The following is a 72,089-nucleotide window of genomic DNA, read 5'->3' on the forward strand; positions in this document are numbered from 1 at the left end:
ATTATAATGCTGAAACATGAGGTGATGGCGGCAGATGAAATAGCAGGACAATGGGCCTCACGATCTCGTCACGGTATCTCTGTGTGTTCAAATTGCCATCGATAAAATGCAATTGTGTTTGTTGTTCGTAGTTTATGCCTAAACATAACTCAACCACCACCATGGGGCACTCGGTTCACAATGTTGACATCAGGAAACCGCTCGCCAACAGAATGCAATCTGCCCGGTACAGTTGAAACTCGGATTCATCATTGAAAAGCACACTAGAAGGTGAGCATTCGCCCACTGAAGTCAGTTACGACGCCGACCTGCAGTCAGGTCAAGACCCTGATGAGGACGATGAGGTTCCTTGAGACTTTCTGACAGTTTGTGCAGAAATTCTTTGGTTAGGCAAACCCACAGTTTCATCAGCTGTCCGGGTGACTGGTCTTAGATGATCCCGCAGGTCAAGAAACCGGATGTGGATGTCCTGGGCTGGCATGGTTACATGTGGTCTTGTAAGGCCGGTTAGACATACTGCCAAATTCTCTAAAACGACGTTGGGTGGACATTTCTGCAGTCAGTATGCCAAATGCATGCTCCCGCAAAACTTGAGACATCTATGGTATTGTGTTTTGTGACAAAACTGCACATTTTAGAGTGGCCTTTTATTGTCCCCAGCACAAGGTGCACCTATGTAATGCTCATGCTGTTGAATCAGCTTTTTAATATGCCACACCTTTCAGGTGGATGGATTATCTTAGCAAAGGACAAATGCTCAATAACAGGGATGAAAAAAATGTGTGCACTACGTAATCACGCAGTGATTTTATCCACAACAAGTCCGTTTGGTTTGTATTGTAATTTGAACTGCTATATTAAAATGTTAATAATTAAATCATTTAAAAAATATATATATAGTCACATTTAAATAAATCCGTTTGGTGGAAACACATCACTTGTGGGAAATTTCACATATTTTCTTAATGCAGTTATTTTTACATTTGGATGAAAATCTGTTGACAGTTGGATGGAAACCTAGCATGTGATCAAAGGTCAGGAAATGGACGTTTCAACTGTGGCCAAAGATTATGGATATACTGACAAGATGCATGCATCTCCACGGTGTCTGTCTAACTCCCGCCTATATTTTCTTTAGATTGGTGGGATACATCTCTTTATTGTAATATTTTAGAATATTTTATGAGGGTTGTTGACGTCACCGCCAGTATTCAATGGAGAGAGACGCTATGTTACTAGCCTCATATCATAAATATGCATAGCTATCTCAAGACTCCGATAAAGTCGTTTTTTTTTTATTGCCGATGTCACGTGTCCTACCTATATCAGAACGCTTAAGCATTACGAAACATATATTAGATCAAATAAATCTCACTTAGAAAATAAGCCATACTTTTGTTTATTGACCAAATTCGACACCTTCATTGATCTCCATATAAAAACACATTGCTTTGTTGGCGATAAAAATGTTTTTTTTAAACGTCACCTGCTGGAGGGAGATAGGGTTTCCGCCGAGTTAGGCCACTCTCGTCCACTCTGCCGACTTCAATTTCCTGCAGTTGCTCTTCACCAGCTGCAACTTGCACCCATCGCCTGCATTGTGGGAGGCACAATTTGCCAACCAATCATTAGTGGGGGGGTTTTACCCAGGCGAACTGGACTGAAGATGTGACTGAAACAGGAAGTAACTTTGCCGCGATTCATATAGTGAAAATGTACAATTGAATGTGATATTTAAGGCTCCGTCCCCCCAATTGACAGTACAACATATACACATATAACTCGTTTATGGGTGTGTGATATGTGGGTTGGAGACATGTTTATTTCGACATTACAAAGAATAACGTTTATAAGCAATGGCAACACTACTATGTTGCACTGAGCCCTGCAGTTAGAAAACCACATTAGTGTCCCACTTTCGGCTGTAGCAGATGCACGTCTTCGACTTCACTCCTCGGCTTTCGTCTGCAGTCGGTTGCTTCAGCCTCAAAGGCTCTGCGTGGTCAATCCAATATCTAAAGTGGGTGGCCATACAGCATGTACTGCGATATACCGCCTCTACAGTTAGGGCATGTATACTTCCTGCGCTTCGCTGAGCAGAGATGCTGTGAAGGAAGTGAGTTTGTGATTGATTATACTGGACCTCCCTCCCCCACCTACCATCAAATAAAATAACACGTTATTTGTCAAATGCGCCGAATACAACGGGTGTAGTAGACCTTACCGTGAAATGCTTACTTACAAACCCTTAACCAACAATGCAGCTCAAGAAATAGAGTTAAGAAAATATTTTCTAAATAAACTAAAGTATAAAATAACAATGTGGGTATCGGTACTGAGTCAATGTGTGGGGGTACAGGTTAGTCGGGGTAATTTGTACATGTAGGTAGGGGTAAAGTGACTATGCATAGATAATAAACAGCAAGTAGCAGCAGTGTAAAAACAAGTGGCCATTTGATTAATTGTTCAGCAGTCTTATGGCTTGGTAGTATTTTGTATTTATTATGATCCCCATTAGTTTATACAATTTTTTTAAATATTACAATACATTCACAGATTTCACAACACATTGTGTGCCCTCAGGCCCCTACTCCACCACTACCACATATCTACAGTACTGTATCCTTGTGTTGCTTCACAGTTCCCGCTGTTCCATAAGGTGTTTTTTCATCTGTTTTTTACATCTAATTTTACTGCTTGTAATGTCAGTTACTTGATGTGGAATAGAGTTCCATGTAGTCATGGCTCTATGTAGTACTGTGTGCCTCCCATAGTCTGTTCTGGACTTGGGGACTGTGAAGAGACCTCTTGTGGCATGTCTTGTGGGGTATGCATGGGTGTGTGAGCTGTGTGTTAGTAGTTTAGACAGACAGCTCAGTGCATTCAACATAAATAAAAGTAGTGATGAAGTCAATCTCTCCTCCACTTTCAGCCAGGAGAGATTGACATGCATATTATTAATATTAGCTCTCTGTGTACATCCAAGGGCCAGCCATGCTGCCCTGTTCTGAGCCAATTGCAATTTTCCTAAGTCCTTTTTTGTGGCACCTGACCACATGACTGAACAGTAGTGTGACAAAACTGGAGCCTGTAGGATCTGCCTTGTTGATAGTGTTGTTAAGGCAGAGCATCGCTTTATTAAAAAAAACGTATACTGCTGCACATTAACATCTGCACTGTTAAAAAGCCTTTTGGACCTAGACTTGGCGATCCGGTACTGCTTGTCATGCGGTAGCAGAGAGAACAGTCTATGACTTGGATGGCTGGAGTCTTTGACAATTTTTTAGGACTTCCTCTGACACCGCCTAGTATATAGGTCCTGGATGAAAGTAAGCTTGGCCCCAGTGATGTACTGGGCCGTACGCACTACCCTCTGTGTAGCACTTTATGGTCAGATGCCGAGCAGGTGCCATACCAGGCCGTGATGCAATCGGTCTAGATGGTGCAGCTGGATAACTTTTTGAGGATCTGGGGATCTTGTCAGCCTGGGGGGGGAAAAGTGTTGTCGTACCCTCTTCATGACTGTATTGGTGTGTTTGGACCATGATAGTTTGTTGGTGATGTGGACAGAGATGGGTTTGGTGATGATTCAACACTTAAAAAGTTACAAAGGAGAGATAACCTTCAGTTTACAAAAGGCACAAATTCTGTCCTTGGTCACGTGCCCAGTTTTCGACGTTTATCATCACCTCAACCAAACTACAGGAAGACGTCATACTCTATAACATCATTGATTGGACGCGACGACTAGGTGGATCTCTTTCTGATTGGTGATTGGCTCAACCTCCTGCTACTGGGGTACTCTGCTCCTTCAGCGTGTGTTATCAGTGAAAATGGCGAGCTGGTGTGTACGAGCTGTAAAACAGAGTTACTCTATTGTAGCATCTTCTTCAATAATAAGGTAATACATTGCGAGAGTACATGTTAATACGGTTGTTCAGAGCATTGTCTGTAACGTTGTGCCATCACCCTTGGCCGGGTGCTAACGAGTTGGGTAACGTTAGCTTGCTAACTAACGACCTGTCATATAACGTTAGTTATTGTACTGCTTTCGTAATGAGAGTTCAATAGCACATTTCTGATAGCAGAATCCCATTTAATTCAATTTCTATGCGCCTTGTTCAAAGCTGTTAGCCTCTCAACTAATCCAATGCGAACTAGCTATAACTACAGTACCGCAGGTTTTAATGTTAAGCTATTTTGGGTGTAGTTTGGTGACACACCATAGCAAAGGCTGTTGGCTTCGCTACTAAAATGCCACAATGTAGTTTACCTGTATCTGGGCCAAGGAGAGATTGCAGTCAGAGAGACTCTAATGTGTGTAACGTTACCGTAGATCATTACCTAGCCTCTTCGCTCCGGGAGACCTGTACACATCCGCGTCACCGAAGGCAAATTTGAAATGCTTTATCTGTCGGTACGGGCCAAATGTGTGAACTGTGGTAAAAAAATAAATATAATAACTGTTGAAATCCACATTTTTCCGACGCACACTTCCTAGTCAGCAATATTCTGTAATTGCCACACGAGATTACCACGTGTTCCCAGATGGCAGCGCTATTTTATGGAGATTAGGCTATATGGTGTGAATTCTGTAAACTCCGGGAAAGTTTAATGTCAACGTTTATTTTCACACATTGTATGGTCCGCACCGAAAGGTAAACCATTCTTGATTACATATTTTCTTTAGATGACTTGGGAAAAGTTGATCTGAAATAGGTAAACCCAGAGGGCTTGTAAATATGTCTTCTGGGTATGGGATGTAGCCTTCAGCAACGGGATACCAGAGGCTAACCATTAACATGATATTACCATATTAATAAAATAAACATGTACCATATACAAATTAAGTAATCATGTTTGTATACCAGTACAGTGCACTAAAGTGACCAATGCATTAACAGCTAAACCTATGTTGTGTATCTAACCCATTTCTCTGTCTCTCTCTGCTCTGTTAGGGCATCCCCACGCCTCCTATGCACAGCAGCCCAGCAGAAAAGCGGCCAGGGGTCGGAGGAGGACCAGCATGCTGAGCAGAGCGCAGCAGAGAAGGGCCTTGCTGAGGAGAAGGGCCAGCTGGAGGAGCAGCTCAAAGAGGTCACGGTGAGTCTGGCTCCAGGGTGCAGTTTCCATATCAATCAATCACATGTATTTATAAAGCCCTTCTTACATCAGCTGATGTCACAAAGTGCTGTACAGAAACCCAGCGTAAAACACCAAACAGCAAGCAATGCAGGTGTAGAAGCACTGTGGCTAGGAAAAACTCCCTAGAAAGGCCAAAACCTAGGAAGAAACCTAGATAGGAACGAGGCTATGAGGGCTGGCCAGTCCTCTTCTGGCTGTGCCGGGTTGAGATAATATCAGAACATGGCCAAGATGTTAAAATGTCCATAGGTACAGATCTAGGATCACCCTCCCCTCACCCAATCCTAACCTTAACTAGGGGGAAGAAAAAAAACTGACCCAAGATCAGAGTCTAGGGCAGGGTTGGGCAAACCTTTTGTCTCGAGGGCCACGTCAGGATTTTGCAATTCAATGGAGGGCCACATTTTTAGGGGGACAAGTTGATTTTAACAAACAATTGTCGGGGGCTTCACAAGTGGTGCAGTGTGGTCTAAGGCACTGCATCGCAATGCTTGAGGCATCACTACAGACCCGGGTTCAATCCCAGGCTTTGTCACAGCTGGCAGTGACTGGGAGACCCATGAGGCGGCGCACAATTGGCCCAGCGTTGTCCTGGTTAGCAGAGGGTTTGGCAGGTCGAGATTTCCTTGACCCATCGCGGTTAGGATTGGGTGAGGGGAGGGTGATCCTAGATCTGTACCTATGGACATTTTAACATCTTGGCCATGTTCTGTTATTATCTCAACCTGTGGCGGGCCAAGCGCATGAACGCTGACTTGGTGCCAAGTGTACAGCGTTTCTTTCGACACATTGGTGTGGCTGGCTTCCGGGTTAAGCGGGCATTGTGTCAACAAGCAAGTGCGGCTTGGCTGGGTAGTGTTTTGGCTCTTGAATTTCGTCTCTTCTGAGTCCGTACGGGAGTTGCAGCGATGGGACAAGCCTGTAACTACCAGTGGGATACCATGAAATTGGGGAGAAAAATGTCTTTATTTTTGTAAATATATATTTTTTATAGCTCTCGGGGGCGCACTTTGCTGCCCCCCTCCCCTTGGTCTAGGGGCAACTTTACCCTAGTCCTAGGTCGCCACACCAGTCACTATAAGTCTGTTCCAATATCCAAGCTAGAATACTACCTAGAATGAAACCAGTGTGTTAGGCATGGTTTCCTAGTGGTATACTAGTGTGGAATAGTATCTTGGTTAACCTTACCCTGTCTGAATCTCACTAGTCAGAAGAGCTTTGGGAACAGGATTGTCTCTTGGCCTCAACTTTTCTGTCTGTGTCTACAGGACAAGTACAAGCGGGCCCTGGCAGACACGGAGAACCTGAGGACGAGGAGTCAAAAGATGGTGGAAGACTCAAAGTTGTATGGTAATCTAACATTTGCATATTTATTTGATTCTCACCAGTGAGACAGACATACTTATAGGTGGTTTTTAAAACCATCCTTTTGGTTCATTGATGTCAAGCAACATGTAATATAAAGTTAATCTGGAGGTACAGTGAGCTCTGTATGTATTGGGACAGTGCCATTTATTGTTGTTCTGGCTCTATGTATTGGGACAGTGCCATTTATTGTTGTTCTGGCTTTGTATGTATTGGGACAGTGCCATTTATTGTTGTTCTGGCTCTGTATGTATTGGGACAGTGCCATTTATTGTTGTTCTGGCTCTGTATGTATTGGGACAGTGCCATTTATTGTTGTTCTGGCTCTGTATGTATTGGGACAGTGCCATTTATTGTTGTTCTGGCTCTGTATGTATTGGGACAGTGCCATTTATTGTTGTTCTGGCTCTGTATGTATTGGGACAGTGCCATTTATTGTTGTTCTGGCTCTGTATGTATTGGGATAGTGCCATTTATTGTTGTTCTGGCTCTGTATGTATTGGGACAGTGCCATTTATTGTTGTTCTGGCTCTGTATGTATTGGGACAGTGCCATTTATTGTTGTTCTGGCTCTGTATGTATTGGGACAGTGCCATTTATTGTTGTTTTGGCTCTGTATGTATTGGGACAGTGCCATTTATTGTTGTTCTGGCTCTGTATGTATTGGGACAGTGCCATTTATTGTTGTTCTGGCTCTGTATGTATTGGGATAGTGCCATTTATTGTTGTTTTGGCTCTGTATGTATTGGGACAGTGCCATTTATTGTTGTTCTGGCTCTGTATGTATTGGGACAGTGCCATTTATTGTTGTTCTGGCTCTGTATGTATTGGGACAGTGCCATTTATTGTTGTTCTGGCTCTGTATGTATTGGGACAGTGCCATTTATTGTTGTTCTGGCTCTGTATGTATTGGGACAGTGCCATTTATTGTTGTTCTGGCTCTGTATGTATTGGGACAGTGCCATTTATTGTTGTTCTGGCTCTGTATGTATTGGGACAGTGCCATTTATTGTTGTTCTGGCTCTGTATGTATTGGGACAGTGCCATTTATTGTTGTTCTGGCTCTGTACTCCAGCACTTTGGATTTGAAGTGATACAATGACAGATGTTAAAGTGCAGACTCAGCTTAGAACCGGTTAGAAATGACAGCACTTGTTGTACGTAGTCCTCCCATTTTAGGGAACAAATGTACTTATGTGTATTAAAGTAGCAAAAAATGTAGTATTTGGTCCCATATTCCTAGCACACAATGACTACATCAAACTTGTGACTCTACAAATTTGTTGGATGCATTTGCAGTTTGTTTTTGTTTGTTTCAGATTATTTTGTGGCCAATAGAAATTAATGGTAAATAATGTATTGTAACTTTGGAGTCACTTTTATTGTAAATGAGAATAGAATGTTTCTAAACACCTTTACATTAACGATGCTACCATGATTATGGATAATCTTGAACTATGTAGAAATATTGCTGTCATTTCTAAACGGTTCATCCGATATGGATAAAAATACCCTGAAATTGAAAGCTGACAGTGTACGCTTTAACCTCCATCATTGTGTCATTTTAAATCCAAAGGGCTTGAGGACAGAGCCGAAACAACCACAACATGTGTCGCTCTCCCAATACTTTTGGAACTGCATATTCAATGATGTTGTTCATTCTATGTTTTCTAAAAGAATACTAACTCATCTCTCCTTTATTTCAGGAATCCAAAGGTTGTGCAAAGACCTGCTGGAGGTGGCGGACATCTTGGAGAAGGCGACGGAGAGCGTGCCCAGTGAGGAGGTGTCCTCTCAGAAGAACCCCCACCTGAAGAACCTGTACGACGGCTTGGTGATGACAGATAAACAGATGCAGAAGGTGTTCGCCAAGCACGGCCTGGTCAAGCTTAACCCAGACGGAGGGCAGAAGTTCGACCCCTATGAGCACGAGGCTCTATTTCACGCCCCTGTGGAGGGTAAAGAGCCCGGCACGGTCGCCGTAGTAACCAAGGTGGGCTACAAACTCCACGGGCGCACCCTCCGGCCGGCATTGGTCGGCGTGGCCAAATCCCCTTGATAAAAAAATAAAAAAAAGTTCAGTATGACCGTGATGTCATTGTTCTTGCCTGGGTGACAGATCACCTTGGCTACTGCAGGCTGGTCAAAGCGCCCCACCCAACCACCTAACGTTGCCTCAAAGAGGCGGGAACCCAACTTGGAACTAATATTATTACCATGGATGACATCACAGCCTGTTTTGACTTTGCATACCGATTCTCCACCCTTCTCCCGAAGTGTGCACTTGCTCACTCCCTGTCATGAATTAAAAAGCATTGGATTGGCTGGAGGGAGTTTACGGCATTGTTAAATCCATGACAGGAAGTGTGCAAGTGCATACTTTGCGGGGAAGGATGTCGAATTGGGACACAGCCCATGTATCTGCCAGGCGCAATTATGTTTGAGCAGAAGCAACACTTGTGATGGCACGTACAGCACAGAACCAGTTTGACAAGTCATTTCTGTCCTATTTCAGTCATCAGGATCAGATTCCTGTCCAGTCATTGTAATTGTTATGGATGGGAGAATGTAATGTACCTCATTATTATATACCAAACTGCTGTCATTGTTTTCATTGGACAAACATAGTACTTTCAATTAATTTAATTGGAATATATATTTTTTTTCCCCCTGTAAGTAATGCCAGGTGCGCTAGATTAAGGTTGGAGTGAAAACCTACAGGTCGGTAGCTCTCCAGGAACAGGGTTGGAGTGAAAACCTACAGGTCGGTAGCTCTCCAGGAACAGGGTTGGAGTGAAAACCTACAGAATGGTAGCTCTCCAGGAACAGGGTTGGAGTGAGAACCTACAGAATGGTAGCTCTCCAGGAACAGGGTTGGAGTGAAAACCTACAGAATGGTAGCTCTCCAGGAACAGGGTTGGAGTGAAAACCTACAGAATGGTAGCTCTCCAGGAACAGGGTTGGAGTGAAAACCTACAGAATGGTAGCTCTCCAGGAACAGGGTTGGAGTGAAAACCTACAGAATGGTAGCTCTCCAGGAACAGGGTTGGAGTGAAAACCTACAGAATGGTAGCTCTCCAGGAACAGGGTTGGAGTGAAAACCTACAGAATGGTAGCTCTCCAGGAACAGGGTTGGAGTGAAAACCTACAGAATGGTAGCTCTCCAGGAACAGGGTTGGAGTGAAAACCTACAGAATGGTAGCTCTCCAGGAACAGGGTTGGAGTGAAAACCTACAGAATGGTAGCTCTCCAGGAACAGGGTTGGAGTGAAAACCTACAGAATGGTAGCTCTCCAGGAACAGGGTTGGAGTGAAAACCTACAGAATGGTAGCTCTCCAGGAACAGGGTTGGAGTGAAAACCTACAGAATGGTAGCTCTCCAGGAACAGGGTTGGAGTGAAAACCTACAGGATGGTAGCTCTCCAGGAACAGGGTTGGAGTGAAAACCTACAGGATGGTAGCTCTCCAGGAACAGGGTTGGAGAGCCCTGATGTAGTCTGTTTCATTTTCAGAAATAGTCTGGACAGTTTTAAGTGAATGGAGGTGAAATATGCAATATTACACAATACATTAATGTTGTATGTATGTATGTAAAAAATACCTCCGAGGCAACCACAGACGTAGTGTTCAGCTGCTGCACTACAGTAGGAGCCGGCCAGAGAGTATGGTTGTCAAAATGAAAATACGCTCTAGCGAAATCTAGATTCACCGGAGATACGCAATCATGCTGTTGAGGCTCTTAATGTAATCATTCCAGACTTCATGACAGCAGAACACTATCTCGCCGCTATGGCAGGTGTGGGACAGTATAATGACGTTAATTAGTCTTAACTACTTAGACTGAATAGTCTGTGTGCCTGTAGCAGCTTCGGAGTCCCCAACAACAGGGGAAGGGGAAAGCGAGCCTGTGACATGTTAACAACAGAGACGGTACAGTATGTTTAGAAACACTGTGTTAACCAAGAGACACTATAACTCCTCCTCCACATTTACTGGATTGGTTGAACAGTGCAGAAGAGAACCATTCCATCTTAACTCCTCCTCCACATTTACTGGATTGGTTGAACAGTGCAGAAGAGAAACTCCCCCCAACAGTTTGTTTTTCTTCTTGTCTAGATCCTCTACATACTGGTCTTGTTTCATGCGTTTCTTTTACGAATGCCATGTTAGATTTAGTGTGCCTGTGGACGGTTGTCCTGTTCAGTGCCACAGCAGCGTCTAATAAACAGATTCACTTGGACTTGCATGTCCATTGTTTTTAATTGGCCCATTTCCCTGTATGTAGGATCATGAAGTGTAGGACACTGTCAGCAAATATTACCACGTACTGAACTCACCAAATGTGAAAATAAAACCAAGGAAGCCATACAGTATAAAGGATTTTCATTTTTAATACAGAACATACTAACACCCTTGAACAGTTGTTTTCGCCTTAAACCAGATAAGGAGATATGTAGTGTTTGATTGTGAACTACGCCAGTTGTTGGGACAAAAATAAAAAATCTTCAAGTAGATGATGGGAGAACCAAGGGGCCTTGTCAGTGTCTGGATACTCAGAGGCTTATGGGGAAGAATAATATAGCATTTATTTCCTCTGTGGTATGGTAAATGTACAATGATGGAATGCTCATATTAAGGCCTATACGAATGCAGTCACAACATTATTTCACAGTGTCTAATGTAATACTGTTTCTATACAACCCACCCACATCTCTGCTGAAGTTCACCTCCGTTTTAAACAGGCTAACTGGACATCGGAGGGAGAAGGTGCCACGGGACATTTTAAAGCACCCGTGCTTGGAACAAACACATTTCACATAATGGAAAACCAGGTCTAAAACCAACTGTGGCAGTCGTCCATTTTCTCTTCTACCAGAATATTTCTGCCCTTTGATAGTGTTCTTGCAAGGCCATATGTGAACACTAACCCAGTGGTTCTAATCAACAACAACAAAAGGTACTTTCCCCATTTGGTTTCACAACCCCTACTTTGAGAATCACTGCACTAGCCTTAATTGAACGATGTGACTGTAAAACAATGAACCAGGAAGATAGATGGAGCAAATGTAGCAGGTAAATCATTTATTTTATTTTTTAAAATTTTAACGATGATTTAACTCCCTTTGAATAGATGGAACAGTAGCAAACTAAACAGCGAGCAACGAGTCACAATACAATAATCATGCAGCACATATTCATGAAGAGGCTAAAACTAGTCTGGCAGGACGACACACCAAACAGGCAAACTTAACCGGTGGTGAAAAAAAATAGATATGCAACATTTTTGATTTGTGCTTTAGGATCGCATGTCATTGGTTAATGCCGATATTTAAAGCTTTTTATTTTCTTTAGAAGTCGAGTAGAGTGAATCGCCTACTAGAATCAGAAAACGTGCAACGTGTGGAACAGCATAGTATGGAGGAGTTAGGCTTATCTACTCCCCTCACAGTGCCACATTCTGAGCCTGACAACACCACAAAGCTACAGCGTCATAATGGGGATTACCGCAGTGCTTTATGAAAGCGTTAGCTGCCAAATACTGACCCCTCTATGCTTAGCAGGCCATCTCTTCATGGTAAGAATGATGATGATAACCCCTGCTTTCCAACACAGTGCGGCTGTATTGCTGTTTGAATAGGCACTAACCTGTGCTCTCCAAGACAACATCCTAACCTAAAAGGAAGCTAGCCTGGTCCCAGATCTGTTTGTATCGTCTTGCCAATGACCATAGGAGTCGGCAAGATGGCACCAACTGATCTGGGACCATACTAACAGGAAGCTGGAGACAATCTACACAACTATTTATACTTTGAGAACCGCTTTGAAAAACAGTGTTGTCTGGTTTGCCCAGTAGTATTAGGTGATCCTTCACTGCAATAAAGAGAATGTATCATCTACCCATACATTATCATTCATATGGATGCAAATACAAAAATATATATTTGTTCCACGTTCTCCAGTAAATGGTATCCAAACTTTTTTTTAAGAAAGAGGAAATATTTTGCAATGTACATCTTCACAAACAGTCCGGTGGTCGACGACTTGGGTCAGAACTTGACAAAAGGTGGTAAAATTCAGCTTGGTCCAATCTGGAGTTTACGACACATCTCACATTGTTTATAACAAGACACAGAGACGCAACAATCCAACAGAGAACAAGAGTCATTGTCCCTCTGCAATCCTTAGTCCCCACAAACTCCATACACATTGTTAGGACGTGTCCCAGACCCTACAAACCCAATGGATTGTTGGGATGTGTCCCAGACCCTACAAACTCAATGGATTGTTAGGACCTGTCCCAGACCCTACAAACTCAATGGATTGTTAGGATGCGTCCCAATCCCTACAAACCCAATGGATTGTTAGGATGCGTCCCGGGATATCCAGCCGCTCTCTGTGAGGAAGCTGAGGATGCGTTTCTTGAGCACCTTGTCTAGGTAGCTGGGCAGCCGGCTCTTGGAGGGAATGCCCTGGCTCTTCTGCAGGTGGTCCTTGATGATGATTGTCTTGACAGTCAGGTAGCGCGTGGGGCTGAGGTTAAGTGAATTGCACAGCACCTTCTCCCGGTCTGACAGCAGCTCGAAGCCCGCCAGGTTCTCTATGGCCGGGAACTCGCCATCCTTGCCCTCCTCTTTGATGACTCCGCCACCTCCTGTCCCTCCGCCAAGCCCTCCTCCTGTGCCGAGCCCTCCGCCCCGGCCCGTTTTCGAGGTAGCTACGCTCTTGTTCTCCTTGCGTTTCTCCCGTTTGTGCCTCGCCGCCTCGTACTCGGCCGCCTCGTCCAGTCGCGCGATGCCGTTGCGGCGGTAGCGCTGCAGCTCCCGTACTTTGGCGCGCAGCACGCGCTCCTTGTGCATGTTGTGGAACAAGTCCTCAAACTCCCGCTGAGCCATGAACTGGCACATCCCCCGTAACTTCATCCGCTGCTCCTTCTCCTCCTTGGGGATCTTACGCTTCGGCACCGTCGGGACGGCTGGAGCTCCCGGCGTCACCGCGGGAGTGGTTGGCGTCGGAAGGCTCCCCACCGCTCCGACGACGACGCCACCACCACCACCTACAACTCCCAGCGTGCTTTGCTTCTCCTTCTTGTCGCGGCCTAGGAAGACGGGCACCAGGTTGTAGTCGCGGGCCACATTTTTGCGGCGCTGGCGCTCACGAAGCTTGCGCACGTACATGTCCACGTGCGCGCGCTTCATCTCGATCTCCACGTCTTCATCGTCGTAGTTGACCGACAGGCCACTGATGAGCTTCTCCGCCTCCTGGTCGTACTCCATCTCATAGTCGTCGCGGAGTGGCATGTAGCCCAGCTGTTGCTGCTCGCCCAGGGTCACGTCCAGGGGAGGCAGGGGGGTGGTGAGGCTGGGGGACAGGGGGCCGCCGCTGGGGCAGGTGTGATCCGTCACCCGGTTGGGGATGCTGTCGGGGACGCAGGCCTTTCCCAGGTTGCCATGGATGTACATGCCGACGTAGTGGTCCATGACATCCTGGGGGGTCCGAGATGCCCCTACATGAGTGGCCATGTCCTCCTGAAAGACCAGCACACACACAGGCCAGTGTTACTGAGAGGGGGATTACATCCCTGCAAGCATTTAGGCTACACAGACACACACATAATGCATGCATTGCTATACGTTCACTATTAGCATAGACGTGTGTTGAATTCCATTGATAGGAGATCAACAGATCCATTGAAACAGACTAGCCTACATTATACCAAACGTTTCCTGTATGTTCATAATGCATTGCACATTTGCAACATCGTGGATTGTAATGTGCGTTAGCATGGAAAAGTTGCATTCATCACGACTTAGCTAGCCAGCTGTATACAGGACTAAAGTACATTTCAAGTATTGCAGAGTTGATCGATATGGCCAACTCTCGACAGAACCTGGCTGTCAGTCTGAAGTTGTCAAATGTATACGGGTCTATATTGCGTTATTTTTCAAGAGAGCAACTTTACTCATTCACATTTAGTCTACATATTTTTATACGCCTGCTAGTATTATATAGCTATCTGAAAAGTAGCTAGGCTATAAAGTGAAATACCCAGTTTCCAAAGCCATATTGCTCGATCGCGTCGAGGAGCGACTGCTCTTCCCTGCTAGTCCATCCTCCCTCCGCTTCGGGACCCCAGAGGGTGAAGCGCCCGCCGTCGACTTGCTGATAACCGTGCCATCGCCGGTGATTACCGATTTCTGCACCCGCGGAGAAGCACTCCGGACAAAGTTCGATATCTGGACAGTCAGTACAGCGAAGCCGCAGATTCGTAACGTCTGCAAGGCAGTTTACGCAGTACTTCTTTCCTAGGTCGGCCATGTTGCTGGCTTCTGCTTGTTGTTGGAAGCAGCAGTGCCGCGGAGGGAGGGCCTGCGTGCTGGAGTGTCTCTGGTCAGACTACTGCGTCTCATTAATATTAATGAACTTGGCGCAAAAGCCTGTGATTGGCTTACATGCCCAGTTTCCAGGACAACTCAAAACACAAATGGTTTCATTAAAGAACAGTTGCTTATGTGTGAAGTTCTCGTTTAGGATTTCTTGACCTCGTTTTATCCTAGAAAACATATATTTGAATGTTGCCTTACAACCGGGGACTTAATTGACACGTGATTTTCTAGCTTGTTTTTAGCCAGAAATACTTAAACTAAATTCCCATTCTCATGGATGGGAATGCAGAGCAGAAAGAGAATGATCCTGGGTCCAATCCCAACATTGAAAACACAGAGCTGAAGAACGATGAGCAACTCCAGCATACACCGGCTGAAGAGCCCTCAGAAGAGGGCAAATCCACTAATGCTGATTACTGTAAGAATAAAGCTGACACGGCTACAGATGAGGCTGAGGAGGTGGTAGCAGTGGAGCAGAGTGGGCAAGAGTCTGAAAAAGCTTTAGGGGAACAGGCAACAGAGCGTATCTCGGCTGAGACAGAGGGAGGGAACCCAGCCGCTTCTGAGCCAGGAGAGGGCGCTGGAGATGAGTCACCCACAGGACCTAACCTACCAACGAGTGAGACATTCGAAGAGGGAGAGGTCCCGGAGATGAAGCCTCTAATAGGGGAGCCTCTCTCCCGCGAGGGGAGCCTCACACTCGAAGATGTCGACAACAACAATGATGATGAAGACGGACCGCCAAAACTAGACCCAGGGACTCCCGAAAGGGAGAGTTCTGTGCAGGTTGAGGAAAAGGGTCCCTCTGTAACCAAAGAGACGGGCCCCAGCATCGACTACAAAGAGTACATGAACTTCCTTTATGAGTTGCAGGCGGAGAAGGACAAACTGAGCCAGGTCAACGGTCAGCTCCAGATCAAGCTGGTGGAGTACTTCCGCAAGAAGACTGGTGATGACGCACGTCCTGAGAAGGAGAAAGCCGTGTCGGACCAGGAGCAGCGCTACCAGAAGTACATGGCCATCATGGAGGACCTGAAGTGGCAGCACCGGCTGGACTCGGAGGCAGCCCAGCAGCAGGCAGAGGAGCTGAGGCAGCAGAGCCAGGAGAAGCTGGGCCAGCTGGAGACCGAGTGGAGCGCTTTTATGGCACTGAAGCGCGACATGGCCGTGACGGCCCTGAGCCGGCGCCTTGGGAAACAGGCGGCGGTGGTCGAGGTAGAGCAGATCCAGGCGGCCGAGCAGCGGCGCCAGAAAGAGCTGGTCACCGTGCGCCTGGAGAATATCAAGCTAAAGAACAAGACGCGCAAGTTTGAGGCCACACTGCGTGCTAAGGAGATGCTCGCTGAGGGCCTGCACCTCATCGACTTTGAGCAGCTGAAGATAGAGAACCAGACGTATAATGAGAAGATAGAGGAGCGCAACGAGGAGCTCCTTAAACTGCGCAAGAAGATCACCAGCACAGTCCAGGTACTAACCCATGTGAAGGAGAAGCTCCAGTTCGTGCAGATGGAGAACCAGGCCAAGCGGGCCCAGTTGGCTGAGGTGGAAGTGGTGGTGGCCAGGAAGAGGGATGTGCTGACCAGGACCAAGCAGGCCAGGGATGGCCTCCGTATGGACAACCTGAAGCTGCGCCAACGCTGCGGCCTGCTGGGCAACGAGATCCTGCTGAGGGACTTTGAGGAGAAGGTCGACGCCTCAGACGACCTGGAGGAGAGGCTGGAGGGGCTGAAGAGGAGGCACGCAGAGCTCATACTGAAGTGTGCCGGGGTCAAGAAGAAACTGGAGTACACCAAACCCTAACCCAAACCCTAATCCAAACCCTAACCCTAACCCAAACCCTAACCCAAACCTTAATCCTAACCCAAACCCTAATCCTAACCCAAACCCTAATCCTAACCCAGACCCTAAGCCTATCTCAAACCCTAAGCCTATCTCAAACCCTAATCCTAACCCAAACCCTAATCCAAACCCTAACCCTAACCCAAACCCTAACCCAAACCTTAATCCTAACCCAAACCCTAATCCTAACCCAAACCCTAATCCTAACCCAGACCCTAAGCCTATCTCAAACCCTAAGCCTATCTCAAACCCTAATCCTAACCCAAACCCTAATCCTAACCCAGACCCTAAGCCTATCTCAAACCCTAATCCTAACCCAAACCCTAAGCCTATCTCAAACCCTAAGCCAAACTGAAGTGTGGAAATCGAGGAGCGGAGGCGAGGAGAGGAAACATGGAAACAATATGTTTGTAGGAAATGAGACTCCTTCTCCACTCAGGCAAATGACATTTACAGCGGTAGAATGAAACGTGTAAAGTGCTAAGGCTAGATGTGCAAGACATGTTATAGATGTTATAGATTAAAAGAAAAGTAGCGTGTTGTTTTGAAATGTGTGCATGTAAGCAACAGTTGATTCAAAGGGGGAGTGGCAGATTTCAAAACTCCTCTGCAGAGCAAACACAGAGGAGGCACTTCAGTATCCAACGCGAGAGGAGTTTATAGGCAGGTAGGAGTCTTTGCGAAGTCTGGTGACATGATAAGTGAGGGTAGTAACCAAGGGGATGGAACTCGGAGGCAGGGTTGGAGGCGGGGACTACTTGGGGCAACTTCACGTCTGGTTGGCTGGGGGTTACTCCTCGGTTCACCTACTAACAAATTGACACTCTCCTCGACCACTTATTGGTTTCCAGGTCACAGAGGAAAGAAGGACTGAGGAGTCAAGGAGAGGACAGACTTTTCCAATTGAGAATCTCCCAAGGTCTATATGATCAGTCAGAAATCACCAACTGGTCATAGAAGGAAACCATATGTATTATAATAAGTAGTCTGTTATTTTATTTGCTGACATGTTTTAGTTGTTTTGCATTTACAACCCCTGATAATATAATAACAGTTGTCATGAAGGAAATTGTCATACTCAAGGTTGGTGAGCGGTTTATTTGCAACTAGTTTAAGTTGTCTCTTGTCTTTAAAATGTGAAATTCAAATTACATTATCAAATTTCCCTTTTCTCTCAGTGGTTTAGTTGTCCAGATAGCAGAAATCAGATGCCAAAAAAACATTTCAATTTCCTGTAAAATCAAGTACAGGCCAGGGTGGAAAGAATTAGTCACTTATCAAACATCTTTATCAAAAAAGAAGTGTCAAACTGCTGACACATTTAGCACTTTGATAATCAGCAACATTTACTTACTAACAACTGTTGGGCCAAAGCAATACACATCTTTCATGAAATATAACTTTATTATCAGCCTAGCGTCATTCAGGAGGATGTGTTGAAATGAGGTTAACTCCTTCAAGGGGAGTCTGGTTGTACTTTTAATTTCTCCAGGATTTTGCGTACCCAGAGTGCATTGACATCCAAGCAAACCTCTTGACCTGACGTCTTCAGAGTTGCACTGTGCATAGGACAACAGGGGAGAGTCATAAGAAACAGCTATGTTAACTCAAAACATTCACAACAGGAAGTCGATGTTTTACCGTAAGAAGAAAATGTAAGTTTGGGCATAGATTAGGTTTAGGAACGAGGGTTATGGTTGGGGATAGATTTCAGATGTTAAAGTAGGGAAAGGCATGAAAGTTAACAATGTTTAGTGTACATTTATTTTCTGCCGGTTAAATATACTTTCATCCCACAGCTCGTTAGAGAATGAACCTGAAAAAGTAAGAAACATCACAGGATTTGTGCCACGTGAGGGAACAAATTGGCCGCAGATCATGATCAGTAGTCTTTACATCTACCCCTTGTCTCTCTCTCTCTCTCTCTCTCTCTTTCTCTCTCTCTCTCTCTCTCTCTCTCTGTCTCTGTCTCTCTCTCTCTCTCTCTCTCTCTCTCTCTCTCTCTCTCTCTCTCTCTCTCTCTCTCTCTCTCTCTCTCTCTCTCTCTCTCTCTCTCTCTCTCTCTCTCTCTCTCTCTCTCTCTCTCTCTCTCTCTCTCTCTCTCTCTGTGTGGTTGTAAAGCAAAACTGTAGAAAAAGTACTGTGAAACACAGTGTGGTGAGTAAATGATGTCCAATAATGCAGTATAAAGTACAACAGTGAAGCTTACATAATCTCCACAACGTTGCAGCGTGAAGAGGGTGCGTTAAACTGTATTTTAGAGATGAACCTTCCTATCCTTCTGGCCTCCATTACGATGCACAAGCATCTCTGCAGACTAGGCCTGCATGAGACAGAAACAGAGGAATACACTTGATCAAAGTCACTACTGATATACACTGAGTGAACAATACATTCAAAACAGCTGCTCCTTCCATGACAGTCTGACCAGGTGAGTCCAGGTGAAAGCTATGATCCATTGTTGATGTCACTTGTTAAATCCATTTCAATCAGTGTAGATGAAGGGGAGGAGACACGTTTAAAATTGATTTTTAAGCCTTGAGACAACAGAGACATGAATTGTGTATGTGTGCCATTTAGAGGTTGAATGGGCAAGACAAAATATTGAAGTGCCTTTGAACAGGGTATGGTAGTAGGTGCCAAGAACTGCAATGCTGCTGGATTTTTCACCCTCAACAGTTGCTCATGTGTATCAAGAATGGTCCACAAATCAAAGGACTACTGTGGGAAGCATTGGAGTCAACATGGGCCAGCATCACCATGGAACGCTTTTGACACCTTGTAGAATCCATGCCCCAATGAATTGAGACTGTTCTGAGGGCTAAAGGGGGGGGGGGGGGGGGGGGGGGGGGGTTAAAGATGAATGTGTTTTTACTGTAAATACTTCTTCCAGTATGAAAACAAGGATAAACACTCAGACATTGAGTTTAGTCCATGTTGTTGATAAGTAGGTACAACAAGGCTGGAGGTAAAATAGCTATACTACTACCCTCAACCCACCACAGTAAGACATAGAAACATAGTGATTGACCACTGTGAACTGAGAATAACAACTGTAGTTAGTTACCCCTGTTGTCCAAAGTGTCCTTCGGACCCATTGGGTCCTAGGGGTCCCGGAGGTGCTGCGAGTCCCGGGGGTTCTGGGTGTCCCGGGGGTGCTGGGGGTCCCGGGGGTGCTGGGGGTCCCGGGGGTGTTGGGTGTGCTTGTCCCTGTTCAGTAACTCGAAAGAAAAAGTCGAAAGAAAAGTCCCTGCTTAATTCCCTTGGTGGTGTCATGCTCATTTGTTCCTTTGTCTGTGTGGTTGGGGACGAGGATACTGCAGAGGTGTTTGGGCTGGGGGTTGTGGTCCCTTCCCAGTCTGGGTCAGTTGAAGGCCTGGGGAATGCGGAAAATATCGAAATATTACGTTTTGTTACAAGCTCAGTTAAAATAACCACAAGGACACAGAGGAATAGGATGTCAGATCTTTACCACAATATGCAAGCGATGTAAAAAAGTAAGAAAGAACAGTCCCCACTGATATGAGTAAGGATGAACAGTCCCCACTGATATGAGTAAGGATGAACAGTCCCCACTGATATGAGTAAGGATGCACAGTCCCCACTGATATGAGTAAGAAAGAACAGTCCCCACTGATATGAGTAAGGATGCACAGTCCCCACTGATATGAGTAAGGATGAACAGTCACCACTGATATGAGTAAGGATGAACAGTCCCCACTGATATGAGTAAGGATGCACAGTCCCCACTGATATGAGTAAGGATGAACAGTCCCCACTGATATGAGTAAGAAAGAACAGTCCCCACTGATATGAGTAAGGATGCACAGTCCCCACTGATATGAGTAAGGATGAACAGTCCCCACTGATATGAGTAAGGATGCACAGTCCCCACTGATATGAGTAAGAAAGAACAGTCCCCACTGATATGAGTAAGGATGCACAGCTAAGTGATTTTATCAGATGAAGAAAACAATGCACAAACAAGCTTCAATTGAGAAACTAAAAATGTAACTAAGACCTCATATTGTATTATATCTTACCCACAAACTCACCCAAACAGTGGTGCAAGGTATCTTGTGAGAGAGGTATTCACACAAACCTTCCTACCATCTGCCAGTGTCTCACTAGGAGAGAATAGCAGCAGTGGTTAATGGCTGATAGATACTGACCATTCAATTGGCCTTTGACCATTAACACATTGTCATAACCCTTTCACCCAACGCACACACACACACACACGCACGCACACACACACACACACACACACGCACACGCACACACGCACGCACCCACACACACACACACGCACGCACGCACACACACGCGCACACACGCACCCCCCCCCCCCCCCCCCCCCCCCCCACACACACACACACACACACACACACACACATACACACACACACACACACACACACACACACACACACACACACACACATACACACACACACACACACACACACATACACACACGCACGCACACACACACACACACACATACACACACACACACACACACACACATACACACACGCACGCACACACACACACACACAGGCACGCACGCACGCACACACACACACGCATGCATGCACACGCACGCACACATGCACGCACATGCACACACACGCACACACACACACACACACACACACACACACACACACACACACACACACACACACACACACACACACACACACACACACACACACATACACACTCACATGATCTCTGTGGAGTTACACACGTCCGTTGCAGGGAGCCTGAGGTCTATGCTCCTGACAAGAGACCGGTCAGTTGTGTGTTCCTGCCACGTCTTGCAGTGACACCCTTCCCTCTCTATCGGCCCCAGTTCCCCATGGTCTGGTGGGATGCCTTAACAGTGACAAAGTCAATCGGTCATTGATAAACTGATAAACCGTTATTTGTATTGCAACTACAGCTTTACAACAACATTCTGAAAAGAACAGGTGCTATCTAGAACAGGTGCTATCTAGAACAGGTGCTATCTAGAACAGGTGCTATCTAGAATCTAAAAGGGTTATTCGGCTGTCCCTATAGGAGAACCACTTTGAATAACCTTTTTTTTGGTTCCAGGTAGAACCCTTTTGGGTTCCATATAGGACCCTTTCCACAGAGGGTTCTACATGGAACCCAAAAGGGTTCTCCTATGGGGCCAGCCGAAGAACCCTTTTGGATCCCTTTTTTCTAAGAATGTAAACATTCAGCTTGTTGAACTGATTAAAATAGGCCTTTAGAATGAAATATGTAGCTTACCCATGAAGTTTGCCACAAGTGATGAAGAATTGACAGCCGGTTGACGAGTGGAGTTTATATCTGAAAAAAGATATTAAAGTAGGATGTGTTGGACTTCTCTAACCTGTATTAGCTTGTGATTATGGATGAAGATGACTTGTGATGTCTTAAAGCCAGGGAGTGACCTTGTGTTGCAGCGACACCCTTCCCTCTCTACCAGCCCCAGTTCACCACTGTCTGGTGGGAAGCCTTGAATAAGTACATCAGTTATTGATATTGTTGACTCACAACTGTATCACAATTCAGCACGATGAACTGATTAACATAGGCCTATAGTCTAAAATGACCTCAGCTGCAAGTGATGAGGAATTGACAGGCATTTCTGACTCTGAGGGAAGAGTTGAGTTTGCAAGATACATGGCTCAAATCGGTTATTAAAAGTAGGATGTGATGGATTGAATGTGTATAACCTCTAATCTATACTTTTGGTATGAGGTCTTGTGCTCTAAGGATGAAGATATCTTGTTATACGTTTCAAAGCTCGAGTGACCCACCTTCCTTGTCAACCGATGGGGAAGACATTGCCAGTTGTGTGCTCTCAGCTGCCTCCTTGTTGGTAACCGTTTGTCTGGGCTCTGGTTCAGCGGTTGTACAGTGCGAATCATCAGAGATTTTCAGACAAAACTCTTCGAATCTCACGGCCTCCACATCTGTATCTGGGCTCTCCACTGTGGTAAGGGCAGTGTGACAAGAACATAATGTACCAACAGCAGCAAATATACACAACATATTCACATGCAGATGAATGAGAGAATATATTTAAAGCATGTGTCCTCAACAAAGTCAGTATAACAGAAAAATGTGAAGTATTATTGCATAAATTCAACGACACACTATAGTATCATTTAACGTCATTAGCAATGTAATGAATGAAGTTGATATTAACAACACAATCAAAAAACAAAGCAGTATATCAACATTTTTATCTAATGATTTGTAACATTTACTCAGCTCCGAAACAGCTGACATATTTCTATAAACATAGTAAACCTACTAAACATAGATGGTAAACTTCCTAAGCATAGATGGTAAACTTACTAAACATAGATGGTAAACTTCCTAAGCATAGATGGTAAACTTACTAAACATAGATGGTAAACTTACTAGACATAGATGGTAAACTTACTTAACATAGATGGTAAACTTACTAAACATAGATGTAAACTTACTAAACATAGATGGTAAACTTCCTAAATATAGATGGTAAACTTCCTAAACATAGATGGTAAACTTCCTAAACATAGATGGTGAACTTACTAAACATAGATGGTGAACTTACTAAACATAGATGGTAAACTTACTAAACATAGATGGTAAACTTACTAAACATAGATGGTAAACCTACTAAACATAGATGGTAAACTTCCTAAGCATAGATGGTAAACTTACTAAACATAAATGGTAAACTTCCTAAACATAGATGGTAAACTTACTAAACATAGATGGTAAACTTACTAAACATAGATGGTAAACTTACTAAACATAGATGGTAAACTTACTAAACATAGATGGTAAACTTACTAAACATAGATGGTAAACTTACTAAACATAGATGGTAAACTTCCTAAACATAGATGGTAAACTTACTAAACATAGATGGTAAACTTACTTAACATAGATGGTAAACTTACTAAACATAGATGTAAACTTACTAAACATAGATGGTAAACTTCCTAAACATAGATGGTAAACTTCCTAAACATAGATGGTGAACTTACTAAACATAGATGGTAAACTTACTAAACATAGATGGTAAACTTACTAGACATAGATGGTAAACTTACTAAACATAGATGGTGAACTTACTAAACATAGATGGTAAACTTACTAAACATAGATGGTAAACCTACTAAACATAGATGGTAAACTTACTAAACATAGATGGTAAACCTACTAAACATAGATGGTAAACTTACTAAACATAGATGGTAAACCTCATTGGACAACTGGTAATGAGTGTATTCTTAGTGAATGACCGTAAACCCAAGCTCTGCTGGGCAAAACTCTTTGAATGAGTTTCCTTGTGCTCTACTCATCAAAGATGTATCAGCAACTGTCAGCACACTACTTAACAGTATATTAAAAACAACATTGAAAGTGTTTACACTAAATTGGTAGAAAATGGTGTTGGTTGGAATAAGAACACTAGTGAGTTGTCTTGTGAAAACTTTCAAAGAAAACTATCCTGTGCCAAACATGGTAAACTTACTCTGAGCTGCTGGAGGATGGAACAGTAGAATCACAAGTAGAACCCCGGTGACCACGAGACAACCCATCATCCACAGTCTCTCTGACTACAGCTTCATGGATAACTGTTGCTTGTCTGGATCCTTATAGTGAGTGATCTTCTCCTGAGAGACAGATGGTAAATAGTTGTGTCTGAAGATGTGTGTGGTGTTTAATGGGCGGATCAACTCATACACCCACTAAAGTGAAGTGAGTCAGAGGTCTATAGTAGTGTTTATCTAAACCTGACACCCCCTAATGTTTCAATGATGATCCTGCAACTGTGTGTCGTACTAGGTACTTGTTCCAGCCAAGCATGAGTAGTGTGTATTAAACCTGTTGGACACACTGGGGCGCTCCAAGACCGGAGATGGCCACACTTGCACTACAGACATACTGTCTGAATGTCAGAGGAGAGAAGTATGGGTAATCAAACATCACACAAATATAAACTAAATGCGTTCTCTGTTTTTAATTCAGTTGACCCAAACAGATGTAAAGCTGCTCTGGGCTCCCGAGTGGTGCAGCAGTCTAAGCCACTGTATCTCAGTGCTAGAGGTGTCACTACAGACCCATATTCGATTCAAGCCTTGATCACAACCGGCCGTGATTGGGAGTTCCATAGGGCAGTACACAATTGGCCCATTGTCGTTCGGGTTTGGCCGGGGGTAGGCTGTCATTGTAAATAAGAATTTGTTCTAAACTGACTTTCCTGGTGAAATAAAGGGCTACTACAGAATTGTAGACAACAGATGGTGCTATTTGAAAGATATAGCTAAAAGTGCAACCTGTAGTTTCATTTCTGCTTTGAGTGTCTCAGACTGTGGAGGAGGTGGGGTCTTAACCAAGGTAAGACACTGCTTAGTTCATATGGAGCTTGGATCACTTTGATTGTTTGTGCAAAAAGTTATGAGCACAAAGTTACACATTGCACCTTTAATAACGAACATTTACATACAGTCTGTTTTCATTTTCTGTCATCTTTTTTACCCGATAAAACGTTGATGGCCCACAGGCTGCTGGAAGCAAATGTTAACTCGTTTGTTGTCTACAATTCAACATTTGATGTCTAATATTATGCTGAACCCAAAAATATAAAAGCATCATGCAACAGTTTAAAGATTTTGCTGAGTTGCAGCTCATATAAGGCCAGGGGCTCAGCCATGAGGGGGCCTGAGAGGACATAGGCCCAGCCAATCAGAATTTTTTTTCCCCCACAAAAGGGTTTTATTACAGACAGAAATACTCCTCAGCTCCTCGATTGTTGCCCCCCTAGCACAAGGTGCACCTGTGTAATTATTATGCTGTTAAAACAGCTTCTTGATATGCCACACCTGTCAAGTGGATGGATTATCTTGACTTTAAAGGATCTTTGATTTCAGCTCATGAAACATGGGACCAAGACATTACATGTTGTGATTATAAACTCAGCAAAAAAAAGAAATGTCCTCTCACTGCCAACTGCGTTTATTTTCAGCAAAAAAAACATGTGTAAATATTTGTATGAACATAACAAGATTCAACAACTCAGACATAAACTGAACAAGTTCCTCAGACATGTGACTAACAGAAATGGAATAACGTGTCCCTAAACAAAGGGGGGTTCAAAATCAAAAGTAACAGTCAGTATCTGGTGTGGCCACCAGCTGCATTAAGTACTGCAGTGCATCTCCTCCTCATGGACTGCACCAGATTTGCCCGTTCTTGCTGTGAGATGTTGCCCCACTCTTCCACCAAGGCACCTGCAAGTTCCCAGACATTTCTGAGGGGAATGGCCCTAACCCTCACCCTCTGATCCAACAGATCCCAGACGTGCTCAATGGGATTGAGATCCGGGCTCTTTGCTGGCCATGGCAGAACACTGACAGTCCTGTCTAACAGGAAATCTGCCTTGCAACAGCCCTACACGCCCCCAGTCTAGCCTCTCTCAGCCTATTGTGGACGGTCTGAGCACTGATGAAGGGATTTTGCGTTCCTGGTGTAACTCGGGCAGTTGTTGTTGACGTCGTGTACCTGTCCCGCAGGTGTGATATTCGGATGTACCGATCCTGTGCAGGTGTTGTTACACGTGGTTTGCCACTGCAAGGGCGATCAGTCCATCCTGTCTCCCTGTAGAGCTGTCTTAGGCGTCTGACAGTACAGACATTGCAAATTGATTGCCCTGGCCTATCTGCAGTCCTCATGCCTCCTTGCAGCATGCCTAAGACACATTCACGCAGATGAGCAGGGATCCTGGGCACTTTTCTTTTGGTGTTATTCAGAGTAAGTAGAAAGGCCTTTTTAGTGTTCTGAAGATTTCATAACTGTGACACTAACAGCTTACAGAAGGTAGGCAATTAGGGTCACAGTTATGAAACCCTAATTGCCTACCGTCTATAAGCTGTTAGTGTCTCAATGACCGTTCCACAGGTGCATGTTCATTAATTGTTTATGGTTCATTGAACAAGCATGGGAAACAGTGTTCAAACCCTTTACAATGAAGATCTGTGAAGTTATTTGGATTTTTACGATTTATCTTTGAAGGACAGGGTCCTGAAAACGGGACATTTATTTTTTTGCAGAGTTTATCCCCGTTCAGTACAAATCCATACCTCTTTGTTTTACTTGAGTATCACGGGGCTGTAATCAGCCTCTTCAAAATTCTCCTGATGCCCTTGCCTTTCCTATGACTAAAATATGTTAAAATCAATGTCATATGAGGCCACAACAAAAGTTGTATTCAACATACAGTACCAGTCAAAAGTTTGGACACACCTACTCATTTAAGGATTTTTCTTTATTTTTACTATTTTTTAGATTCTTCAAAGTAGCCACACTTTGCCTTGATGACAGCTTTGCACACTCTTGGCATTCTCTCAACCAGCTTCATGAGGAATGTTTTTACAACAGTCTTGAAGGAGTTCCTACATATGCTGAGCACTTGTTTGCTTCTTTTTCTTCACTCTGCGGTCCAACTCATCCCCAACCATTTCAATCGGGTTGAGGTCGGGTGATTGTGGAGGCCATGTCATCTGATGCAGCACTCCATCACTCTCCTTGGTCGAATAGCCCTTACACAGCCCGGAGGTGTGTTTTGGGTCATTGTCCTGTTGAAAAACAAATGATTGTCCCACTAAGCACAAACCAGACAGGATGGCGTATTTCTGCAGAATGCTGTGGTAGCCACGCTTGTTAAATGTGCCTTGAATTCTAAATAAATCACAGACAGCGTTACCAGCAAAGCAACCCCACACCATCACACCTCCTCACGGTGGAAACCACACATCCGGTCACCTACTCTGCGTCTCACAAAGACACCGCGGTTGGAACCAAAAATCGCAAATTTGGACTCATAAGACCAAAGGGCAGATTTCCACCAGTCTAATGTCCATTGCTAGTGTTTCTTGGCCCAAGCAAGTCTCTTCTTATTATTGGTGTCCTTTAGTAGTGGTTTCTTTGCAGCAATTCGACTGATTCACGTAGTCTCCTCTGAACAATTGATTGTTGAGATGTGTCTGTTACTTGAACTCTGTGAAGAATTTATTTGGTCTGCAATTTCTGAGGCTGGTAACTCTAATGAACTTATCCTCTGCAGCAGTGGTAACTCTGGGTCTTCCTTTCCTGTGGCGGCCCTCATGAGAGACAGTTTCATCATAGTGCTTGATGGTTTTTGCGACTGCACTTGAAGAAACTTTCAAAGTTGTTGAGATGTTACGGATTGACTGACCTTCATGTCTTAAAGTAATGATGACTGTCATTTCTCTTTGCTTATTTGAGCTGTTATTGTCATAATATGGACTTGGTCTTTTACCAAATAGGGCTATCTGCTGTATACCCCCCTAACTTGACACAACACAACTGATTGGCTGATAAAGGAATTTATATGTTTAAAGTAATGACTAAAGAATTCCACCCTGAAATCATATAATTGTATGAAATGTGTTAGAGTCATGTGTGTGACTAGACCATTGTGTTACTATGTAGTAATGTGTGAGTTGAGACAACCCTTCCAAGGTCCCTCTAATCTAGGGAGGAGGGGAACGGCAAGAAACTGCCAGGCTGGTAGAAAAGTGATAAACTGTGTGTGTGTGTGTGTGTAGGTGGGGGTGGGAGTTATAAAATGACTGTTTTTGCATTTTTGACTTCAGAGTACTCTCTGAATAAAGAACTAACCTATTGCAGACCGGGGGCTTTGTCTAATAATTAACCAGGGTCTTACAAACTTCTGGGAATTGGTCAAAGCTATAGTGATAGTTGAGTTCAACCATTGGGATAAAAATTCTCATGACATTGGCTCAAATGCATTAAGAAGGAAAGAAATTCCACATTTTAGTTTTTAACAAGGCACATCTGTTAATTTAAATGCATTCCAATTTACAGTAGCTATTACAGTGAAATATCACCATTCTATTGTTTGAGGAATAAACAAATTAGGCAGTCTTTTTATTTATTTATTTTATTAGGCAAGTCAGTTAACAACAAATTCTTATTTTCAATGACGGCCTAGGAATGACATATTTTTACCATGTCAGCTGGGGGATTTGATCTTGCAACCATTCAAGTACGAGTCCAACGCTCTAACCACTAGGCTACCTGCCGCCCCAATTGTTCTGAACAAAAATGCAATGGTTCATTGGATCAGTCTAAAACTTTGCTCATACACTGCTGCCATGTAGTGGCCAAAATCTAAATTGCACCTGGGCTGAATAATATATTATGGCCTTTCTCTTTCATTTCAAATATTATGGTACACAAAAATACAAAGTTTTTTTTTTTCTTCAATGTATTACTTTTTACCAGATCTATTGTGTTATATTCTCCGCCATTCCTTTCACATTTCCACAAACTTCAAAGTGTTTCCTTTCAAATGGTACCAAGAATATGCATATCCTTGCTACAGTGCCTGAGCTACAGGCAGTTAGATTAAAGTATGTCATTCTAGGCTAAAATTGAAAATGACAGCCTACCAAAAGGCAAAAAGCCTCCTGCGGGGACCGGGGCCTAGGATTTATTTTTATAAATTCAATGTCACAAAAAGCGAGACAACACAACATGACATAAAGAGAGAGACAAGACAACAACATAGCATGGCAGGAACACATGACAACACAGCATGGTAGCAACACAACATAACAACAACATGGTAGCAACACAACATGGTAGCAGCACAGCACCTCTTTTTCCTGTAGTCCACAATCATCTCCTTTGTCTTGATCATGAAGCTGGTTGGGAGAATGTCAAGAGTCTGCAAAGCTGTCATCAAGGCAAAATGTGTTATTTCATAGTTTTGATGTCTTTATTATAATTCTACAATGTAGAAAATGGTTCAAATATAGAAAAACCCTGGAATGAGTAGGTGTGTCCAAACTTTTGACTGGTACTGTAGGTTGTGGGTATAGAAACACAGATTGTGAACAATCTGATTGTAAAAACAAGTCATGACTGACTGAGAAAATAGTTCATAGCTGCCTTCTGATGTTTATTAATCAGTCAGTAAGAAACCATCTTAGTGAGCCTTGTACTGTTCCTTATACGTTCATCATCATCATCATCATCCTCATCATCATCAAAAACAACAACATCATCAACATCACCATCAACATTATCATCATCATCATCATTATCCACAACATCATCACCCAACATCACCATCATCATCATTATAAACAACATCATCAACAATAGCGGAGAGACAAATATTGGCACTCAAATAATGCAACTCAAAATCAGTCTCCTGCAGTAAGGAAGAAGACACTCAATCATGAAACTCAAAACCTGTCAGTCTCCTGCAGTAAGGAAGAAGACACTCAATCATGAAACTCAAAACCTGTCAGTCTCCTGCAGTAAGGAAGAAGACACTCAATCATGAAACTCAAAACCTGTCAGTCTCCTGCAGTAAGGAAGAAGACACTCAATCATGAAACTCAAACCCTATCAGTCTCCTGCAGTAAGGTAGAAGACACTCAATCATGAAACTCAAAACCTGTCAGTCTCCTGCAGTAAGGAAGAAGACACTCAATCATGAAACTCAAAACCTGTCAGTCTCCTGCAGTAAGGCAGAAGACACTCAATCATGAAACTCAAAACCTGTCAGTCTCCTGCAGTAAGGAAGAAGACACTCAATCATGAAACTCAAACCCTGTCAGTCGTGTGCAACATTCAAGAGGACATTGTGACAGATTGTGCTATACAGTGTACCAATATACTTCAGAATGATTTCATTACATAGCGCTGTAAACTCTATCATTCAGAAATAATATATCTACTGATGTTTTCTCATTCAGGTAAAAGATATTCCCAGTTATACTAAGGTTTTATCTGTATTGTGGAAGGTGCCAAACCGAAGCAGTAGATCTCCTTTCAAGAGTTTGAAATGTGTCCTGAATTGTGTCCTGAATTGTGTCCTGCAGGTCATCTTTATGTTAGAAAAAGAACTGGTTAATAACTGGTTAAAAGACCTACACCTTCAGTCATTCCGTTTAATGTACTGATAAACAGAGCCTGATTACAAACCATTTGTTCATTAATAATGTAGATAAAATTGTGTTGGATTTGTATTTAACCTTTTTCTTCATATGTTGCTGTGTTGTTGATGAATGCTGATATCAAATAACTTTGGCAACAGGCACGCTACTCTACTTTCCAAATGGAAACATGGGACATTTTGATAAGATTGTGAAAAGGTACAGCAAAGGATAATGCAATGCCATTCATTGAGTACTAGGGGAGAGTGGGGTATGTTGAGCCATTTCTTTACATTCAGCATTACTTAGTCCCAGATAGGTGCAGTCAAATATGTTGTTTTAGAGGGTCACTCATAGTAGTAAGGTGCCCCTGGAGCAAATTAGGATTAACAGCAGATTTTTCTCCCTGTCGGCTTTTATGTTATTGGCCAATGCTCTAGCCGTTAATTATTCTAACTAACAAAGATATCTACATATATTTCAGGATGTTGTGTACCCATGGGAATAATCAGAATTCATGTAAACATACCCTTTTTGAAAACACAGCTTGTCCCAAAAAAAAGTGGTCTCTTGGCACAACTTGGCCCAGGTATGAATGGAGCATGTGGACAGGGTGAACATAGCAATACATTTCTAACACTTCGTACTTAAATAAAAACCCACTTTTAACATCAGGCCCTGGTGTAACCTCGTATCCCAGCGATAATGCTTTGCATTACCCCCGGGAAGAAAACACTGGCCCTAGAGGGGGATCGAACCCAACTGAGGAAGACATTTTCCCTCATTTGAACTTGACTACGCACACACGTGTTTATAAAAAGCCTCATTTTTTTCCAGTACAAAGAAAGGAGAAGAAACGTCTCTGATTATGCCTACTCTGTCAGTACGCGCTCAGACATGCTTTGTTTTCTCTAACAGAGATCGACTTATATTTACTAGCCTAAATTATGACTATGCAATCTTACTTATCACATTAGGAGCGGTAGCCTATTTGAAATAAGTCTGAAAATGCGATGATAAATGCATGTCATCCTTTACTATAAAGATGTCAACTTTGAAACTCACACTCCGCCTATGGATGTCCACATTTGAAGTCGGCCATGTTGTGACTTGACAGCCTGTATTATGCATCTATTTCGCAACTCAATATTAGGTAGGTGTTCCTAATGTTTTGAATATGCCGTTCCACAGACCTTTAAACCTGATATTCGTCATTAATGGCTGAGATCTTTTTTTGCTGTTGTTTTTTTGTTGTTCTCCAAATAGCATTTTAGAGTTTATAAATTGTGTAGAAATGCAGTACATGAGCTTCAACTTCCCAATAATGTGTCCTTACCCCACTTTTCCATATCCTAGGTTTATCTGAACTGACGCCGCAGTGGCACAGACTAGCATCCAGCTAGATTTTGTTTCCAAAGATTAGATAATGACAGACTGTTCAATTAACACTGCTCCAAAGTATATCTACTTTTGCTTCATGGGCATTTTGTATTTCTAACCACATCGCACTTTTCTTATCTGAAGTTGTGTTATCGTCTGTGTTTCAAATGGCACTTCATCCCCTATACAGTGCACTACTTTTGACAAGAGGCATATGGGCCTTATTCAAAAGTAGTGCACTATATTGGGGATAGCATGCCATTTTGGGACACACAGATTGCTTGACATTGTATGCTGAAGGAGGGCATGACATGGTCGATTGGCTGTGGATTGGGTCCTGGTGTCCAGGATGACTGTATATAAGGCCTGGGTTCTCCTACTCTAACTTCACTCACTGTGTCCAAGAAGAACCAGAAGCAACCATGATGAAGTGGGCTGTCCTCCTGTGTGCCCTAGTGGCCCTCTCCGAGTGTAATACCAAGTCAGTTATGGTCTTTTCTTCCATTGTTTTTGTCTTTTTTTCCTTCATATTCTGCTTATTGTTGTCAGCACCATTTCACCAGGTCAAATTCCTGGTACATGTAATTGGCAAATAATGGTGATTGCGATTGTGTGTTTTCAGAATCTCTCTGATCAAGGGGAAGACTGCCAGAGAGACCCTGATGGAGAAGGGTATATGGGAGGAGACCAGGCTGAAGTTCCCCTACAACCCTATGGCCAAGTTCTACCAGACCGGTGATGAGGCTATGACCAACGACGCTGATGTAAGGCACAGACAGAAGCAGTATGGTGATATACTGTATTAGCCTGGTGACTGATCCCAGATCTGTTTTTTCTATACTGCCAATGAACATGGGAGTTGTCTACAGTGCATTCAGACCTCTTGACTTTTTCTACATTTTGTGACGTTACAGCCTTGTTCTTAAATGGATTATATATTTTGTATCATTATGGGGTATTGTGTGTAAATTGACGAGGGCCAAATTTTTTTTTAAATCAATTTTAGAATAAAACTAACTCAACAAAATGTGGAAAAAGTCAAGGGGTCTGAATACTTTCCTAATGCACTGTAGACAATGCAAACAGACCTGGGACCAGGCTAGTCTATTGGCTATATGATTATTGTTTAAAAAATGTCATTACATGTTGGATATTGTGACTGCATAGTTTGAACCCATTGGCTCTACTGTTTGTGTTCATGTCTTGCTTAAATTAAATGTACACTGGCATGATCAACTGAATTATGAGCTTAGAGCATATAGCCATGCTTCTTGACTTGTAACTAGCTACATAGTTAGATAAATGCCTGTTTCCTCATAGAACTGTGAAATGTTCACCTGTGTGACCCTGACATCCAGTACATTTTTATTTATTTTATTTTACCTTTATTTAACCAGGCAAGTCAGTCAGTTAATTTTCAATGACGACCTAGGAACAGTGGGTTAACTGCCTGTTCAGGGGCAGAACGACAGATTTTGTACCTTGTCAGCTCAGGGATTTGAACTTGCAACCTTTCGGTTACTAGTCCAATGCTCTAACCACTAGGCTACCCTGCCTCCCCCCATGTCTGTTTCCCCACCTCCTTGCAGTTGTCCTACTACGGCGTGATTTCCATCGGAACCCCTCCCCAGTCCTTCAACGTCATCTTTGACACGGGCTCCTCCAACCTGTGGGTTCCCTCGGTCTACTGCTCCAGCCAGGCCTGCCGTGAGTATACCGTAGGGGTATGAAGGATACTGGTGGAATTGGAGAATAGCTATATTTCCAATTGTTTCTGAGTAGTCTCTTGTGACAGAGTTGCAAAAAAAACAGTTTCATATTGAGTACCTAGCCAGAGAATGAGAGACTTTGTTGTGGGTTGAGATGAGAGGATGAGGTGAGCACCTTAAGGTTTATAGCATAACGGGATACTCTCAACACAATAAAAACATAGAATAGGATGAATGTATTTTTATATTGTCCCATTTAGAGCGTGGATTGTAGTGGGTAGCTCAATACCAATGAATAAATGAATGTTACATTTTTTGCAATGGCACGGTATGTACATAATGAACACGTTCATGTTTTGAATAGAGAACCATGCCGAGTTCAACCCTTCTCAGTCCAGCACCTTCACGTGGGCCAACAAGCCTGTTTCTATTCAGTACGGAACTGGCAGCATGACTGGGCAGCTGGCATACGACACTGTTTCGGTATGGAAATGTAGCTCGCTACACATTATTATAATACATACAATTACATACTGTACATTACATACAATACAACCCCCAAATAATCTTCCTCTCAGCACCCGCCATCCCCTAGCAGTCCCATTTTACAACATCACATGCTAAAAAAAATACACAAGTATATTAGTAACTGAATCCGGTAGAGTCAGCAAAGATTTTTAATTACTATTTTAGGTACACTCAATATGGCCGCCGGTCCACACATCAATTGAATGGGAAAACCTGTTCAAGTAGTTCTATTTCTATGGTGCCCAGTGACTGATGCCTGCTGTTCTGTTTTTCCAGGTGGGAGGTATCTCTGTGACTCAGCAGATCTTTGGTGCCAGTCAGACAGAGGCTCCCTTCATGGCCAACATGGTTGCCGACGGTATCCTGGGCCTGGCTTTCCCCAACCTGGCGGCCTCTGGGGCCACACCAGTCTTTGACAACATGATGAGTCAGGGCCTTGTTTCCCAGAACCTCTTCTCTGTCTACCTGAGCGGGTAACATAGTAACTGCACTGTACAAATATACCTGGATGGGAGGTGGCCTTTTCTCTTAGTTGTGATATTAATATATAAGAATGTAAGAACAACCTTGTTGACCTTTCTCCTCCTCCAATAGAAACTCAGCAGAGGGTAGTGTGGTGTCTTTCGGAAACATTGAGTCTAACTACTACACCGGACAGATTGCCTGGATCCCCCTGTCCTCTGAGACCTACTGGCAGATCAACATGGACAGGTACGTACATTAGTCCACACAGAGCCTATATCCTGGTCCATATCCATACCAATATTCATGTATCATCCTTTCATGCAATCACCCACAATTCATTGGAGCAGTACATCAAATGAACATAACTACTTCAAGTCTGGAGCCTATGACTAAATCTAGCTGTGCACTTAGCAAGTTGAAGTTTATTCGCTAACGACGAAAACCCAACAGCAATAAATATGCATACAACCAAAGAGAGGAAGAACAGTTAAACTCAACTAGTATTTGTCTTTCCAGCGTTACCATCAACGGCAACACAGTGGCTTGCAGTGGTGGGTGTCAGGCTATCATAGATACCGGCACCTCCCTGATCGTTGGGCCAACCACTGACATCAACAACATGAACAGCTGGGTCGGAGCCACCACTGACCAGTATGGAGACGTGAGTCACTCATTCACTCTCTCACACACTTACACACACACACACACACACACACACACACACACACAGACACACACACACACACACACACACACACACACACACACACACACACTGGTACAGAGATGTCCAACTATAAGGCTTTTCACACTACTGAGCAGAACCAAGCCGAGCCAAACCAAGCTGCCCGGCCGTGTTAGTTGTTGGAACGACTGTGCTAAAAAGAACAAGTGGGAAGAGCAAATGTCTGAAACAGCATATTGTGGTTGGGACGGCATTGTAGTGTGAAAAGGGTATAAACCTTTTCTCTTGTTGTTGTTTTTTCCCCCTCTGATTAACCACAGAATAATCTATACCATGATGTTATTGTTCCTCTCCTAGGCCTCCGTGAACTGCAACAACATCCCCAACATGCCCGATGTGACCTTCACCCTCAACGGAAACGCCTTCACCATCTCTGCCTCCGCCTACACCTCCCAGGTAGTCTACTGAAACACATGTTGTTACATACAACTTATCTGACCTATCTGATCTTTAATGCTGATGCAAGCTCCTTCTTCAGAGCACCTGTACATCTGAGACTTGACCTTTCTTCTAGATCCTAGGAGCAAAGGGCCACATATAACTGACTTTCCTCCTCGCTATCTCTGTCTCTCTCTCTCTATCTCTCTATTTCTCTCTCTCTCTGTAGAACTCCAACGGCTGCATGACTGGTTTTGGTAACGGTGGAACTCAGCAGCTCTGGATCCTTGGAGATGTCTTCATCAGGCAGTACTACGCCATCTTTGACAGGCAGAACAACTATGTCGGTCTGGCCCAGGCCGCGTAAGATATCCACCGAGAGATCCACTAGATCTACAGAGATCCCAAACGATTCTTAAATGGCTAGATTTCATCTGTATCGTGAATGTACAGTGGGATTGAAATGTTAAAGTAATTTCTGATTGAGCCGACAGATGCAACATTTACGGTGAATGCTGTCTCTGCAAACAACGGGACCATTGCCTTTAAATTTAAATTGTGCTATAGCACAGATCTTCCAAAGTCTGGATTGAATCTAGGAATAAATCTTCCAGTTATATTATATAGGTGATTATATCACTTGGTTGGGGAAATTTTGTCAACGTACACAGCTGCCAATGAATAAAATAAAAAATGTTGCCTTGCAAATAAACTGTGTTTGGTTGTCAACAGCTCTTTCTCCCTGAAGTGAAACTATCCTCTTGTGGAACCTCTTAATGTAAGAAAAAGGATAGGAACAGAATAGAATACTATAGAATATTGAGGTAGGTAGGCCCAGAGTCATAGACCTGAACATGGTGCAGGGAGGTAGGCCCAGAGTCATAGACCTGAACATGGTGCAGGCAGGTAGGCCCAGAGTCATAGACCTGAACATGGTGCAGGCAGGTAGGCCCAGAGTCATAGACCTGAACATGCTGGAGGCAGGTAGGCCCAGAGTCATAGACCTGAACATGCTGGAGGCAGGTAGGCCCAGAGTCATAGACCTGAACATGCTGGAGGCAGGTAGGCCCAGAGTCATAGACCTGAACATGGTGCAGGCAGGTAGGCCCAGAATCATAGACCTGAACATGGTGCAGGCAGGTAGGCCCAGAGTCATAGACCTGAACATGGTGCAGGCAGGTAGGTCCAGAGTCATAGACCTGAACATGGTGCAGGCAGGTAGGCCCAGAGTCATAGACCTGAACATGGTGCAGGCAGGTAGGCCCAGAGTCATAGACCTGAACATGGTGGAGGGAGGTAGGCCGAGAGTCATAGACCTGAACATGGTGCAGGCAGGTACGCCACTGAGTCATAGACCTGAACATGGTGCAGGCAGGTAGGCCGAGAGTCATAGACATGAACACGGTGGAGGGAGGTAGGCAGGTAGGCCAGGAGTCATAGACCTGAACATGGTGCAGGCAGGTAGGCAGGTAGGCCCAGAGTCAAAAACCTGAACATGGTGTAGGCAGGTAGGCCGAGAGTCATAGACCTGAACATGGTGCAGGCAGGTAGGCAGGTAGGCCCAGAGTCATAGACCTGAACATGCTGGAGGCAGGTAGGCCCAGAGTCATAGACCTGAACATGGTGCAGGCAGGTAGGCCCAGAGCCATAGACCTGAACATGCTGGAGGCAGGTAGGCCCAGAGTCATAGACCTGAACATGGCGCAGGCAGGTAGGCCCAGAGTCATAGACCTGAACATGGTGCAGGCAGGTAGGCCCAGAGTCATAGACCTGAACATGGTGCAGGCAGGTAGGCCGAGAGTCATAGACCTGAACATGGTGGAGGGAGGTAGGCCGAGAGTCATAGACCTGAACATGGTGCAGGCAGGTAGGCCGAGAGTCATAGACCTGAACATGCTGGAGGCAGGTAGGCCGAGAGTCATAGACCTGAACATGGTGCAGGCAGGTAGGCCGAGAGTCATAGACATGAACATGCTGGAGGCAGGTAGGCCGAGAGTCATAGACATGAACACGGTGGAGGGAGGTAGGCCCAGAGTCATAGACCTGAACATGGTGCAGGCAGGTAGGCCCAGAGTCATAGACCTGAACATGGTGGAGGGAGGTAGGCAGGTAGGCCCAGTCATAGACCTGAACATGGTGCAAGCAGGTAGGCAGGTAGGTAGGCCCAGAGTCATAGACCTGAACATGGTGCAGGCAGGTAGGCCGATGAGTCATAGACCTGAACATGGTGCAGGCAGGTAGGCCCAGAGTCATAGACATGAACACGGTGGAGGGAGGTAGGCAGGTAGGCCGAGAGTCATAGACATGAACACGGTGGAGGGAGGTAGGCAGGTAGGCCCAGAGTCATAGACCTGAACATGGTGCAGGCAGGTAGGCAGGTAGGCCCAGAGTCAAAAACCTGAACTTGGTGTAGGCAGGTAGGCCCAGAGTCATAGACCTGAACATGGTGCAGGCAGGTAGGCAGGTAGGCCCAGAGTCATAGACCTGAACATGCTGGAGGCAGGTAGGCCCAGAGTCATAGACCTGAACATGGTGCAGGCAGGTAGGCAGGTAGGCCCAGAGTCATAGACCTGAACATGGTGCAGGCAGGTAGGCCGAGAGTCATAGACCTGAACATGGTGCAGGCAGGTAGGCCGAGAGTCATAGACCTGAACATGGTGGAGGGAGGTAGGCCCAGAGTCATAGACCTGAACATGGTGCAGGCAGGTAGGCCGAGAGTCATAGACCTGAACATGGTGGAGGGAGGTAGGCCCAGAGTCATAGACCTGAACATGGTGCAGGCAGGTAGGCAGGTAGGCCGAGAGTCATAGACCTGAACATGGTGGAGGGAGGTAGGCCCAGAGTCATAGACCTGAACATGGTGCAGGCAGGTAGGCAGGTAGGCCGAGAGTCATAGACATGAACATGGTGGAGGGAGGTAGGCCGAGAGTCATAGGCCTGAACATGCTGGAGGCAGGTAGGCCGAGAGTCATAGACCTTAACATGGTGGAGGGAGGTAGGCAGGTAGGCCCCGAGTCATAGACATGAACATTGTGCAGGCAGGTAGGCAGGTAGGCCCAGAGTCATAGACCTGAACATGGTGCAGGCAGGTAGGCCGATGAGTCATAGACCTGAACGTGGTGCAGGCAGGTAGGCCCAGATTCATAGACCTGAACATGGTGCAGGCAGGTAGGCCCAGAGTCATAGACCTGAACATGGTGCAGGCAGGTAGGCCCAGAGTCATAGACCTGAACATGCTGGAGGCAGGTAGGCCCAGAGTCATAGACCTGAACATGCTGGAGGCAGGTAGGCCCAGAGTCATAGACCTGAACATTGTGGGGGAAGACAGGCCAAAATCAAATCAAACCAAACCAAATTTATTTATACAGCCCTTCTTAGATCAACTGATATTTCAAAGTGCTGTACAGAAACCCAGCCTAAAACCCCAAACAGCAAGCAATGCAGGTGTAGAAGCACGGTGGCTAGGAAAAACTCCCTAGAAAGTCCAAAACCTAGGAAGAAACTTAGAGAGGAACCAGGCTATCAGGGGTGGCCCAGAGTAATAGATAGCCATCTCTTATAGGATACTGACTAGTTTCCCAGTTCCTGCCGCTGAAAAACATCCCCACAGCATGATGCTGCCACCACCATGCTTCACCGTGTGGATGGAGCCAGGTTTTCTCCAGACGTGATGCTTGGCATTCAGGCCAAAGAGTTCATTCTTGGTTTCATCAGACCAGAGAATCTTGTTTCTCATGGTCGGAGAGTCCTTTAGACTCAAAGAGGGCTGTCATGTGCCTTTTACTGAGGAGTGTCTTCCATCTGGCCACTCCTCCATAAATGATTGATTGGTGGAGTGCTGCAGTGTTGTTGATCCATCCTCAGTTTTCTCCTGTCACAGCCATTAAACTCAGTAACTATTTTAAAGTCATCATTGGCCTCATGGTGAAATCCCTGATCGATTTCCTTCCTCTCCCGCAACTGAGTTAGGAAGAATGCCTGTATCTTTGTAGTGACTGTGTGTATTGATAAACTATCCAAAGTGTAATTCATAACTGCACCAGGCTCAAAGGGATATTCAATGTCTGCTATTTTACCAATAGGTGACCGTCTTTGCGAGCCATTGGAAAACCTCCCTGGTCTTTGTGGTTGAATCTGTGTTTGAAATGAACTGCTCGATTGAGGGACCTTAGAGCTAATTGAATGTGTGGTGTACAGAGATGAGGTAGTCATTCAAAAATCATCTTAAACACTATTATTACACACAGAATGAGTCCATGCAACTTATTATGTGACTTAAGTGTCATCATGTGCCTCCTCAGGTCCTTCTTGTTCTTGGAGGCAAAGCTGACGCTTCCTGTTCTTGTTAGGTCTCAGGAAGGCATGTATGACCATGTGTGTCTGAGAAAGGAATGGGACAACCATGTGACGACATGCTTTGGAAGCAATTGTGGGTCACTACTAGGTCAACGCTGCCTACATGGTAACTGTCAAAAGTATTTTGATGTAGATCTTCTCTGTGTGTATTAGATCGTATGTTTAGAATAATGCTAATATCACTGACAAGTCATTTGGCAGTGTGCCCAGAACATTACTCTGGGAACCTAAAGGAGTATCTCAGTTTCAAGGTCCTAGCTTTGACAGAAGAAGCCTCGTGAGGTATCAGTCAGTCACATGCAGTAACCAATGTTAAGAAATTAATAATGAATCATGTAAATCATGCTTTTATGACTTGTTTGTGTTGCAGTATATAAGGACTGAAAGAGAAAGCCCTTTGCAGAGTTTTCATCCAGAGTCATTCATCCATTTTATTGCAGAGTTTTCATCCAGCTTGGATCGAACCTCTCCAGTTAACTGAAAATAAAGTGTAATTCATTGAATATTGACTTCAGGTGTCCCTGGTGTTGAATTTCCACCAGTCTTCCTTCATCCGTCATCTCCTAGCCTTCTTCTGCCCTCTCCTAGCCTCCTCCTAGCCTCCTCCCGCCCTCTCCTAGCCTCCTCCTAGCCTCCTCCCGCCCTCTCCTAGCCTCCTCCTAGCCTCCTCCCGCCCTCTCCTAGCCTCCTCCTAGCCTCCTCCTAGCCTCCTCCCGCCCTCTCCTAGCCTCCTCCTAGCCTCCTCCTAGCCTCCTCCCGCCCTCTCCTAGCCTCCTCCTAGCCTCCTCCCGCCCTCTCCTAGCCTCCTCCCGCCCTCTCCTAGCCTCCTCCTAGCCTCCTCCCGCCCTCTCCTAGCCTCCTCCCGCCCTCTCCTAGCCTCCTCCCGCCCTCTCCTAGCCCTCTCCTAGCCTCCTCCCGCCCTCTCCTAGCCTCCTCGTGCCCTCTCCTAGCCTCCTCCCGCCCTCTCCTAGCCTACTGCTAGCCTCGTTCTGAAAATGCATTGGAGGAAAACATTTCATCCCCTCAGACCTTCTCCTCAAGGAGGAAAGGAAAGAGGACAAGAGAAAGTTGTTGTTGCATTTTCTCTTCGCCATCATAATTTTTGTCTTACATGCTGAGTGCTCATTGGCAGTAGAACTTGAGAGTTCACAGGATTTCACCCCGATCATGAAAATGTGTTTGGGACAGCAAAAACGTGGTGAAAACGTTAAAACACACACACACACACACACACACACACACACACACACACACACACACACACACACACACACACACACACACACACACACAGACACACAGACACACACACACACACACACACACACACACACACACACACACAGAGGAACATAGTGAAAACAGCTGAGTACTGCATGAACATGTCCAATGAGAGCAGAGGTGTATGTTTTCCATTGCCCTATTGAACACAACCCTGGTCAGACCATGGTGTTGCCCCTGACTGATGTGATTGATTGTACCCTGTATTCAGGTCCAATGCTGTCGATCTCCTATGTAGCTTTTTCCACCTGTTCCAACACACTGAAATAATAATTCATTGAATTTGCTTACTTGTACATGTGTGTGTATATACACTACTGTTCAGAAGTTTTGGGTCACTTAGAAATGTCCTTGGTTTTGAAAGAATAGCATATTTTGTGTCCATTAAAATAACACCAAATTGATCAGAAATACAGTGTAGACATTGCTAATGTTGTAAATGACTATTGTAGCTGTAAACGGCTGATTTTTAATGGAATATCTACATAGGAGTACAGAGGCCCATTATCAGCAACCATCACTTCTGTGTTCCAATGGCACGTTGTGTTAGCTAATCCAAGTTGATCATTTTAAAAGGTTAATTGATCATTAGAAAACCCTTCTGAAATTATGTTAGCACAACTAAAAACTGTTGTTCTGATTAAAGAAGCAATAAAACTGTCCTTCTTTGGACTAGTTGAGTATCTGGAGCATCAGTATTTGTGGGTTCAATTACAGGCTCAAAATGGCCACAAACAAAGACCTTTCTTACGAAACTCGTCAGTCTATTCTTGTTCTGAGAAACAGACAGACCACACTGGACATGGAACAACACCTTAGGTACCTGCTGAGAGTCAGACAGACCACACTGGACACAGGAACCACAACACCTTAGATACCTGCTGAGAGTCAGACAGACCACACTGGACACGGGAACCACAACACATTAGATACCAGCTGAGAGTCAGACAGACCACGTGGGAACAACACATTAGATACCTGCTGAGAGTCAGACAGACCACACTGGACACGGGAACCACAACACCTTAGATACCTGCTGAGAGTCAGACAGACCACACTGGACACGGGAACCACTAGGCAGGGTAGCCTAGTGGTTAGAGCGTTGGACTAGTAACCAGAGGGTTGCAAGGTCAAATCCCCGACCTGACAAGGTACAAATCTGTCGTTCTGCCCCTGAACAGGCAGTTAACCCACTGTTCCTAGGCCGTCATTGATAATAAGAATTTGTTCTTAACTGACTTGCCTAGTTAAATAAAGGTCAAATAAATAAATAAAAACAACACCTTAGGTACCTGCTGAGAGTCAGACAGACCACACTGGACACAGGAACCACAATACCTTAGATACCTGCTGAGACAGACCACATGGGAACAACACCTTAGATACCTGCTGAGAGTCAGACACTGGAGACGGGAACAACACTTTAGTAGGGTTGGTCAATGTCAGCCTTTGTCCTATTGTGTACCCAACACATATTGTGACATACGATTCTATCGCCCTTATTGATCATCCCCACAAACTCATCTAAAGTGACAGTTGAGCTGTAGTGCAAATCAAATGCAGCTGGACGCATCATGACCAAATATATTTTTTTAAGCCTGGCAAGGGAAAGCAATGGCAAATATTTTCTAATAATACTTTCTGGTAGAGGAGCAGAACAGGTATGTGTGTGTCAGTGTCTGTGTGGCCTACATCATGATGAGGACCAGTCTGTCTCACCGTAGTGAGCTAGGTTATAGGACTACATCATGATGAGGACCAGTCTGTCTCACCGTAGTGAGCTAGGTTATAGGACTACATCATGATGAGGACCAGTCTGTCTCACCGTAGTGAGCTAGGTTATAGGACTACATCATGATGAGGACCAGTCTGTCTCACCGTAGTGAGCTAGGTTATAGGACTACATCATGATGAGGACCAGTCTGTCTCACCGTAGTGAGCTAGGTTATAGGACTACATCATGATGAGGACCAGTCTGTCTCACCGTAGTGAGCTAGGTTATAGGACTACATCATGATGAGGACCAGTCTGTCTCACCGTAGTGAGCTAGGTTATAGGACAACATCATGATGTACCAGTCTGTCTCACCGTAGTGAGCTAGGTTATAGGACTACATCATGATGGAGCAGTCTGTCTCACCGTAGTGAGCTAGGTTATAGGACTACATCCTGATGGGGACCAGTCTGTCTCACCGTAGTGAGCTAGGTTATAGGACTACATCATGATGTACCAGTCTGTCTCACCGTAGTGAGCTAGGTTATAGGACTACATCCTGATGGGGACCAGTCTGTCTCACCGTAGTGAGCTAGGTTATAGGACTACATCATGATGTACCAGTCTGTCTCACCGTAGTGAGCTAGGTTATAGGACTACATCCTGATGGGGACCAGTCTGTCTCACCGTAGTGTACTAGGTTATAGGACTACATCATGATGAGGACCAGTCTGTCTCACCGTAGTGAGCTAGGTTATAGGACTACATCATGATGTACCAGTCTGTCTCACCGTAGTGAGCTAGGTTATAGGACTACATCATGATGAGGACCAGTCTGTCTCACCGTAGTGAGCTAGGTTATAGGCCTACATCATGATGAGGACCAGTCTGTCTCACCGTAGTGAGCTAGGTTATAGGACAACATCATGATGTACCAGTCTGTCTCACCGTAGTGAGCTAGGTTATAGGACTACATCATGATGAGGACCAGTCTGTCTCACCGTAGTGAGCTAGGTTACAGGCCTACATCATGATGAGGACCAGTCTGTCTCACCGTAGTGAGCTAGGTTATAGGACTACATCATGATGGAGCAGTCTGTCTCACCGTAGTGAGCTAGGTTATAGGCCAACATCATGATGAGGACCAGTCTGTCTCACCGTAGTGAGCTAGGTTACAGGACTATATCATGATGAGGACCAGTCTGTCTCACCGTAGTGAGCTAGGTTATAGGCCTACATCATGATGGAGCAGTCTGTCTCACCGTAGTGAGCTAGGTTATAGGACAACATCATGATGTACCAGTCTGTCTCACCGTAGTGAGCTAGGTTATAGGACTACATCATGATGTACCAGTCTGTCTCACCGTAGTGAGCTAGGTTATAGGACTACATCATGATGAGGACCAGTCTGTCTCACCGTAGTGAGCTAGGTTATAGGACTACATCATGATGAGGACCAGTCTGTCTCCACCGTAGTGAGCTAGGTTATAGGACTACATCATGATGAGGACCAGTCTGTCTCACCGTAGTGAGCTAGGTTATAGGACTACATCATGATGAGGACCAGTCTGTCTCACCGTAGTGAGCTAGGTTATAGGCCTACATCATGATGAGGACCAGTCTGTCTCACCGTAGTGAGCTAGGTTATAGGACTACATCATGATGAGGACCAGTCTGTCTCACCGTAGTGAGCTAGGTTACAGGACTACATCATGATGGAGCAGTCTGTCTCACCGTAGTGAGCTAGGTTATAGGACTACATCATGATGAGGACCAGTGTGTCTCACCGTAGTGAGCTAGGTTATAGGACTACATCATGATGAGGACCAGTCTGTCTCACCGTAGTGAGCTAGGTTACAGGCCTACATCATGATGAGGACCAGTCTGTCTCACCGTAGTGAGCAAGGTTATAGGACTACATCATGATGGAGCAGTCTGTCTCACCGTAGTGAGCTAGGTTATAGGACTACATCCTGATGGGGACCAGTCTGTCTCACCGTAGTGTACTAGGTTATAGGACTACATCATGATGAGGACCAGTCTGTCTCACCGTAGTGAGCTAGGTTATAGGACTACATCATGATGTACCAGTCTGTCTCACCGTAGTGAGCTAGGTTATAGGACTACATCATGATGAGGACCAGTCTGTCTCACCGTAGTGAGCTAGGTTATAGGCCTACATCATGATGAGGACCAGTCTGTCTCACCGTAGTGAGCTAGGTTATAGGACAACATCATGATGTACCAGTCTGTCTCACCGTAGTGAGCTAGGTTATAGGACTACATCATGATGAGGACCAGTCTGTCTCACCGTAGTGAGCTAGGTTTACAGGCCTACATCATGATGAGGACCAGTCTGTCTCACCGTAGTGAGCTAGGTTATAGGACTACATCATGATGGAGCAGTCTGTCTCACCGTAGTGAGCTAGGTTATAGGCCAACATCATGATGAGGACCAGTCTGTCTCACCGTAGTGAGCTAGGTTACAGGACTATATCATGATGAGGACCAGTCTGTCTCACCGTAGTGAGCTAGGTTATAGGCCTACATCATGATGGAGCAGTCTGTCTCACCGTAGTGAGCTAGGTTATAGGACAACATCATGATGTACCAGTCTGTCTCACCGTAGTGAGCTAGGTTATAGGACTACATCATGATTGTACCAGTCTGTCTCACCGTAGTGAGCTAGGTTATAGGACTACATCATGATGAGGACCAGTCTGTCTCACCGTAGTGAGCTAGGTTATAGGACTACATCATGATGAGGACCAGTCTGTCTCACCGTAGTGAGCTAGGTTATAGGACTACATCATGATGAGGACCAGTCTGTCTCACCGTAGTGAGCTAGGTTATAGGACTACATCATGATGAGGACCAGTCTGTCTCACCGTAGTGAGCTAGGTTATAGGACTACATCATGATGAGGACCAGTCTGTCTCACCGTAGTGAGCTAGGTTATAGGCCTACATCATGATGAGGACCAGTCTGTCTCACCGTAGTGAGCTAGGTTATAGGACTACATCATGATGAGGACCAGTCTGTCTCACGTAGTGAGCTAGGTTACAGGACTACATCATGATGGAGCAGTCTGTCTCACCGTAGTGAGCTAGGTTATAGGACTACATCATGATGAGGACCAGTGTGTCTCACCGTAGTGAGCTAGGTTATAGGACTACATCATGATGAGGACCAGTCTGTCTCACACCGTAGTGAGGCTAGGTTACAGGCCTACATCATGATGAGGACCAGTCTGTCTCACCGTAGTGAGCAAGGTTATAGGACTACATCATGATGGAGCAGTCTGTCTCACCGTAGTGAGCTAGGTTATAGGCCTACATCCTGATGAGGACCAGTCCTGTCTCACCGTAGTGAGCTAGGTTACAGGACTACATCATGATGAGGACCAGTCTGTCCTCACCGTAGTGAGCTAGGTTATAGGACTACATCATGATGAGGACCAGTCTGTCTCACCGTAGTGAGCTAGGTTATAGGACTACATCATGATGAGGACCAGTCTGTCTCACCGTAGTGAGCTAGGTTATAGGACTACATCATGATGAGGACCAGTCTGTCTCACCGTAGTGAGCTAGGTTATAGGACTACATCATGATGAGGACCAGTCTGTCTCACCGTAGTGAGCTAGGTTACAGGACTACATCATGATGGAGCAGTCTGTCTCACCGTAGTGAGCTAGGTTATAGGACTACATCATGATGATGACCAGTCTGTCTCACCGTAGTGAGCTAGGTTATAGGACTACATCATGATGAGGACCAGTCTGTCTCAACCGTAGTGAGCTAGGTTACAGGCCTACATCATGATGAGGACCAGTCTGTCTCACCGTAGTGAGCTAGGTTATAGGACTACATCATGATGGAGCAGTCTGTCCTCACCGTAGTGAGCTAGGTTATAGGCCTACATCCTGATGAGGACCAGTCTGTCTCACCGTATGTGAGCTAGGTTACAGGACTACATCATGATGAGGACCATCTGTCTCACCGTAGTGAGCTAGGTTATAGGGACTACATCATGATGAGGACCCATCTGTCTTCACCGTAGTGAGCTAGGTTATAGACTACATCATGATGAGGACCAGTCTGTCTCACCGTAGTGAGCTAGGTTACAGGACTACAAAATCATGATGGAGCATCCTGTCTCACACGTAGTGAGCTAGGTTGGAACTACATCGATTGAATGAGGACCATCTGTCTCACCGTATGAGCTAGGGTATAGGGCCTACATCCTGATGAGGACCAGTCTGTCTCACCGTAGTGAGCTAGGTTATAGGCCTACATCCTGATGAGGACCAGTCTGTCTCACCGTAGTGAGCTAGGTTACAGGACTACATCATGATGAGGACCAGTCTGTCTCACCGTAGTGAGCTAGGTTATAGGCCTACATCATGATGGAGCAGTCTGTCTCACCGTAGTGAGCTAGGTTATAGGACAACATCATGATGTACCAGTCTGTCTCACCGTAGTGAGCTAGGTTATAGGACTACATCATGATGTACCAGTCTGTCTCACCGTAGTGAGCTAGGTTATAGGACTACATCATGATGAGGACCAGTCTGTCTCACCGTAGTGAGCTAGGTTATAGGACTACATCATGATGAGGACCAGTCTGTCTCACCGTAGTGAGCTAGGTTATAGGACTACATCATGATGAGGACCAGCCTGGTCCTCACCGTAGTGAGCTAGGTTATAGGACTACATCATGATGAGGACCAGTCTGTCTCACCGTAGTGAGCTAGGTTTATAGGACTACATCATGATAGGACCAGTCTGTCTCACCGTAGTGAGCTAGGTTATAGGACTACAATCATGATGAGGACAGTCTGTCTCACCGTAGGAGCTAGGTTACAGGACTACATCATGATGGAGCAGTCTGTCTCACCGTAGTGAGCTAGGTTATAGGACTACATCATGATGAGGACCAGTCTGTCTCACCGTAGTGAGCTAGGTTATAGGACTACATCATGATGAGGACCATCTGTCTCCACCGTAGTGAGCTAGGTTACAGCCCTACATCATGATGAGGACCAGTCTGTCTCACCGTAGTGAGCTAGGTTAGGACTACATCATGATGGAGCAGTCGGTCCTCACGTAGTGGAGCTATTGGGGTTATAGGCCTACATCCTGATGAGGAACCAGTCTGTCTCACCGTAGTGAGCTAGGTTACAGGACTACATCATGATGAGGACCAGTCTGTCTCACCGTAGTGAGCTAGGTTATAGGACTACATCATGATGAGGACCAGTCTGTCTCACCGTAGTGAGCTAGGTTATAGGACTACATCATGATGAGGACCAGTCTGTCTCACCGTAGTGAGCTAGGTTATAGGACTACATCATGATGTACCAGTCTGTCTCACCGTTAGTGAGCTAGGTTATAGGACTACATCATGATGAGGACCAGTCTGTCTCACCGTAGTGAGCTAGGTTATAGGACTACATCATGATGAGGACCAGTCTGTCTCACCGTAGTGAGCTAGGTTATAGGACTACATCATTGATGAGGACCAGTCTGTCTCACCGTAGTGAGCTAGGTTATAGGACTACATCATGATGGTACCAGTCTGTCTCACCATAGTTGTAGCTAGGTTATAGGACTACATCCATGATGAGGACCAGTCTGTCTCACCGTAGTTGAGCTAGGTTATAGGCCTACATCATGATGAGGACCAGTCTGTCTCACTGTAGTGAGCTAGGTTATAGGACTACATCATGATGGTACCAGTCTGTCTCACCGTAGTGAGCTAGGTTATAGGACTACATCATGATAGGACCAGTCTGTCTCACCGTAGTGAGCTAGGTTATAGGACTACATCATGATGAGGACCAGTCTGTCTCACCGTAGTGAGCTAGGTTATAGGACTACATCATGATGAGGACCAGTCTGTCTCACCGTAGTGAGCTAGGTTATAGGACTACATCATGATGAGGACAGTCTGTCTCACCGTAGTGAGCTAGGTTATAGGACTACATCATGATGAGGACCAGTCTGTCTCACCGTAGTGAGCTAGGTTATAGGACTACATCATGATGGAGCAGTCTGTCTCACCGTAGTGAGCTAGGTTATAGGACTACATCATGATGAGGACCAGTCTGTCTCACCGTAGTGAGCTAGGTTATAGGACTACATCATGATGAGGACCAGTCTGTCTCACCGTAGTGAGCTAGGTCCGTAGTAGCTAGGTTATAGGACTACATCATGATGAGGACCAGGCTGTCTCACCGTAGTGAGCTAGGTTATAGGACTACATCATGATGAGGACCAGTCCTGTCTCACCGTAGTGAGCTAGGTTATAGGACTACATCATGATGAGGACCAGTCTGTCTCACCGTAGTGAGCTAGGTTATAGGACTACATCATGATGAGGACCAGTCTGTCTCACCGTAGTGAGCTAGGTTTATAGGACTACATCATGATGAGGACGCAGTCTGTCTCACCGTAGTGAGCTCGGTTATAGGACTAACATCATGATAGGACCAGTCTGTCTCACCGTAGTGAGCTAGGTTATAGGACTACATCATGATAGGACCAGTCTGTCTCACCGTAGTGAGCTAGGTTTAGGACTACATCATGATGAGGACCAGTCTGTCTCACCGTAGTAGCTAGGTTATAGGAACTACATCATGATGAGGACCAGTCCTGTCTCACCGTAGTGAGCTAGGTTATAGGCCTACATCATGATGAGGACCAGTCTGTCTCACCGTAGTGAGCTAGGTTATAGGACTACCATCATGATGAGGACCAGTCTGTCTCACCGTAGTGAGCTAGGTTATAGGCCTACATCATGATTGGACCAGGTCTGTCTCACCGTAGTGAGCTAGGTTATAGGACTAACATCATGATGATGACCAGTCTGTCTCACCGTAGTGAGCTAGGTTATAGGACTACATCATGATGTACCAGTCTGTCTCACCGTAGTGAGCTAGGTTATAGGGACTACATCATGATGAGGACCAGTCTGTCTCACCGTAGTGAGCTAGGTTATAGGACTACATCATGATGAGGACCAGTCTGTCTCACCGTAGTGAGCTAGGTTATAGGACTACATCATGATTGAGGACCAGTCTGTCTCACCGTAGTGAGCTAGGTTATAGGACAACATCATGAGTGCCAGTCTGTCTCACCGTAGTAGATGCTAGGTTATAGGACTACATCATGATGAGGACCAGTCTGTCTCACCGTAGTGAGCTAGGTTATAGGACTACATCATGATGAGGACCAGTCTGTCTCACCGTAGTGAGCTAGGTTATAGGACTACATCATGATGAGGACCAGTCTGTCTCACGTAGTGAGCTAGGTTATAGGACTACATCATGATGAGTACCAGTCTGTCTCACCGTAGTGAGCTAGGTTATAGGACTACATCATGATGAGGCCAGTCTGTCTCACCGTAGTGAGCAGGTTATAGGACTACATCATGATGAGGACCGTCTGTCTCACCGTAGTGAGCTAGGTTATCAGGACTACATCATGATGAGGACAGTCTGTCTCACCGTAGTGAGCTAGGTTATAGGACTACATCATGATGAGGACCAGTCTGTCTCACCGTAGTGAGCTAGGTTATAGGACCTACATCATGATGAGGACCAGTCTGTTCTCACCGTAGTGAGCTAGGTTATAGGACTACATCATGATGGAGCCAGTCTGTCTCACCGTAGTGAGCTAGGTTATAGGACTACATCATGATGAGGACCAGTCTGTCTCACCGTAGTGAGCTAGGTTATAGGACTAATCATGATGAGGACCAGTCTGTCTCACCGTAGTGAGCTAGGGTTACAGGCCTACATCATGATGAGGACCAGTCTGTCTCACCGTAGTGAGCTAGTTATAGGACTACATCATGATGGAGCAGTCTGTCTCACCCGTAGTGAGCTAGGTTATAGGACTACATCTGATGAGACCAGTCTGTCTCACCGTAGTGAGCTAGGTTATAGGACTACATCATGATGAGGACCAGTCTGTCTCACCGTAGTGAGCTAGGTTATAGGACTACATCATGATGAGGACCAGTCTGTCTCACCGTAGTGAGCTAGGTTATAGGACTACATCATGATGAGGACCAGTCTGTCTCACCGTAGTGAGCTAGGTTATAGGCCTACATCATGATGGACCAGTCTGTCTCACCGTAGTGAGCTAGGTTATAGGACTACATCATGATGAGGACCAGTCTGTCTCACCGTAGTGAGCTAGGTTATAGGACTACATCATGATGAGGACCAGTCTGTCTCACCGTAGTGAGCTAGGTTATAGGACTACATCATGATGAGGACCAGTCTGTCTCACCGTAGTTGAGCTAGGTTATAGGACTACATCATGATGAGACCAGTCTGTCTCACCGTAGTGAGCTAGGTTATAGGACTACATCATGATGAGGACCAGTCTGTCTCACCGTAGTGAGCTAGGTTATAGGACTACATCATGATGAGGACCAGTCTGTCTCACCGTAGTGAGCTAGGTTATAGGACACATCATGATGGACCAGTCTGTCTCACCGTAGTAGCTAGTTATAGGACACATCATGATGAGGACCAGTCTGTCTCACCGTAGTGAGCTAGGTTATAGGACTACATCATGATGTGACCAGTCTGTCTCACCGTAGTGAGCTAGGTTATAGGACTACATCATGATGAGGACCAGTCTGTCTCACCGTAGTGAGCTAGGTTATAGGACTACATCATGATGAGGACCAGGTCTGTCTCACCGTAGTGAGCTAGGTTATAGGACATACATCATGATGAGGACCAGTCTGTCTCACCGTAGTGAGCTAGGTTATAGGACTACATCATGATGAGGACCAGTCTGTCTCACCGTAGTGAGCTAGGTTACAGGCCTACATCATGATGAGGACAGTCTGTCTCACCGTAGTGAGCTAGGTTATAGGACTACATCATGATGAGGACCAGTCTGTCTCACCGTAGTGAGCTCGGTTATAGGACTACATCATGATGAGGACCAGCTGTCTCACCGTAGTGAGCTAGGTTACAGGACTACATCATGATGAGGACCAGTCTGTCTCACCGTAGTGAGCTAGGTTATAGGACTACATCATGATGGAGGCCAGTCTGTCTCACCGTAGTGAGTAGGTTACTAGGATAAATCATGATGGTACCAGTCTGTCTCACGTAGTGAGCTAGGTTATAGGACTACATCATGATAGACCAGTCTGTCTCACCGTAGTGAGCTAGGTTATAGGACTACATCATGATGGAGGACCAGTCTGTCTCACGTATGTAGGTGAGCTAGGTTATAGGACTTACATCATGATGAGGACCAGTCTGTCCTCACCGTAGGTGAGCTAGGTTATAGGACTACATCATGATGAGGACCAGTCTGGTCTCACCGTAGTGAGCTAGGTTATAGGCCTACATCATGATGAGGACCAGTCTGTCTCACCGTAGTGAGCTAGGTTACTAGGACACATCATGATGAGACCAGTCTGTCTCACCGTAGTGAGCTAGGTTATAGGCCTACATCATGATGAGGACCAGTCTGTCTCACCGTAGTGAGCTAGGTTATAGGCCTACATCATGATGTAGACCAGTCTGTCTCACCGTTAGTGAGCTAGGTTATAGGACTACATCATGATGAGGACCAGTCTGTCTCACGTAGTGAGCTAGGTACTAGGACTACATCATGCTGAGGACCAGTCTGTCTCACCGTAGTGAGCTAGGTTATAGGACCTACATCATGATGAGGACCCAGTCTGTCTCACCGTAGTGAGCTAGGTTATAGGACTACATCATGATGAGGACCAGTCTGTCTTCACCGTCGTGAGCTAGGTTATAGGCCTACATCCTGATGAGGACCAGTCTGTCTCACCGTAGTGAGCTAGGTTATAGGACTACATCATGATGAGGACCAGTCTGTCTCACCGTAGTGAGCTAGGTTATAGGACTAACATCATGATGAGGACCAGTCTGTCTCACCGTAGTGGAGCTAGGTTATCAGGACATGCATCATGATGAGGACCAGTCTGTCCTCACCGTAGTGAGCTAGGTTATAGGACTACATCATGATGAGGACCAGTCTGTCTCACCGTAGTGAGCTAAGGTTTAGGACTACTCATGATGAGGACCAGTCTGTCTCACCGTAGTGAGCTAGGTTATAGACTAAATCATGATGAGGACCAGTCTGTCTCACCGTAGTGAGTAGGTTATAGGACACACTCCATGATGTAACGCATCTGTCTCACCGTAGTGAGCTAGGTTTAGGACTACATCATGATGAGGACCAGTCTGTCTCACCGTAGTGAGCTAGGTTAAGGACTACATCCTGATGAGGACCAGTCTGTATCACCGTAGTGAGCTAGGTTATAGACTACATCATGATGAGACCATTCTGTCTCCCGTAGTGAGCTAGGTTATAGGACTACATCATATGAGGACCAGTCTGTCTCACCGTAGTGAGCTAGGTTATAGGACTACAATCATGATGAGGACCAGTCTGTCTCACCGTAGTGAGCTAGGGTTATAGGCCTACATCATGATGGAGCCAGTCTGTCTCACCGTAGTGAGCTAGGTTATAGGACTACATCATGATGAGGACCAGTCTGTCTCACCGTAGTGAGCTAGGTTATAGGACTACATCATGATGAGGACCAGTCTGTCTCACCGTAGTGAGCTAGGTTATAGGACTACATCATGATGAGGACAGTCTGTCTCACCGTAGTGAGCTAGGTTATAGGACAATAGGACAGTCTGTCTCACGTAGAGCTAGGTTATAGGACTACAATCATGAGGACCAGTCTGTCTCACCGTAGTGAGCTAGGTTATAGGACTAACATCATGAATGTAACCAGTCTGTCTCACCGTAGTAAGCTAGGTTATAGGACTACATCATGATGAGGACCAGTCTGTCTCACCGTAGTGAGCTAGGTTATAGGACTACATCATGATGAGGACCAGTCTGTCTCACCGTAGTGAGCTAGGTTATAGGACTACATCATGATGAGGACCAGTCTGTCTCACCGTAGTGAGCTAGGTTATAGGCCTACATCGTGATGAGGACCAGTCTGTCTCACCGTAGTGAGCTAGGTTATAGGACTACATCATGATGAGGACCAGTCTGTCTCACCGTAGTGAGCTAGGTTATAGGACTACATCATGATGAGGACCAGTCTGTCTCACCGTAGTGAGCTAGGTTATAGGACTACATCATGATGAGGACCAGTCTGTCTCACCGTAGTGAGCTAGGTTATAGGACTACATCATGATGAGGACCAGTCTGTCTCACCGTAGTGAGCTAGGTTATAGGACTACATCATGATGAGGACCAGTCTGTCTCACCGTAGTGAGCTAGGTTATAGGACTACATCATGATGAGGACCAGTCTGTCTCACCGTAGTGAGCTAGGTTATAGGACTACATCATGATGAGGACCAGTCTGTCTCACCGTAGTGAGCTAGGTTATAGGACTACATCATGATGAGGACCAGTCTGTCTCACCGTAGTGAGCTAGGTTATAGGACTACATCATGATGAGGACCAGTCTGTCTCACCGTAGTGAGCTAGGTTATAGGACTACATCATGATGAGGACCAGTCTGTCTCACCGTAGTGAGCTAGGTTATAGGACTACATCATGATGGACCAGTCTGTCTCACCGTAGTGAGCTAGGTTATAGGACTACATCATGATGAGGACCCAGTCTGTCTCACCGTAGTGCGCTAGGTTATAGGACCTACATCATGATGAGGACCAGTCTGTCTCACCGTAGTGAGCTAGGTTATAGGACTACACTCATGATGAGGACCAGTCTGTCTCACCGTAGTGAGCTAGGTAAGGACTACATCATGATGAGACCAGTCTGTCTCACCGTAGTGAGCTAGGTTATAGGACTACATCATGATGAGGACCAGTCTGTCTCACCGTAGTGAGCTAGTTGTATAGACTACATCATGATGAGGACCAGTCTGTCTCACCGTAGTGAGCTAGGTTATAGGACTACATCATGATGAGGACCAGTCTGTCTCACCGTAGTGAGCTAGGTTATAGGACTACATCATGATGGAGCCAGTCTGTCTCACCGTAGTGAACTAGGTTATAGGACTACATCATGATGTACCAGTCTGTCTCACCGTAGTGAGCTAGGTTACTAGGACTACATCATGATGAGGGACCAGTCTGTCTCACCGTAGTGAGCTAGGTTATAGGACTACATCATGATGAGGACCAGTCTGTCTCACCGTAGTGAGCTAGGTTATAGGCCTACATCATGATGAGGACCAGTCTGTCTCACCGTAGTGAGCTAGGTTATAGGACTACATCATGATGTACCAGTCTGTCTCACCGTAGTGAGGCTAGGTTATAGGACTACATCATGATGAGGACCAGTCTGTCTCACCGTAGTGAGCTAGGTTATAGGACTACATCAATGATGAGGACAGTCTGTCTCAACCGTAGTGAGCTAGGTTATAGGACTAACATCATGATGGACCAGTCTGTCTCACCGTAGTGAGCTAGGTTATAGGACTACATCATGATGAGGACCAGTCCTGTCTCCACCGTAGTGAGCTAGGTTACAGGACTACATCATGATGAGGACCAGTCTGTCTCACCGTAGTGAGCTAGGTTATAGGACTACATCATGATGAGGACCGCTGTCTCACCGTAGTGAGCTAGGTTATAGGACTACATCATGATGAGGACCAGTCTGTCTCACCTTAGTTAGCTAGGTTATAGGACTACATATGATGAGGAACAGTCTGTCTCACCGTAGTGAGCTAGGTTATAGGCACTACATCATGATGAGGACAGTCTGTCTCACCGTAGTGAGCTAGGTTATAGGACTACATCATGATGAGGAACCAGTCTGTCCACCGTAGTGAGCGAGGTTATAGGACTACATCATGATAGGACCAGTCCTGTCTCACCATAGTGAGCTAGTTATAGGACCTACATCATGATGAGGACCAGTCTGTCTCACGTAGTGAGCTAGGTTATAGGACACATCATGATGGGACCAGTCTGTCTCCACCGTAGTGAGCTAGGTTATAGGACTACATCATGATGAGGACCAGTCTGTCTCAGCGTAGTGAGCTAGGTTATAGGACTACATCATGAGAGGACCAGTCTGTCTCACCGTAGTGAGCTAGGTTATAGGACTACATCATGATGAGGACCAGTCTGTCTCACCGTAGTGAGCTAGGTTATAGACAACATCCTGATGTACCGTCTGTCTCACCGTAGTGAGCTAGGTTATAGGACTACATCATGATGAGGACCAGTCTGTCTCACCGTAGTGAGCTAGGTTATAGGACTACATCATGATTGCGGACAGTCTGTCTCACCGGTAGTGAGCTAGGTATAGGACTACATTCATGATGAGGACCAGTCTGTCTCACCGTAGTGAGCTAGGTTATAGGCCTACATCATGATGAGGACCGTCTGTCTCACCGTAGTGAGCTAGGTTATAGGACTAACATCATGATGATGACCAGTCTGCTCTCACCGTAGTGAGCTAGTTATAGGACTACATCATGATGTACCAGTCTGTCTACCGTAGTGAGCTAGGTTATAGGACCTACATCATGATGAGGACCAGTCTGTCTCACCGTAGTGAGCTAGGTTATAGGACCTAATTCATGATGTACCAGTCTGTCTCACCGTAGTGAGCTAGGTTATAGGACTACATCATGATGAGGACCAGTCTGTCTCACCGTAGTGAAGCTAGGTTATAGGACTACATCATGATGTACGGACAGTCCTGTCCTCACCGTAGTGGAGCTTAGGGTTATAGGACTACATCATGATGAGGACCAGTCGGTCTCACCGGAGTGAGCTAGGTTATAGGACTACATCATGATGAGGGACGCAGTCCTGTCTCACAACCGTAGTGCAGCTAGGTTATAGACTACATCATGATGGAGGACAGCTCTGTCTCAACGTAGTGAGGGCTAGGTTATAGGACAACATCATGATGAGTACCAGTCTGTCCTCACCCCGTAGTGAGCTAGGTTATAGGACTACATCATGATGAGGACCAAGTCTGTCTCACCGTAGGTGAGCTAGGTATAGACGCTACATCATGAGGAGGAACCAGTCTGGGTCTCACCGTAGTGAGCTAGGTTATAGGACTACATCATGATGTAGCATTCTGTCTCACACCGTAGTGAGCTAGGTATATGGACTACATCATGATGAGGACCAGTCCTGTCTCACCGTAGTGAGCTAGGTTATAGGACTACATCATGATGAGGACCAGTCTGTCTCACCGTAGTGAGCTAGGTTATAGGACTACATCATGATGAGATCAGTCTGTCTCACCGTGAGTGAGCTAGGTTATAGGACTACATCATGATGAGACCAGTCTGTCTCACCGTAGTGAGCTAGGTTATAGGACTACATCATGATGTACAGTCTGTCTCACCGTAGTGACTAGGTTATAGGGACTACATCATGATGAGGACCAGTCTGTCTCACCGTAGTGAGCTAGGTTATAGGACTACATCATGATGAGGACCAGTCTGTCTCACACCGTAGTGAGCTAGGTTATAGGCCTACATCATGATGAGGACCAGTCTGTCTCACCGTAGTGAGCTAGGTTATAGGACAACATCATGATTACCAGTCTGTCTCACCGTAGTGAGCTAGGTTATAGGACTCATCATGATGAGGACAGTCTGTCTCACCGTAGTGAGCTAGGTATAGGACCTACATCATGATGAGGACCAGTCTGTCTCACCGTAGTGAGCTAGGTTATAGGACTACATCATGATGAGGACCAGTCTGTCTCACCGTAGTGAGCTAGGTTATAGGCCTACATCCTGATGAGGACCAGTCTGTCTCACACCGTAGTGAGCTAGGTTATAGGACTAACATCATATGAGGACCAGTCTGTCTCACCGTAGTGAGCTAGGTTATAGGACTACATCATGATGAGGGAACCAGTCTGTCTCACCGTAGTGAGCTAGTTATAGGACTACATCATGATGAGGACCAGTCTGTCTCACCGTATGAGCTAGGTTATAGGACAACATCATGATGATACCAGTCTGTCTCACCAGTAGTGAGCTAGGTTATAGGACTACATCATGATGAGGACCAGTCTGTCTCACCGTAGTGAGCTAGGTTATAGGACCTACATCATGATGAGGACCAGTCGTGTCTCACACCGTATGAGCTAGGTTATAGACTACATCATGATGAGGACCAGTCTGTCTCACCGTAGTGAGCTAGGTTATAGGACTAACATCATGATGAGGACCAGTCTGTCTTCTCACCGTAGTGAGCTAGTTATAGACTACATCCATGATGAGGGACCAGTCTGTCTCACCGTAGTGAGCTAGGTTACAGGACTACATCATGAGGACCAGTCTGTCTCACCGTAGTGAGCTAGGTTTATAGGACTACATCATGATGAGGACCAGTCTGTCTCACCGTAGTGAGCTAGGTTATAGGACTACATCATGATAGGACCAGTCTGTCTCACCGTTAGTGAGCTAGGTTTAGGACTACATCATGATGAGGACCAGTCTGTCTCAACGTAAGTGAGCTAGGTATAGGACTACATCATGATGAGGACCAGTCTGTCTCACCGTAGTGAGCTAGGTTATAGGCTACAATCATGATGAGGACCAGTCTGTCTCACCGTAGTGAGCTAGGTTATAGGACACATCATGATGTACCAGTCTGTCTCACCGATAGTGAGCTAGGTTATAGGACTACATCATGATGAGGACCAGTCTGTCTCACCGTAGTGAGCTAGGTTATAGGACCTACCATCATGATGAGGAACAGTCTGTCTCACCGTAGTGAGCTAGGTTATAGGACCACATCATGTGTCCGTCTGTCTCACCGTAGTGAGCTAGGTTATAGGACTACATCATGATGAGGACCAGTCTGTCTCAACCGTAGTGAGCTAGGTTACAGGCCTACATCATGATGAGGAACCAGTCTGTCTCACCGTAGTGAGCTAGGTTATAGGACTACATCATGATGAGGACCAGTCTGTCTCACCGTAGTGAGCTAGGTTATAGGACTACATCATGATGAGGACCAGTCTGTCTCACCGTAGTGAGCTAGGTTATAGGACTACATCATGATGAGGACCAGTCTGTCTCACCGTAGTGAGCTAGGTTATAGACTACATCATGATGAGGACCAGTCTGTCTCACCGTAGTGAGCTAGGTTATAGGACTAACATCATGATGAGGACCAGTCTGTCTCACCGTAGGAGCTAGGTTATAGGACTACATCCATGATGAGGACCAGTCTGTCTCACCGTAGTGAGCTAGGTTATAGGACTACATCATTGATGGACCAGTCTGTCTCACCGTAGTTGAGCTAGGTTATAGGACTACATCATGATGAGGACCAGTCTGTCTCACCGTAGTGAGCTAGGTTATAGGCCTACATCCATGATGAGGACCAGTCTGTCTCACCGTAGTGAGCTGTTATAGGACTACATCATGATGAGGACCAGTCTGTCTCACCGTAGTGAGCTAGGTTATAGGACTACATCATGATGAGGACCAGTCTGTCTCACCGTAGTGAGCTAGGTTATAGGCCTACATCATGATGAGGACAGTCTGTCTCACCGTAGTGAGCTAGGTTATAGGACACATCATGATGTACCAGTCTGTCTCACCGTAGTGAGCTAGGTTATAGGACTACATCATGATGTACCAGTCTGTCTCACCGTAGTGAGCTAGGTTATAGGACTACATCATGATGAGGACCAGTCTGTCTCACCATAGTGAGCTAGGTTATAGGACTACATCATGATGAGGACCAGTCTGTCTCACCGTAGTGAGCTAGGTTATAGGCCTACATCTATGATGAGGACCAGTCTGTCTCACGTAGTGAGCTAGGTTATAGGACTACATCATGATGAGGACCAGTCTGTCTCACCGTAGTGAGCTAGGTTATAGGACTACATCATGATGAGGACCAGTCTGTCTCACCGTAGTGAGCTAGGTTATAGGACTACATCATGATGAGGACCAGTCTGTCTCACCGTAGTGAGCTAGGTACAGGACTACATCATGATGGAGCAGTCTGTCTCACCGTAGTGAGCTAGGTTATAGGACTACATCATGATGAGGACCAGTCTGTCTCACCGTAGTGAGCTAGGTTATAGGACTACATCATGATGAGGACCAGTCTGTCTCACCGTAGTGAGCTAGGTTACAGGCCTACATCATGATGAGGACCAGTCTGTCTCACCGTAGTGAGCTAGGTTATAGGACTACATCATGATGGAGCAGTCTGTCTCACCGTAGTGAGCTAGGTTATAGGCCTACATCCTGATGAGGACCAGTCTGTCTCACCGTAGTGAGCTAGGTTACAGGACTACATCATGATGAGGACCAGTCTGTCTCACCGTAGTGAGCTAGGTTATAGGCCTACATCATGATGGAGCAGTCTGTCTCACCGTAGTGAGCTAGGTTATAGGACAACATCATGATGTACCAGTCTGTCTCACCGTAGTGAGCTAGGTTATAGGACTACATCATGATGTACCAGTCTGTCTCACCGTAGTGAGCTAGGTTATAGGACTACATCATGATGAGGACCAGTCTGTCTCACCGTAGTGAGCTAGGTTATAGGACTACATCATGATGAGGACCAGTCTGTCTCACCGTAGTGAGCTAGGTTATAGGACTACATCATGATGAGGACCAGTCTGTCTCACCGTAGTGAGCTAGGTTATAGGACTACATCATGATGAGGACCAGTCTGTCTCACCGTAGTGAGCTAGGTTATAGGCCTACATCATGATGAGGACCAGTCTGTCTCACCGTAGTGAGCTAGGTTATAGGACAACATCATGATGTACCAGTCTGTCTCACCATAGTGAGCTAGGTTATAGGACTACATCATGATGAGGACCAGTCTGTCTCACCGTAGTGAGCTAGGTTATAGACCTACATCATGATGAGGACCAGTCTGTCTCACCGTAGTGAGCTAGGTTATAGGACAACATCATGATGTACCAGTCTGTCTCACCGTAGTGAGCTAGGTTATAGGACTACATCATGATGAGGACCAGTCTGTCTCACCGTAGTGAGCTAGGTTATAGACCTACATCATGATGAGGACCAGTCTGTCTCACCGTAGTGAGCTAGGTTATAGGACTACATCATGATGAGGACCAGTCTGTCTCACCGTAGTGAGCTAGGTTATAGGACAACATCATGATGTACCAGTCTGTCTCACCGTAGTGAGCTAGGTTATAGGACTACATCATGATGAGGACCAGTCTGTCTCAACGTAGTGAGCTAGGTTACAGGACTACATCATGATGAGGACCAGTCTGTCTCACCGTAGTGAGCTAGGTTATAGGACTACATCATGATGAGGACCAGTCTGTCTCACCGTAGTGAGCTAGGTTATAGGACTACATCATGATGTACCAGTCTGTCTCACCATAGTGTACTAGGTTATAGGACTACATCATGATGAGGACCAGTCTGTCTCACCGTAGTGAGCTAGGTTATAGGCCTACATCATGATGAGGACCAGTCTGTCTCACCGTAGTGAGCTAGGTTATAGGACAACATCATGATGTACCAGTCTGTCTCACCGTAGTGAGCTAGGTTATAGGACTACATCATGATGAGGACCAGTCTGTCTCACCGTAGTGAGCTAGGTTATAGGACTACATCATGATGAGGACCAGTCTGTCTCACCGTAGTGAGCTAGGTTATAGGACTACATCATGATGAGGACCAGTCTGTCTCACCATAGTGAGCTAGGTTATAGGACTACATCATGATGGAGCAGTCTGTCTCACCGTAGTGAGCTGGGTTATAGGACTACATCATGATGAGGACCAGTCTGTCTCACCGTAGTGAGCTAGGTTATAGGATTACATCATGATGAGGACCAGTCTGTCTCACCGTAGTGAGCTAGGTTATAGGCCTACATCATGATGAGGACCAGTCTGTCTCACCGTAGTGAGCTAGGTTATAGGCCTACATCATGATGAGGACCAGTCTGTCTCACCGTAGTGAGCTAGGTTATAGGCCTACATCATGATGAGGACCAGTCTGTCTCACCCGTAGTGAGCTAGGTTATAGGACTACATCATGATGAGGACCAGTCTGTCTCACCGTAGTGAGCTAGGTTATAGGACTACATCATGATGAGGAACAGGCTGTCTCACCGTAGTGAGCTAGGTTATAGGACTACATCATGATGGAGCAGTCTGTCTCACCGTAGTGAGCTAGGTTATAGGACTACATCATGATGAGGACCAGTCTGTCTCACCGTAGTGAGCTAGGTTATAGGACTACATCATGATGAGGACCAGTCTGTCTCACCGTAGTGAGCTAGGTTATAGGCCTACATCATGATGAGGACCAGTTTGTCTCACCGTAGTGAGCTAGGTTATAGGACTACATCATGATGAGGACCAGTCCTGTCTCAACGTAGTGAGCTAGGTTATAGGACTACATCATGATGAGGACCAGTCTGTCTCACCGTAGTGAGCTAGGTTATAGGACTACATCATGATGAGGACCAGTCTGTCTCACCGTAGTGAGCTAGGTTATAGGACTACATCATGATGTACCAGTCTGTCTCACCGTAGTGAGCTAGGTTATAGGACTACATCATGATGAGGACCAGTCTGTCTCACCGTAGTGAGCTAGGTTATAGGACTACATCATGATGAGGACCAGTCTGTCTCACCGTAGTGAGCTAGGTTATAGGACTACATCATGATGAGGACCAGTCTGTCTCACCGTAGTGAGCTAGGTTATAGGACTACATCATGATGAGGACCAGTCTGTCTCACCGTAGTGAGCTAGGTTATAGGACTACATCATGATGTACCAGTCTGTCTCACCGTAGTGAGCTAGGTTATAGGACTACATCATGATGAGGACCAGTCTGTCTCACCGTAGTGAGCTAGGTTATAGGACTACATCATGATGGACCAGTCTGTCTCACCGTAGTGAGCTAGGTTATAGGACTACATCATGATGTTACCAGTCTGTCTCACCGTAGTGAGCTAGGTTATAGGACTACATCATGATGAGGACCAGTCTGTCTCACCGTAGTGAGCTAGGTTATAGGACTACATCATGATGAGGACCAGTCTGTCTCACCGTAGTGAGCTAGGTTATAGACTACATCATGTATGAGGACCAGTCTGTCCTCACCGTAGTGAGCTAGGTAGAGACAACACAGAGTACCAGTCTGTCTCACCGTAGTGAGCTAGGTTATAGGACTACATCATGATGAGGACCAGTCTGTCTCACCGTAGTGAGCTAGGTTATAGGACTACATCATGATGAGGACCAGTCTGTCTCACCGTAGTGAGCTAGGTTATAGGCCTACATCATGATGAGGACCAGTCTGTCTCACCGTAGTGAGCTAGGTTATAGGACTACATCATGATGTACCAGTCTGTCTCACCATAGTGTACTAGGTTATAGGACTACATCATGATGAGGACCAGTCTGTCTCACCGTAGTGAGCTAGGGTATAGGACCTACATCATGATGAGGACCAGTCTGTCTCACCGTAGTGAGCTAGGTTATAGGCCTAACATCATGATGGACCAGTCTGTCTCACCCGTAGTGAGCTAGGTTATAGGACATACATTCATGATGGTACCAGTCTGTCTCACCGTAGTGAGCTAGGTTATAGCACTACATCATGATGAGCCAGTCTGTCTCACCGTAGTGAGCTAGGTTATAGGACTACATCATGATGAGGACCAGTCTGTCTCACCGGTAGTGAGCTAGGTTTATAGGACTACATCATGATGAGGACCAGTCTGTCTCACCGTAGTGAGCTAGGTTATAGGACTACATCATGATTGAGGACCAGTCTGTCTCACCGTAGTGAGCTAGGTTATAGGACTACATCATGATGAGGACCAGTCTGTCTCACGTAGTGAGCTAGGTTATAGGCCTACATCATGATGAGGACCAGTCTGTCTCACCGTAGTGAGCTAGGTTATAGGACAACATCATGATGTACCAGTCTGTCTCACCGTAGTGAGCTAGGTTATAAGGGACTACATCATGATGAGGACCAGTCTGTCTCACCGTAGTGAGCTAGGTTATAGGACTACATCATGATGAGGACCAGTCTGTCTCACCGTAGTGAGCTAGGTTATAGGACTACATCATGATGTACCAGTCTGTCTCACCGTAGTGAGCTAGGTTATAGGACTACATCATGATGAGGACCAGTCTGTCTCACCGTAGTGAGCTAGGTTATAGGACTACATCATGATGAGGACCAGTCTGTCTCACCGTAGTGAGCTAGGTTATAGGACTACATCATGATGAGGACCAGTCTGTCTCACCGTAGTGAGCTAGGTTATAGGACTACATCATGATGAGGACCAGTCTGTCTCACCGTAGTGAGCTAGGTTATAGGACTACATCATGATGAGGACCAGTCTGTCTCACCGTAGTGAGCTAGGTTATAGGACTACATCATGATGAGGACCAGTCTGTCTCACCGTAGTGAGCTAGGTTATAGGACTACATCATGATGAGGACCAGTCTGTCTCACCGTAGTGAGCTAGGTTATAGGACTACATCATGATGAGGACCAGTCTGTCTCACCGTAGTGAGCTAGGTTATAGGACTACATCATGATGAGGACCAGTCTGTCTCACCGTAGTGAGCTAGGTTATAGGACTACATCATGATGAGGACCAGTCTGTCTCACCGTAGTGAGCTAGGTTATAGGACTACATCATGATGAGGACCAGTCTGTCTCACCGTAGTGAGCTAGGTTATAGGACTACATCATGATGAGGACCAGTCTGTCTCACCGTAGTGAGCTAGGTTATAGGACTACATCATGATGAGGACCAGTCTGTCTCACCGTAGTGAGCTAGGTTATAGGACTACATCATGATGAGGACCAGTCTGTCTCACCGTAGTGAGCTAGGTTATAGGACTACATCATGATGAGGACCAGTCTGTCTCACCGTAGTGAGCTAGGTTATAGGACTACATCATGATGAGGACCAGTCTGTCTCACCGTAGTGAGCTAGGTTATAGGACTACATCATGATGAGGACCAGTCTGTCTCACCGTAGTGAGCTAGGTTATAGGACTACATCATGATGAGGACCAGTCTGTCTCACCGTAGTGCGCTAGGTTATAGGGACTACATCATGATGAGGCACCAGTCTGTCTAACCGCTAGTGAGCTAGGTTACTAGGGACTACATCATGATGAGGACCAGTCTGTCTCACCGTAGTTGAGCTAGGTTATAGGACTACATCATGATGAGGACCAGTCTGTCTCACCGTAGTGAGCTAGGTTATAGGACTACATCATGATGAGGACCAGTCTGTCTCACCGTAGTGAGCTAGGTTATCAGGACTAACATCATGCTGATGACCAGTCTGTCTCACCGTAAGTGAGCTAGGTTATAGGACTACATCATGATTAGGACCAGTCTGTCTCACCGTAGTGAGCTAGGTTTACAGGCCGTACATCATGATGAGGACCAGTCTGTCTCACCGTAGTGAGCTAGGTTATAGGACTACATCATGATGAGGACAGTCTGTCTCACCGTAGTGAGCTAGGTTATAGGCCTACATCATGATGGACCAGTCTGTCTCACCGTAGTGAGCTAGGTATAGGACTACATCATGATGAGGACCAGTCTGTCTCACCGTAGTGAGCTAGGTTACAGGACTACATCATGATGGACGCAGTCTGTCTCACCGTAGTGAGCTAGGTTATAGGACTACATCTGATGAGGACCAGTCTGTCTCACCGTAGTGAGCTAGGTTATAGGACTACATCATGATGGGACCAGTCTGTCTCACCGTAGTGAGCTAGGTTATAGGACTACATCATGATGAGGACCAGTCTGTCTCACCGTAGTGAGCTAGGTTATAGGACTACATCATGATGAGGACCAGTCTGTCTCACCGTAGTGAGCTAGGTTATAGGACTACATCATTGATTGGACCAGTCTGTCTCACCGTAGTGAGCTAGGTTATCAGGACTACATCATGATGAGGACCAGTCTGTCTCACCGTAGTGAGCTAGGTTATAGGACTACATCATGATGAGGACCAGTCTGTCTCACCATAGTGAGCTAGGTTATAGGACTACATCATGATGAGGACCAGTCTGTCTCACCGTAGTGAGCTAGGTTATAGACTACATCATGATGAGGACCAGTCTGTCTCACCGTAGTGAGCTAGGTTATAGGACTACATCATGATGAGGACCAGTCTGTCTCACCGTAGTGAGCTAGGTTATAGGACTACATCATGATGAGGACCAGTCTGTCTCACCGTAGTGAGCTAGGTTATAGGACCTACATCATGATGAGGACCAGTCTGTCTCACCGTAGTGAGCTAGGTTATAGGACTACATCATGATGAGGACCAGTCTGTCTCACCGTAGTGAGCTAGGTTATAGGACTACATCATGATGAGGACCAGTCTGTCTCACCGTAGTGAGCTAGGTTATAGGACTACATCATGATGAGACCAGTCTGTCTCACCGTAGTGAGCTAGGTTATAGGACTACATCATGATGAGACCAGTCTGTCTCACCGTAGTGAGCTAGGTTACAGGACTACATCATGATGGGACCAGTCTGTCTCACCGTAGTGAGCTAGGTTATAGGACTACATCATGATGAGGACCAGTCTGTCTCACCGTAGTGAGCTAGGTTATAGGACTACATCATGATGTACCAGTCTGTCTCACCGTAGTGAGCTAGGTTATAGGACTACATCATGATGAGGACCAGTCTGTCTCACCGTAGTGAGCTAGGTTATAGGACTACATCATGATGAGGACCAGTCTGTCTCACCGTAGTGAGCTAGGTTATAGGACTACATCATGATGAGGACCAGTCTGTCTCACCGTAGTGAGCTAGGTTATAGGACTACATCATGATGAGGACCAGTCTGTCTCACCGTAGTGAGCTAGGTTATAGGACTACATCATGATGAGGACCAGTCTGTCTCACCGTAGTGAGCTAGGTTATAGGACTACATCATGATGAGGACCAGTCTGTCTCACCGTAGTGAGCTAGGTTATAGGACTACATCATGATGAGGACCAGTCTGTCTCACCGTAGTGAGCTAGGTATAGGACTACATCATGATGAGGACCAGTCTGTCTCACCGTAGTGAGCTAGGTTATAGGACTACATCATGATGAGGACCAGTCTGTCTCAACCGTAGTGAGCTAGGTTATAGGACTACATCATGATGAGGACCAGTCTGTCTCACCGTAGTGAGCTAGGTTATAGGCCTACATCATGATGAGACCAGTCTGTCTCCACCGTAGTGAGCTAGGTTATAGGCCTACATCATGATGAGGACCAGTCTGTCTCACCGTAGTGAGCTAGGTTATAGGACTACATCATGATGAGGACAGTCTGTCTCACCGTAGTGAGCTAGGTTATAGGACTACATCATGATGGAGGACAGTCTGTCTCACCGTAGTGAGCTAGGTTATAGGACTACATCATGATGGAGCCAGTCTGTCTCACCGTAGTGAGCTAGGTTATAGGACTACATCATGATGTAGCCAGTCTGTCTCACCGTAGTGAGCTAGGTTATAGGACTACATCATGATGGTACCAGTCTGTCTCACCGTAGTAGCTAGGTTATGGACCTACATCATGATGAGGACCAGTCTGTCTCACCGTAGTGAGCTAGGTATAGGACTACATTCATGATGAGGACCAGTCTTGTCTCACCGTAGTGAGCTAGGTTATAGGACTACATCATGATGAGACCAGTCTGTCTCACACGTAGTGTAGCTAGGTTATAGGACTACATCGTGATGAGGACCAGTCTGTCTCACCGTAGTGAGCTAGGTTATAGGACTACATCATGATGAGGACCAGTCTGTCTCACCGTAGTGAGCTAGGTTATAGGACTACATCATGATGAGGACCAGTCTTGTCTCACCGTAGTGAGCTAGGTTATAGGACTACATCATGATGAGACCGTCGTCTCACCGTAGTGAGCTAGGTTTTATAGGCCTACATCATGATGAGGACCAGTCTGTCTCACCGTAGTGAGCTAGGTTATCAGGACTACATCATGATGATGACAGTCTGTCTCACCGTTAGGTGAGCTAGGTTATAGGACCTACATCATGATGAGGACCAGTCTGTCTCACCGTAGTGAGCTAGGTTATAGGACTACATCATGATGAGGACAGTCTGTCTCACCGTAGTGAGCTAGGTTAAGGACTAACATCATGATGAGGACCAGTCTGTTCACCGTAGTGAGCTAGGTTATAGGACTACATCATGATGAGGACCAGTCTGTCTCACCGTAGTGAGCTAGGTTATAGGACTACATCATGATGAGGACCAGTCTGTCTCACCGTAGTGAGCTAGGTTATAGGACTACATCATGATGAGGACCAGTCTGTCTCACCGTAGTGAGCTAGGTTATAGGACTACATCATGATGAGGAACAGTCTGTCTCACCGTAGTGAGCTAGGTTATAGGACTACATCATGATGGACCAGTCTGTCTCACCGTAGTGAGCTAGGTTATAGGCCTACATCATGATGAGACCAGTCTGTCTCACCGTAGTGAGCTAGGTTATAGGACTACATCATGATGAGGACCAGTCTGTCTCACCGTAGTGAGGCTAGGTTATAGACTACATCATGATGGACCAGTCTGTCTCACCGTAGTGAGCTAGGTTATAGGACTACATCATGATGAGGACCAGTCTGTCTCACCGTAGTGAGCTAGGTTATAGGACTACATCATGATGAGGACCAGTCTGTCTCACCGTAGTGAGCTAGGTTATAGGACTACATCATGATGAGGACCAGTCTGTCTCACCGTAGTGAGTAGGTTATAGGCCTACATCATGATGCGGACCAGTCTGTCTCACCGTAGTGAGCTAGGTTATAGGAAACATCATGATGTACAGTCTGTCTCACCGTAGTGAGCTAGGTTATAGGACTACATCATGATGAGGACCAGTCTGTCTCACCGTAGTGAGCTAGGTTATAGACCTACATCATGATGAGGACCAGTCTGTCTCACCGTAGTTGAGCTAGGTTATAGGACAACATCATGAATGTACCAGTCTGTCTCACCGTAGTGAGCTAGGTTATAGGACTACATCATGATGAGGACCAGTCTGTCTCACCGTAGTGAGCTAGGTTATAGGACCTACATCATGATGAGGACCAGTCTGTCTCACCGTAGTGAGCTAGGTTATAGGACTACATCATGATGAGGACCAGTCTGTCTCACCGTAGTGAGCTAGGTATAGGACTACATCATGATGTAGCAGTCTGTCTCACCGTAGTGAGCTAGGTTATAGGACTACATCATGATGAGGACCAGTCTGTCTCACCGTAGTGAGCTAGGTTATAGGACTACATCATGATGAGGACCAGTCTGTCTCACCGTACGTGAGCTAGGTTAATAGGCCTACATCATGATGAGGACCAGTCTGTCTCACCGTAGTGAGCTTGGTTATAGGACTACATCATGATGAGCCAGTCTGTCCTCACCATAGTGAGCTAGGTTATAGGACTACATCCTGATGAGGACCAGTCTGTCTCACCGTAGTGAGCTAGGTTATAGGACTACATCATGATGAGACCAGTCTGTCTCACGTAGTGAGCTAGGTTATAGGCCTACATCATGATGGAGCAGTCTGTTCACCGTAGTGAGCTAGGTTATAGGACAACATCATGATGTAGCCAGTCTGTCTCACCGTAGTGAGCTAGGTTATAGGACTACATCATGATGTACCAGTCTGTCTCACCGTAGTGAGCTGGTTATAGACTACATCATGATGAGGACCAGTCTGTCTCACCGTTAGTGAGCTAGGTTATAGGACTACATCATGATGAGGACCAGTCTGTCTCACCGTAAGTGAGCTAGGTTATAGGACTACATCATGATGAGGACCAGTCTGTCTCACCGTAGTGAGCTAGGTTATAGGACTACATCATGATGAGGACCAGTCTGTCTCACCGTAGTGAGCTAGGTTATAGGACTACATCATGATGAGGACCAGTCTGTCTCACCGTAGTTGAGCTAGGTATAGACCTACATCATGATGAGACCAGTCTGTTCACCGTAGTGAGCTAGGTTATAGGGACTACATCATGATAGGACCAGTCTGTCTCACCGTAGTGAGCTAGGTTATAGGACCTACATCATGATGAGGACCGTCTGTCTCACCGTAGTGAGCTAGGTTACTAGGACTACATCATGATGGACCAGTCTGTCTCACCGTAGTGAGCTAGGTTATAGGACTACATCATGATGAGGACCAGTCTGTCTCACCGTAGTGAGCTAGGTTATAGGACTACATCATGATGAGGACCAGTCTGTCTCACCGTAGTGAGCTAGGTTATAGGACTACATCATGATGAGGACCAGTCTGTCTCACCGTAGTGAGCTAGGTTATAGGACTACATCATGATTAGGACCAGTCTGTCTCACGTAGTGAGCTAGGTTATAGGACTACATCATGATAGGACCAGTCTGTCTCACCGTAGTGAGCTAGGTTATAGGACTACATCATGATGAGACCAGTCTGTCTCACCGTAGTGAGCTAGGTTATAGGACTACATCATGATGAGGACCAGTCTGTCTCACCGTAGTGAGCTAGGTTATAGGACTACATCATGATGAGGACCAGTCTGTCTCACCGTAGTGAGCTAGGTTATAGGACTACATCATGATGAGGACCAGTCTGTCTCACCGTAGTGAGCTAGGTTATAGGCCTACATCATGATGAGGACCAGTCTGTCTCACCGTAGTGAGCTAGGTTATAGGACTACATCATGATGTAGCAGTCTGTCTCACCGTAGTGAGCTAGGTTATAGGACTACATCATGATGAGGACCAGTCTGTCTCACCGTAGTGAGCTAGGTTATAGGACTACATCATGATGAGGACCAGTCTGTCTCACCGTAGTGAGCTAGGTTACTAGGCCTACATCATGATGAGGACCAGTCTGTCTCACCGTAGTGAGCTAGGTTATAGGACTACATCATGATGGAGCAGTCTGTCTCACCGTAGTGAGCTAGGTTATAGGCCTACCATCATGATGAGGACAGTCTGTCTCACCGTAGTGCGCTAGGTTACAGGACTACATCATGATGAGGACCAGTCTGTCTCACCGTAGTGAGCTCGGTTATAGGACTACATCATGATGAGGACCAGTCTGTCTCACCGTAGTGAGCTAGGTTATAGGACTACATCATGATGAGGACCAGTCTGTCTCACCGTAGTGAGCTAGGTTATAGGACTACATCCTTGATGGAGCCAGTCTGTCTCACCGTAGTGAGCTAGGTTATAGGACCTACATCATGATGAGGACCAGTCTGTCTCACCGTTGTGAGCTAGGTTATAGGCCTACATCCTGATGAGGACCAGTCTGTTCACCGTAGTGAGCTAGGTTTACTAGGACTACATCATGATGAGGACCAGTCTGTCTCACCGTAGTGAGCTAGGTTATAGGACTACATCATGATGGAAGGCCAGTCTGTCTCACCGTAGTGAGCTAGGTTATAGGCCTACATCATGATGAGGACCAGTCTGTCTCACCGTAGTGAGCTAGGTTATAGGACTACATTCATGATGAGTACCAGTCTGTCTCACCGTAGTGAGCTAGGTTATAGGACTACATCATGATGAGGACCAGTCTTGTCTCACCGTAGTGAGCTAGGTTATAGGACTACATCATGATGAGGACCAGTCTGTCTCACCGTAGTGAGCTAGGTTATAGGACTACATCATGATGAGGACCAGTCTGTCTCACCGTAGTGAGCTAGGTTAAGGACTACATCATGATGAGGACCAGTCTGTCTCACCGTAGTGAGCTAGGTTATAGGACTACATCAT

General features: G+C 45.6%; 5 protein-coding genes across 5 annotated transcripts; 3 read left to right on the plus strand and 2 right to left on the minus strand.

The window, feature by feature from the left end:
- Positions 1 to 3,772: 3,772 nt before the first annotated feature.
- On the plus strand, positions 3,773 to 10,749 carry LOC109897129 (grpE protein homolog 1, mitochondrial). The gene is made up of 4 exons (XM_020491699.2): positions 3,773 to 3,901; positions 4,959 to 5,103; positions 6,414 to 6,495; positions 8,217 to 10,749. The coding sequence occupies exons 1-4, from the start codon at positions 3,834 to 3,836 to the stop codon at positions 8,567 to 8,569; spliced, it is 648 nt and encodes a 215-aa protein (XP_020347288.1). The 5' UTR covers positions 3,773 to 3,833; the 3' UTR covers positions 8,570 to 10,749.
- A 128-nt stretch (positions 10,750 to 10,877) lies between these two features.
- LOC109897125 (transcriptional adapter 2-beta) lies at positions 10,878 to 14,917 on the minus strand. Its single transcript, XM_020491695.2, has 2 exons — positions 14,556 to 14,917; positions 10,878 to 14,035 (listed from the first exon to the last, which is right to left on the minus strand). Exons 1-2 carry the CDS (start codon positions 14,823 to 14,825, stop codon positions 12,872 to 12,874), a joined length of 1,434 nt encoding a protein of 477 aa, XP_020347284.1. The 5' UTR covers positions 14,826 to 14,917; the 3' UTR covers positions 10,878 to 12,871.
- Positions 14,918 to 14,921: 4 nt separating this feature from the next.
- cfap184 (cilia and flagella associated protein 184) lies at positions 14,922 to 17,897 on the plus strand. The gene has a single exon (XM_020491694.2). The coding sequence runs from the start codon at positions 15,167 to 15,169 to the stop codon at positions 16,691 to 16,693; it is 1,527 nt and encodes a 508-aa protein (XP_020347283.1). The 5' UTR covers positions 14,922 to 15,166; the 3' UTR covers positions 16,694 to 17,897.
- Positions 17,811 to 24,790, minus strand: LOC109897128 (uncharacterized). Its single transcript, XM_031832560.1, has 8 exons — positions 24,267 to 24,790; positions 22,552 to 22,725; positions 22,019 to 22,078; positions 21,466 to 21,616; positions 20,788 to 20,859; positions 19,800 to 20,108; positions 18,942 to 19,055; positions 17,811 to 18,291 (listed from the first exon to the last, which is right to left on the minus strand). Exons 1-8 carry the CDS (start codon positions 24,334 to 24,336, stop codon positions 18,189 to 18,191), a joined length of 1,053 nt encoding a protein of 350 aa, XP_031688420.1. The 5' UTR covers positions 24,337 to 24,790; the 3' UTR covers positions 17,811 to 18,188.
- A 7,662-nt stretch (positions 24,791 to 32,452) lies between these two features.
- Positions 32,453 to 36,643, plus strand: LOC109897127 (pepsin A-like). Its single transcript, XM_031832561.1, has 9 exons — positions 32,453 to 32,587; positions 32,729 to 32,870; positions 33,696 to 33,813; positions 34,180 to 34,298; positions 34,620 to 34,816; positions 34,938 to 35,054; positions 35,325 to 35,469; positions 35,851 to 35,949; positions 36,161 to 36,643. The coding sequence occupies exons 1-9, from the start codon at positions 32,529 to 32,531 to the stop codon at positions 36,296 to 36,298; spliced, it is 1,134 nt and encodes a 377-aa protein (XP_031688421.1). The 5' UTR covers positions 32,453 to 32,528; the 3' UTR covers positions 36,299 to 36,643.
- The last annotated feature ends 35,446 nt before the right edge of the window (positions 36,644 to 72,089 follow it).

This window comes from Oncorhynchus kisutch, linkage group LG9 (assembly GCF_002021735.2).
Source record: "Oncorhynchus kisutch isolate 150728-3 linkage group LG9, Okis_V2, whole genome shotgun sequence".
Lineage (NCBI taxonomy): Eukaryota > Metazoa > Chordata > Actinopteri > Salmoniformes > Salmonidae > Oncorhynchus > Oncorhynchus kisutch.

Excerpts from the sequence above, each read along its gene's own strand:
- LOC109897129 (XM_020491699.2), top strand. The coding sequence starts at position 3,834 with ATGGCGAGCTGGTGTGTACGAGCTGTAAAACAGAGTTACTCTATTGTA. Across the intron at positions 3,902-4,958 it reads GCATCTTCTTCAATAATAAG|GGCATCCCCACGCCTCCTAT; the intron begins GTAATACATTGC and ends CTGCTCTGTTAG. Across the intron at positions 5,104-6,413 it reads AGCAGCTCAAAGAGGTCACG|GACAAGTACAAGCGGGCCCT; the intron begins GTGAGTCTGGCT and ends CTGTGTCTACAG.
- LOC109897125 (XM_020491695.2), bottom strand. The coding sequence starts at position 14,825 with ATGGCCGACCTAGGAAAGAAGTACTGCGTAAACTGCCTTGCAGACGTT. Across the intron at positions 14,036-14,555 it reads AATATGGCTTTGGAAACTGG|GAGGACATGGCCACTCATGT; the intron begins GTATTTCACTTT and ends CTGGTCTTTCAG.
- cfap184 (XM_020491694.2), top strand. The coding sequence starts at position 15,167 with ATGGATGGGAATGCAGAGCAGAAAGAGAATGATCCTGGGTCCAATCCC.
- LOC109897128 (XM_031832560.1), bottom strand. The coding sequence starts at position 24,336 with ATGATGGGTTGTCTCGTGGTCACCGGGGTTCTACTTGTGATTCTACTG. Across the intron at positions 22,079-22,551 it reads CCCATCGGTTGACAAGGAAG|ATATAAACTCCACTCGTCAA; the intron begins GTGGGTCACTCG and ends ATCTTTTTTCAG. Across the intron at positions 21,617-22,018 it reads ACTTGTGGCAAACTTCATGG|GCATCCCACCAGACCATGGG; the intron begins GTAAGCTACATA and ends GTCACTGTTAAG.
- LOC109897127 (XM_031832561.1), top strand. The coding sequence starts at position 32,529 with ATGATGAAGTGGGCTGTCCTCCTGTGTGCCCTAGTGGCCCTCTCCGAG. Across the intron at positions 33,814-34,179 it reads CTGCTCCAGCCAGGCCTGCC|AGAACCATGCCGAGTTCAAC; the intron begins GTGAGTATACCG and ends TGTTTTGAATAG. Across the intron at positions 35,055-35,324 it reads TGGCAGATCAACATGGACAG|CGTTACCATCAACGGCAACA; the intron begins GTACGTACATTA and ends TTGTCTTTCCAG.